Raw genomic sequence first — 71123 nt, forward strand, 5'->3', positions numbered from 1 at the left:
TTGCAGAGAGCAGACAAAATACACGGTGGTGAAAACTCCCTGTTGCTAAGGGTTGAAACGAACCAATAATTCCTCTTGTTTCTCAGGGTGTTCCCTTTGGCTGTTAATGAAATGTATTTCCAAGGAAGGCAGGCATGTGGCTGAAAAGGCCAGCAGTGCCTCGGGGTCACAGCGAGACCCTCCCATCTCGCCCCCCTCAGCCATCCTGTGCTCTGGGAGCAGAGCTCTCAGCCAGAAGTGAAACATAGTAGCTTCCATATCCGGATTCTAAGATTTTCTAAAGCCCTTTAAAGGCCCCCTTCTCTGAGTGGTGCTTGACCTGCTGGTGTTTGGGGCGGGAGGGTGGGCTGGGTGGAGGGTCTGAGCGCCATCCTGAGGGAAGGGCTTTGGAGGCCTGTGTGAGCCTGAGACCAGGGGGCCCAGTGCACGTGTCCGAGGGGAGGCTAGCGCTGACTCCAGCCGTGCCGAGCCAGACGTCGCCCTCCTTCCCAACAACCCAGCAAAGCCTGTCGCTCATATTCCTGGCTGTGCTGCTTACACTTGCCCTCTGGGAAGGCCAGCCTGGCAGATCTCTGTTCCTGCCCTCTGGGCTGCTGGTAACTGAGTACCTAGCCTGGGTGCTGGAGGGGAGGATCCGTAGATGGTGGAGGCCCAGTGCCTGCCCAGGGTGCTGCCCCTCTACTGAGGGACGCTTGCCCAGCTGGTTAGACCTGTTCGCACCCAACTGCCCACAGTCAGCACCCAGGCTAGGAACAGCAGCCTCCCCATTTCCTCGGTGTCTTCTAGTTTTGTTCCTTTCTTCTTTTCGCTGCCTTCCTCCCCAAAGAGGCAAGATACTCATCTTCAAGAACCAAGTCAGACCATGATTTTCCAGCTAAACTCATGACAGTTCTGCACTTCTGAATGACTAGGTACAAACATTTACAAGGGTGAGCTCTTGGGTGAGGCGCCAGCCAACTTTTCTAGCTTCATCTCTCTTGTGTGTGGGCACCCCCTGCTGCCCCAGATGCCTTGACTCCTCCATTTTCCTATATTCCTCCTCAGAATGCTGCCACCACCACATCCTGGCCTTTGGGAATGTTAGCTGGCTGTTCCCCACAACATCCTGTCACCCTGGTCCACTCTTTCTAACCTCTGTATGCCCTTCTATGAAATCTTGTCAGGTCCAACTGGAGGAAGACCACCTATAGGTCAGTTAGCTTGGGAAGGAACCCAACTGTGTGACCTGCTTCCCCTTTCCCAGTGTCTTTAAAATAACGTTAAAAAAAAAAAAAAAAAGAAAGAAAGAATGTTGTGAATGTTGTTCTAGAGCTCCTGTATCATCTCTTACCACCATCAGAAAACCACCCCCCAAAAGGGGGACCTCATTCATATTGAAAATAACTTCTTAATGTGCAGGCATTACAGTAGGGCATTCTAGACACTGGGGGAGGGAAAAACCATTGTATTGTTTTCTAACATTCATGTTAAACTTATTTCCAAAGTTCTTTAAACTGCGGTATTCTTACAGGTAGACAATGTTGCTGAACAAGCGTTTGTTTCTTCCCTTTTCTTCCCCCAGGCTCAAAGATTTGGAAGGAGATAGTTAACAGAAAAGGTAAAGTAATCTCCACCTTAACAAAATATGTGATCAAATGTGACCATTTGACAGATACTATGTAGTTCATAAAAACAAATTTAAGTGGAATTGGCTCTCTTTTCCCTAAAGTTGAGGATAACATGGATGTTTCTGTCTAATGTGCTGTACTAATAGGCTATTATGTGTTAGCTTTTGGTAACTCATCGAGTTTCCCAGTCTGGGTTCCGTACCATCAAGTCTGGATTATAACTTGTCCAGGTCACACTGGTTTTCAAAATCAGTTTTGTTCTAGTACTCTATTATGTGTCTGTTTCACCTCTAATCTTTCCATTTTTCACCACTCTGGAGGTGGTGTGATATGATCTTAACGGAAACATCACGAACATGTCTTGTGAATATTTCGTTTTCTTTTTGGCCGACTCAGCATTGCCTGCCATTCAGTCATTGTTATGTGACCAGGCAGTGTAACTATTTGTGTATTAGTCCATTGGTTCCTACCTTGGGAATGTGGAGACTTGTAAACCTATATCCTTCCTTTAGGAATGCATGAAGGAGAAATGGAATCTCTTGCATGAATTTCTGCAGACAGAAATAAAGAATCAGTTATGTGACTTGGAAACCAAATTACATAAAGAAGAATTATCAGAGGTAAGTCGTCAGCATCCCACCGGCTAGAAAACGTTTCCTCCCATGTAACTTGTCTGTGACCAGGGATGCAGAATAATCCCACCTCTCCCTGTTACCTGATAGTTATAAAGGAAGCGCATGTGTTTCCTTATTCTCTCATGGTCCCTTGTTTACATTCACTGCTACTTAAATTATCCTTTCCTGCTGTAGGAGGGCTACCTGGCTAAAGTCAGATCCCTTTTAAATAAAGATTTGTCCTTGGAAAACAGAGCTCATGCTTTCAGTCGGGAAGTGAATGGCTGTCTAGAAAACGGGAGCCAGACAAGTGGTGAGGAGCGCAGAGTGGAAATAGCAGAGAAAAAGAAGTCCGCCAAACCTGTTTCCAAACTTTGCATGCCCAGGAGAAGCAAGTCCGATGGAGAAACAAACTGTAAGAGCGCTTGACTCGTTTGACCTCGTTGGAATCTGGCACCACCTAAGGGGAGGACAGACTTGGCGCCATAGGGTCTGTCTGTCCCCCCCCCCACACACACACACAACCCCTCCACCGGCAGTACTTGTTTTTTGTGTATCTTTTTTTTTTGGGGGGGGGGCGGTGGCTGTGTTGCTCGGCTTGTACAATATCCAACCAGGGATCGAACCCCGGCCCTCGGCAGTTAGAGTGCTGAGTCTTAACCACTGGACCGCCGTGGAATTCCCTCTTGTGTATACTTCTAACTAGCTTAGATATATACTTTAAATTTTTGTCTTCAACCAAGTTATAGAACATTAGATCCCCAAATGCGGTTGAATTTATGAGGTATAAGATAACAGGAGCTGCTGATATTTATGACTTCTAAGTTACATGCCTGTTTAAGCTAAACATTTATTATTAGACCCCTTCCTCACTTGTAGTCAGAGTAACTCTTCTGGAATTTTTAAAAAAAGAGCATGGGACTTGAGCTCAGGTCAGGTGCTTGGCCACTTCATCTTTTGACGAAATAAAGGGAGGCTCTGTTTCCTTGTGCGTCTCAGGGTTGGGCCCCTCATACAAGAGCTTGTGTTAAAATGGCCCAGCAAACTGGCAGGTGCTAATTTGATGAGTTTATCAAGATGGTGGTTGCTTAGAATAAGAAAAGAAGGTTACTTAATCCTCAGAACCTGGTCTCTGCACCAGCTTGGTAATGCTGAAGAACTGTACCTTGGCTGTGAACTCTTTATTCATAGTGGCTTTTTTGTTTCTTTTTCTTTAAGCAGCTGAAGTCTCATCTAGCCCCAGAATTAGAAGGCAAACTACCAGGCAGACCACCATCACATCTCATTTCACAAGAGGGTCAGTATATAATGAATGGACAGCCCCCATCTTAGGGCCCAACTGTTTTTGGTAAAACACATATAAATTAGTAGGATGTAACTTAGTAATTCTGACTTCCACATTGCTTAGGTTTTCCTTTTGATATTCTGTTATTAGACATTCATGAACAGCATTTCTGAAGATCTCATCCATTTTTACTCTTCACATAGGAAACTTCAAATGTACATACACAGAATTACCAAGGATAGTAAAATGAACCCCTGTGTACCTATCACCCAGTGTCAACAGTTAACATCTCCTGGCTGTTGTTTCATCTATACCCCCATATGCTCCAAGTGAAAATTAATCCAAATGGATTACAACTCCATACACACCCATATCCTCCCAGTTGGATTACTTTGAAACAAATCGGACATGTCATCTTATCCACAAATACGATATTTCTAGATGACAAGGTCTCTTTCTCTGACAAGTTTTTTATTCATATTTTTCTATAATTGCTAACATCTAGCAAACAGTCTTTTGAAGAAGACAAAACATGCCTTATAAAGTGTAACAGTTCCTTACTAACAAATATATAGCAGTGTTCATTCTTCCCCTTGTGTAACAGAGTTTGGTTGATTTGCTCCTTAAGCCTTTCAAGTGGTAGATTCCTTATTTTCTTGCCATTTATTTAAAGAAAATAGGTCTTTTTTCTAATAGCTTCTAGGTCTGGCTGACAGCATCGTTTTGGTGGTTAATGTGTTCCCTTGCCTCCAGTTTTCTGTAAACTGGTAGTTAGGTCTAGAGTCTTGATCAGATTCCAGCTTTATTTTGTGAGACTTCATTGATGGTATGGGGCTGTCCATCAGAGGCATGTAATGTCTCTTCGGTGATTCTAGCAGCCATTGATCAAAGTCTAGATCCATTATTTCTTAAGGTTTGCAAAATGGTGGTATTCTAAACCTGTCATCCAAAGAAACATTAAGCTCGAAGCTTCTTTTAATGTCCTGGCAAAAAGGGCTTCTCAGAGGGAGGAGGGGACCATGCCCTGAATCTTTCCAAAGAGAGGGTACTCTTGATAGGGAGGAATGTGAGTTGTTTCGTGCCCACTGGAGGTCTAGGGTCTGGTGAGCTAACAGTTGGCTTTACTGTGTGTGACAGCCCTGCCAAATGGAAACCTGAGGAAGACTCTGAAAAAGCAAAATCAGATGATTCTGTCGATGAAGAAGAAAAAGACCAGGTAGGGCTCGCATTTAAGTTTCTTAACTCTGCTTTTTTCTTGTTACACTTGCTGGTAATTGTGAATTTATACTTGGTCTATCTATAGACTGTAAGTGACTGAGAGGGTGTTAGAACACATCCCTGGACCCAGGACAGTACGAAGTGTATTATGGTTAGACCCGAGGACTCAGCAGGCCCGTAACTTTGGTCTGTTCTCTCCTGTCTACCTTCCTACGTCTCCAGCTGTCAAGATTTGACAGTCGAACCAGCAGATGTGATGTGTTCAAAGCATTTGCTTCTGATGTCAGATAAGCTCCCTTCCCACACCTAATTTCTCTATAAAAGCAGAATTGTCATGTTATTATGTGTATTGTAATAATGCTGCTTAATTATTATGTGTAATGTAATAATTTCTCTATAAAAGCAGAATTGTCATGTTATTATGTGTATTGTAATAATGAGCATTATTACAATACACATAATAGGTTAGGCTTTTTAGGTTAGAAAACTGGTGGCTTGCCAAAGACCTCCAATATAGAAAATGTCAGTCTCTAGCACTGTCCCATGTGACTTGAGGGGCAAACCTAGATAATACCAGATGGTCACACGCTATCTATTTCATTCCTGCCACAGGATTAGCTGTGTAAGTCAGGAAGTCTGTAGGTTTACAAGTGGGTAGTAAATGCCCTGTTACCTGCTAAAGATGAGTATCTGTGGTTTGCTCTGAGGCAGGGTTTCTCAACCAAGGCATTGACTTTTGGGGCCAGATAAACCTTTGCTGTGGTGTGTGAGTCCTGTGCATCGTAGAGTGTTTAGCAAGGTCCCGACCTCTATTCACTAGGTGCCCGTAACGTTCCCTCTCTCTCCTCCCAGTTGTGACAACCAAAATCACCTTCAGACTTTCCCAGATGTCCCCTGGGGGGCACAATTGCACTCAGTGAGAAGCAATGGACTCAAGGCTACCAATATCTTTGAGGTAGACTTGACGTCCTGTTGTAAAAGACATACTCATTCTCCTGTTTTTATTTTGGAAATTAGATGCCACTGTTCATGATCCTTATTCAGATGTCTGTAATTAAGTTTAGTCAGACTACCCACTCACAGGTGGGACACTGAGACAGAGGGAAGCAGCTTGTCCAAGTCACATGGCCACATCCCTTGCCTCCTAAGAAAACGTGTCACAAGTGAAAGCAAGCTGGCTCTTGTAATATTGACAGGTCTTTTTTTTTAAACAAATGTGCCAATTTTAGAGTTGTTCTTTGCCCTCTAACCTTTTGGAGGGCTTACATAGCCTTCAAGCTTCTAAAGAAACGAACTGGGGCACTCTTTCCCAAGCAAGAAGCAGTTTCACTGGCAGTGTGTGAGAGGCCTTGGAGACTTGGAGGATGAACACTTGTCGAAACAGGGTTTATCCCGATATGCTAGAGTAAGGCTCAGTGCACCACACCAGTGTTATCAGGTGGTGTTGGTCAAATAAGTAGTACTACGGAGAGAATCTTACCTTAGTCAATTTAAAGTTTTGAGATCTCCCTATGTTTTTTAAAACAGGTATTAAATACATGCATTTGGTAAAAGAGTAAAAAAGGCTGTTTGGTACATAGCAGCCAAAGAAAAACAATGTGGCTATTCCGTGCTGAGCTATGCTGTGAGCATTATCAAATAGATACTGGATTCTGAGGCTTTTGTTCAGGAACAAAAAAGAATATAAAATATCTCATTACCACAACTAAGGAGCTGGCCTGTGGCAACTAAGACCCGGCACAATTAACTAACTAACTGACTATTTTAAAAAATCTCATGAATAGGTATTTAATATGATTTTTAAAAATTTATTTATTTGTTTTATTTATTTATTTTTGGCTGCATTGGGTCTTCCTTGCTGCGTGCGTGCTTTCTCCAGTTGCGGTGAGCGGGAGCTACTCTTCGTTGCGGTGCGTGGGCTTCTCATTGCGGTGGCTTCTCTTGTTGCGGAGCACGGGCTCTAGGTGCGCGGGCTTCAGTAGTTGGGGCACGAGGACTCAGTAGTTGTGGCTTTTGGGCTCTAGAGCGCAGGCTCAGTAGTTGTGGCGCACGGGCTTCATTGCTCCGCGGCGTGTGGGAACTTCCCGGACCAGGGCTTGAACCCTTGTCCCCTGCATTGGCAGGCAGATTCTTAACCACTGCGCCACCAGGGAAGCCCAGGCTCCAACCTTTTTAAAAATGTGTTCCTTCCACCTTCATGGAGCAGGCATAGGGGATGGGGAGGAGTAAGAACCCGATTGGCAGGGGTCCGGTCGCAACCCCGGAAGGGGACGGGGGAGGATCTAAGAGGTGGCACCGGGCCACAGTCCACCCCCAGTGACAGCTAACAGCTGCACTGCTGCCCCTTCCTGCCCCAGGACCTGAGCTCAGGTCCCAGGGCGGCTGGAGAAACGCACTGTTTTTGGTGAGATGCTCTTACTTACTGTGTGGAGCTGCTCCGTCTGCCCCGGCGACCACACCCCTGCAGGGCCCTGTGCCCGTCCTCCCTGCCCCCTGCCCAGGGCTCGGAGAACAGCAGTCTCTGTGGGGCAACCTGCTTGCAAGTCCTTCAGTGACCACGGAGGACTGGGAACGGGCTGGGCTGCTGGGGAGCCTGGGCATCCAACACCTGAGCTCAGCCCTGGGGGCTCACGTGAGGGCAGGGGCTAGGGGGTGCAGGCGGTGAGCGGAGGGGCCTCCAGCCGGCGTCAGCCTGGGCCCTGGACCCGGGGAGAGGCCTCACCCTCTCAGTCCTGACCTGCCGCTCGGGAACCCTGTGGCCCACCAGCCCGAGGCCTGTGGCGCCCGCCACGGACTGCCCGGCACACGGCTGGGGTGCCAACGCCACACCTGGATTTTGCACGGAGACCATCTGGGGGCTCGGTGCACAGGAAGACAAGCAGACCCCAGGCCCCGACACGCCCCTTCCATATCCATCGAGAGGTGCCTGATGGAAGGCCAGCTGTGCTCCTTTTCAAGCCCCAGGGAATTCACACGAACAGCCCTCCCGGCCACGGGGTGCCTGCCCACCGGCTCTGGGCCTGCAACCAGCCCAGAACACAGAAGACACCGAAGTGGGTGCAGGGAGCTGAGCCGGGTCTGCAGAAGGGCAGACACCACAGCCTGGTTCACAACCGACTGGCCTAGGGCGGGTGAGAACGGGCGGGCAGGCTGAGGGGGCGACAGAGTGTGGCACGGCCTGCCCGCCTGGGCCACGGGGAGAAGGTCGGGGCGCCACCCGCGCCCTCGCTCTGCTGCCTGGCATCCTTTGTGGGGGCGAAGGGCTGGAGGCAGGGCTCCCGAGGAGCTCAAAGGCCAGGGAAGGACACACGGGACGGTCCAGAGCCACCCTACCGCTCCAGTGGTGCAGCACCCTCTCTGAATTCCTACTGCCACCAAAACACATCCCTAAGGCCTTTGGGAAGAATCGCTAGGACCCAGGAAGGCGGCCCCTTGCTGTGGTCCAGACTTCAGCAGCTGCCGATGACCAGAGGGAGCCAGCCGGCCGGCCGTGGGCAGGAGGACAGGACAAGGGGACAGCCGGGCTTCCCGCAGCTGTGCCCACCGCCAGAACCAGCTCCAGCCAATCACAGCCCCCGAGATGCCAAACAGTGATGGGCGAGAGGCCGGCAGGAAACTGACACCCCCTCACTGGAGAGCCTGCCCGGCTGGGGTGCGAGACACCATCCCCATCTGAACTCACCCCACAGCTCAGCCATCTCCCAGTGACCCAGACGCGTCACCACGGCCCCAGGGCTGATCCCCGACCAAGGTCAGAACTCCCCCCAGTGTGACGGCCCCCATGCCACTCCTGTGGTGGAAGGGACGGCAGGCAGAGACCAGGAGTAGAGTCTTTTTATTAATGGCTGCGTTTTCAAAGAACCGTTTTGTTACCAGGAAAGCTCCCCAGGAAGGGATTGCATTAGTGCAACAAGGGGGAGCCTTGATGCCAGGCTTTCCAGACACTTCCAGGTGGAGACTTTTGGCCTAGGCCGGCCGCCGGGGACTCGGGGGCTGGGAGGACACGCGGCCCCTCCCCCACCCCGACAGGGCGCTAAGGCACCCGGCCCGCCTGGGGGGGCAAAACCCCGTGCCGTCAGCAGGCCTGCGGCTTGCAGCCCTCAACCTGCAGCCCTTTGCTCAGGAGGAAGGCGTCCTGCGTGGGGTCACAACCCAGGAAGAGCTTCACCATGCCCTTGGCATCCTCGGAGCCCCCTGGCCTCAGAATGCAGCTTCTGTAGTCCATGGCAACCTGACGAGAGGGGGCGGGGCTGCAGGATGGTGGAGCACCCCCTTCACTGAGGGTGTGGGTGTGGCCACCTCTGCTGTGACTGAACAAAGGGCAGGGGAGCAGGGGGTCCAGGGCAGGGCCCTCAGAGCCTGGCAGGCCCAGGCGGGCGGCACAAGCATTTAGGCCCAGGCCAAGGACCTTCTTGTTGGTCTGCACGGCAGGCCGGCCTCTCACCTTGCCACTCAGGACGCCCTCCTGCTTGAAACGTGTGTGGAACGTGTCCGCGGAGTACACCTCGCTGCACAGGTAGCCATAGGACTGGGCGTCGTAGCTTCCTGCCAGGTGGCCGAAGGTCGCAGGCAGGTGGGTCCCTGGGACACACGCGGAGAGGCTCCTGCCCGGCCCCCTGGCCACTCCGTGCCCCTTCCCAGAGCCCGGAGCTTGGGGCCTCAAAACAGCCCTGTCTGCGTCCCCTGCCACTAGAGGGAGTATTGGCCCAACACTTCTAGGAAACGGGGACCTTGGTGGCAACTCAGTGGGGGGACACAAATAAATTTTTGCCGACTTTCTGCTGAAGCTCACGAGGGTTCCCCCCTAAGCCTCTTACAAGGTCAGCTGCCCGAGGCTCCGAGGGATGAGTCAGGGCTCGCCCTCCAGCATGGGGAGAGCGCGGGTTAAAGCGCTCACGAGGGAGTGAACTGCATCTCCGCACTGACACGCACGGGCAAACCTCGTCGACGTGTTCCATCCAGGGTATGAAGCCCTCTCCTGTCTCTTCCAGGCTTTCCAGAAAGCACGTGCAGATACGCCCACCCCACCCTCGGACTCCGTGGGCCACAGCTGGAGGGACCAGCCCAGGAACCGAGGCAGGAAGAGGCCAGAGGTCAGTGGGCCTTTGCCAGAGCCCGTCAGTCGGTCCCCCTTCACACACGACCAGAGGATCCTCTTGACCTGGGCAGTAGCTGCCAACCGACCGCTAAGGTGGGCCCGGCGTGCGCTTGGCTACCTGGCGTGGCTGGGACCCCGAGGATCTCCTGGCAGAGGCGGGCATTCTCCTGGGCCGGGTCGGCGGGCGTCTGCGTGTTCAGGGCCTGGTCCACCTTGGCCAGGACGATCTGGCGCAGGTTGAAGAGGCCTGGAGGGCAGGAGGAAGGAGACGGGGGAGCTGGCACTGAGTCCAGGGCGCACTTTGCAGCCGGGCGGTCCGGAAGCCCCTTTGCATTCCCTTGGCCCGGCCGCACTGGGGTTGGCCAGCCGGGACTTGATGAGCTTGTCCAGCAGCTCCTGGGGGACGGCGCTGCCCGTGCCCCACCGAGACTGGCAGCAGCGCCAGGGCCTCACAGGGCGCGGCGCTCCCGGCCCCAGAGCCTACCCTCTGGTTCTCATCACCGGCTGTCACCAGATTCGCAGGCAACGTGCCTTTCTTTTCGTTTGTCTTTTTCCGGCCCTCAGCCACGCACAGCTGTGGAGCCCTGACACTCGCTGCCACGTGGATGCACCCTGAGAACACGATGCTCAGCGAGAGAAGTCAGACACAGAAGGACACACAGGGTGTGACCCCACTGAGGGGAAACGTCCAGAACAGGTAGATCCACAGAGTCAGAGTGGGTTCCTGGTTGTCAGGGGCAGGGGAGGGGAGGGAATCATAACTAAAGGCATGAGGGACATTTTTGGGGTGAGGGAAATGTTCCAAAACAGGGCAGTAGTGACGGCTGCACAGCTCAGTAAAGTGTCCCCACGCGCTCCGGTGCAGCCTGTGAGAGCGTCGCTCTCAGGACGAAGGGCTGACCGCAGGAAGACTGAACGAGCACTGGGTCCTGGGCCCAGACGCTCAGCTGGGGACCCCCCCCCGTGGGGAAGTCACTGGGACTTGCTGAGCCTCCACCGAGACTGCCAGCAGCCCCAGGGCCTCACAGGGCGCGTCGCTCCAGGCCCCAGAGCCTACCCTCTGGTTCTCATCACCGCTTGTCACCAGACTTGCATGCAATATTCCTTTCTTTTCTTTTGTCTTTTTTAAAGGCAACTCTTGAATACATGTATTTAACATGCAGGGAACCAGTCCTGACTCCTTGATCTGGGGCTTCCAGCCTCCAGAGTCTCGAGGACATCCACTTCCGTTGTTTACACGCCCAGTGCGTGGGGTTTGATGATGGAAACTGACAACGAGGGCGCCGCCTCGTGCGGGGTGACATCAGCGGAAGAATCCCGTGGCGAGGGCCTGTCTGAGGACCACGGGAGAGCCCGGGCCCTCCCCGCCACCTGCCTGCAGCCCCGCGCCCACACTCACCTGGGAGGGGAGCTGGTGCATTGCTTGCCAGAACTCATAGAAGTAGGTCTCCAGCTCATCATGCTGCAACAGGGAGGGCGGGTTGGGCTTAGGCTTGGTGAAGTTGGCCACCATAGGCACGATGGCGATCTGGCGCCTCCCATCCTGCTGCAGGCAGCCCGGCTGCAGGCCAAAGCAGGCCATGTGCCTGGACTTCCCTTCCCTGGGGAGGGACACGGGTGAGGCCCCGCTTCCACAGAGGAGCCCCGGCCCACGGCCGACAGGTTCCCCCAAGCATGCACCGAGGGTAGAGGTCCAGGTAGAACTTGCCGATGGATGACCTTGCCCGCGGCCGCGTCCCGGACCGTGTAGAGCCTCACATCTTCGTGACACATGTTGGCGCCCTCCTGCAGGTCGAAGGTCAGCCCCAGCAGCTCCTGGGAGATGCCCAGCCGCCCGCGCGTGACCACCTGCATGGGGAAGGACTCATTGAGCAGGTACTGGTCCACGTGGTAGCGCATCTCCTCCCCCTGGTTCATGTAGTAGCACAGGTCCTAGACGTTGATGGGCCCGTCAAAGTGCAGGCCCCGCCTCTGGCACTCGGCCTTCTTTAGCTCCAAGATCACGGCCGCTCCTGCTCCCCGAGGGGCTTCAGCTTCTGGGCCAGCTCATCTGCGGCCGGAGGGGAGAGGCTCAGCTATGTCCCTGTTGCAGCCCCCCAGCCACCCCACACCCCACACCCCTCGAGGCAGAATGAAGGGTTGGGGAAGGCGACCCCCAAGGGCTGACACAGTGGGGTCTCAGGCAGCACCACGTCCAGTCAAGGTCCGCCTGACCCCCGTCCCCACTGAGACTCGGGGAGGCGGGGTTACCTAGGAAAGTGGCCACCACCTGGCTGGTCTTGGCCATGTTCATCTCCAGCACGGAGTCGGCACGCGTGCTGAACCCCAGCAGGCGGGACTTCTGAGCCTGCAGCCTTACCAGCTCGCCGAGGATCGCGCAGTTCTCCTGGAACCCAGAGACGGCCAGCGCTGGGGACCGTGGGCCACGCCCTCCCCACGGGCCCCGGGCCAGGTCTCTGCGGGCGGGCAGGGCTCTCAGGCCACTGGCGGGCACAGCCAATCACCCTCCCTCCTCCTCCTGGCCCGGATTTCTAGACACTTTGGTGCTGTCCTAACACGTGGTCTTTGTGAACACAGGTCCTTTTGGAACCAGAAACGGCATGAACTGTGATGAGCTCTAAGGCCAAGGGCAGGAAGAAATGCGACCAGGCTCTCCAGGAGCCACCCAGGGCCTCCCCGGCTCAACAATACAAGCTCGGCTGCCGTGCAGACAGCAACTCATCCCCACGGCGCCCAAACACCTAGCCCCTGGACGGTGAGACACCTGTTGCTGTAGGTGGCCCGTGGCTGGCTGGTGAGGCCCGGCCCCAGGCGTACGCCACCTTCTCTGGGGCCACCTCTCCGGGTCTGCGGTGGGGTTCTCCTGGAAGCCCCCAGTCACCACAGGACCAACGTGGCCTGTCTGCAGCCCAAGAAGGTGGGGACACAGGACTGTCCCCCGTGCCCCCTGCATCACCCGCGAGGCCGAGCAAGCACCAGTGGTGTCTGCGGGGAAGATGAAGGGCTCATGCACAGCCCCCATCTACTGAAGATGCTAAACGGGAGAAGCACAGACTGCAGCCACAAGCGGTATGGACCAAACGCAAGTGTCCTTGCAGGAACCGATGTCTGAATGTCAAGGCTGTACCCGGGCCACAGTGAGAAGGCCCAGACCCCACGCAAGGCACAGAGAGGGGATGGGGGGAACATCTGCGAATCTGAGCTCATCGGGCATCACCCCAGAGGGAGAGGGAGAGGGAGAGGGAGAGAGCCAGAAGGAGATACGGAGGGAGAGGGAGAGAGAGGGAGGTACAGACTTCTCTCCCTTCCCTGGGGGTTCTCTAGTGCAGCCAAGGCTGAAAACCACTGCATTTCGGGAGATGGGTCCTCGTGGAAAAGTTAAATAGTAGCTCATGGCATTATCGACACATATTAAAAAGGCCCCAAATCTTGGGGAGTCAGGGAGGGGAGCTGGTGGCTGCCTCGTAAACGAGGAGAGATTGGGCGTCAGAGGAGGTGCCTGTGCAGCCCGCCGCCACCGCCCAGGGCCCCGCAGACTTCATCTCCCAGCTGTGGTCCCGGGCTGGAAGGCAGCGGGGAGGTCAGGCCGTCCAAGCATCAACGTTGACTTCAGGGCTGATCTAAATGGCGCCTGGTGTTTGTTGAAGCAGAAAAAAGAGAAAGCAGTGGGGTGAGGATGGGACGGGGAGGGAGCCCCCATCAGCCCTTCTCCCTCTCTCCCTCTCTGCCTCCCTCTCTCCCTCCATCCCTCCCTCCCTGCCTCTCACTCTCCCTCTCCCTCCATCTCTCCCTCTGCCTCTCTCCCTCCCTCTCTCCCTGTCCCTCTTGCCCTGTCCTTCTCTCCCTCCCTCCATCCCTGTCCCTCTCTCCCTGTCCCTATTGCCCTCTCCCTCTATCCCTCCCCCTCTCCCTCTCCCACTTTCCCTCTCCCTCTCTCCCTGTCCCCTTTCCCTGTCCCTGTTTCCCTGTCCCTGTTTCCCTGCTCCGCTCTCCCTCTCCCTCTTTCCCTCTCCCTCTCTCCCTGTCCCCTTTCCCTGTCTCTGTTTCCCTGTTCCGCTCTTCCTCTACCTCTTTCCCTCTCCCTCTCTCCCTCTCCTGCTCCCTCTCCCTCTCTCTCCACCTCCTTCCCTCTCTGGAGAGGGAAGGAGGTGGAGAGAGAGGGAGAGGGAGCAGGAGAGGGAGAGGGGGAGAGGGAGAGAGAGGGGGGAGAGGGAGAGAGGGATAGAGGGATGGAGGGAAAGACAAAGACGTCTCTCTCTCCCTCCCTCTATCCCTCTCTCTCCCTCCCTCTCTCCATCTCCCTCACTCCCTCCCAGAGACGGAGAGACGGAGGAAGAAGCAGAGACAAAGGAGAGGGAGAGAGGGAGAGGGAGAGAGAAGGGGGAGAGAGGGGGGAGAGACGGAGAGAGGGAGAGAGAGAGAGGTCTCTTCCTCCCTTTCCCTCTCTCCTCCTTCTCTCCCTCTCTCCCTCTTCCCTCTCCCTCTCCCTCTCTCCCCCCTCCCTCTCCCCCTCTCCCTCCATCTCTCCCTCTCTGGGAGGGAGTGAGGGAGAGGGAGAGACGGAGGGAGAGGGAGAGACAGAGGGAGGGAGAGAGAGAGAGGAAGGGAAAGGGCGAGGGACGGAGAGGGAGGGAGGGCGAGACGTCTCCCCCACTCCATCTCCCTCCACCTCCCTCTCTCCCTCTCCCTCCCTTCCTCTCCCTCTCCTAGAGGGAGGGAGGGAGAGGGAGAGACAGATGGAGAGGAGAGGGAGGGAGCGAAGGAGAGGGGGAGTCGGAGAAGGAGGTAGGGAGAGGGAGAAGGAGAGAGGGTGCCTGCTTCCCTCTCTGTCTCCCTCCCTCTCCGTGTCCCTCTCTCCCCCCTCTCCCTCTCCCCCTCTCCCTCGTCTCTGCCTCTCCCTCCATCTCTCTCTCTCTGGAAGGGAGAGAGGGAGAGGGAGGGAGAGTGAGGGAGAGAGGGAGAGAAGGAGGAGAGAGGGAGAGGGAGGGAGGAAGAGACCTCTCTCTCTCTCTCTCCCTCTCTCCCCCCTCTCTCTCCCTCTCCTTCTCTCCCTCTCCCTTGTCTCTGCCTCCCCCTCCGTCTCTCCCTCTCTGGGAGGGAGTGAGGGAGATGGAGAGACGGAGGGAGAGGGAAAGGGAGGAGAGGGAGGGAGAGAGAGGGATAGAGGGAGGGAGGGAGAGACGTCTTTGTCTTTCCCTCCCTCCCTCTATGCCTCTCTCCCTCTCCCCCCTCCCTCTCCTGCTCTCTGTCCCTCTCCCTCCACCTCCTTCCCTCTCCAGAGAGGGAAGGAGGTGGAGGGAGAGGGAGAGGGGGGGAGAGAGGGAGAGGGAAACAGGTAGAGGGAGAGCGGAACAGGGAAACAAGGACAGGGAAACAGGCACAGGGATAGAGGGAGGGAGAGAGGGAGAGGGAGAGAGGAGAGGGAAGAGGGAGAGGAAAGAGGGAGAGGAAAGAGGGAGAGGAAAGAGGGAGAGGAAAGAGGGAGAGGAAAGGGGCAGAGGGAGAGAGGAAGAGGGAGAGGGAGAGAGGGAGGGAGAGAGGGAGAGACAGACGGAGAGAGAGAGAGGGAGAGAGAGAGAGGGAGAGGGCAAGAGGTAGAGGGAGAGCGGAACAGGGAAAGAGGGACAGGGAGGGAGAGAGGGAGGAGAGGAAGCAGGGAGAAAAGAGAGAAAGAACACACCATCTACATTTCTGTCAAATGACACCGGGGATCCTTACACAACCAGGAGAAAATAACACAGGGAGGCTCTTTCTCAGCTGGAACTGGAACTGCAGACGGGGCCAAACACCACCAGGCTGGCCACACATGTCCAGCCGCCGCTCCAGCCCCGTCAGCCGTGAGTCCGGTCACCAGGGCTCTGAGTGTCTGCTCCAGGGAGCTGGGGTTCACCCTCTCACCTGGGAGGCCGGGTCAAGACAGCAGGGACCCGTGCTGGACACATAGGGGGAAACGCATCCCCACAGGACAGCTTGTGCGAGCAGATTCAGCTGCCAGATTCTAGAGGCCCGGGACCACCCTGTGGCCCGTGAAACCCAGGAGCCACGAGGGTCTTGCATCATGATTCCTGTCCGTTGGACTGTAAAGTTTATGTAGGGAATCTTGGAAACAGTGGTAACAAGGCTGAATTGGAACGAGCTTTAGGCTATTATGGACCACTCTGAAGTGTGTGGGTTGCTAAAAACCCTGCCAACCTCGCTCTTGTTGAATGTGAAGATCCCCGAGATGCAGCCGATGCTGTCCGAGAACTAGATGGGAGAACACTATGTGGCTGCTGAGTAAGAGTGGACCTGTCGAATGGGTAAAAGAGAAGTCGAAATCGTGACCGCCTCCTTCTTGGGGTCGTCGCCCTCGAGATGATTATCGGAGGAGGAGTCCTCCACCTCCCACACATCTCCAAGATGGAGAGCCTTCTCCGTCAGCCAGAGCAGGTCCCTTTCTAGATATAGGAGAAGAGAGAGATCATTGTCCCAGGAGAGAAATCACAAGCCGTCCCGATCTTTCTCTAGGTCTTCTAGCTGATCTAGGTCAAATGAAAGGAAATAGAAGACCACTTTGCAAGAGGAGTGGTGTACAGGCAATAACTTCATTTGACAGGAGTATGTACAGAAAATTCAAGTTTTGTTTGAGACTTCCGAAGCTTGGTGCACTTTTTAAATGTTTTAGTTGTTCACATTTGTTTGTTTCTTGGGACAGTGACACATAAAGGTGTCATTCTCTATGGTTTGAAATGGGTCCTATAAGGCATGTAATATGAAGAATTGTTACCTTACAATGTTCCCTTAAGCAAAATTGAATTTGCTTTGAATTTTTGGTCTTGCCTAGACTGATAATAAAACTCTAACTCCTGCCCACCTAAAGTGTGATGTTTACTATTATGGAAACAACACTGGTGAACATTGAAAAGACTTTCTGTAGCTGGGATATGGTATGCAGCTGTAATTAAGCAAGCAGTCTTTAAAAGGTGCTGTGAACACAAGCCAGCAGGTAAAAATGAAAGCCTCACCCTTACCCTAGATTAGAGGTTTAAAAATTCCACTAGTCCTCACACCGGACAAGAGGTTGTCCAGGGAGTTTAGAATCTAAGAAGTTTCAAGGAAGTTAGTTTACCTTTGAGTTAGGTCATAAGTCCCCTCTGTGATTGCTGTACATGAATACATAGCTCTTTGTAATATTTTTTGGAAATTTGAGATTATCAAGATACCAATGTCCTGCCAGATTAAGAGTATATTGTAGAGCTGAACTTTGAGTTACTGTGCAATTTTTTTTTTTCATGCTGTCATTTGTAATATGTTTTGTGAGAATCCTTGGGATTAAAGTTTTGGTTGCAAAAGAAAAAAAGAAAAGAAAAGAATCCGCCTGCCAATGCAGGGGACACAGGTTCAAGCCCTGGTCCGGGAAGATCCCAGGTACTGCAGATCAACTAAGCCCGTGGGCCACAACTACTGAGCCTGTGCTCTAGATCCTGGGAGCCAGAACTACTGAGCCCCCTTGCCACAACTGCAGAAGCCCGCACGCAATGAAGACCCATTGCAGCAAAAAAAAAAAAAAAAGATACTGGCCAGGTGATCAAAGGTAAAATCATTTGTCATAAGTCCCGTTGATGGTGTGTATTCTTGATGTGACCTGAGGAGAATGGCATTTTTATCTCTGTCTGGATCTTCCGCCCTAAACCCCATAACTCCAGACCAACCCTAAGAAAACATCAGAAAACAAACAGACAAACAAATTGAGGGACAGAATATCTGACCAGTCCTCCTCAAAACTTTCAAGGTATCAAAACCCAGGGACGTCTGAGAAATGTCACAGCCCAGAGGAGACTGGGACAGAAAAAGGATGTTAGGGGAATACTAGGGAAATTCTAATAAAGTGTGGACTTTAGTTAATAACAATGCATCCATCTTGGTTCCTTAGTTGGATAAACATGTCGTACTAACGTACTAACGTGTTGGAAATAGGGGTACTGGGTCAGGGTCCACAGCACTCTGTACACTCTGTACAGATCTTTGCAACTTTTTTGTAACTCTAAGCTACTCTAAAATTAAGCGAGTACTCAACAGAGATAAGAATGTTATTTCCCTGATTTGAACATGCCTGAGTTTCTTTTCATGGTCACATTTTTGCTATCTGGATGCGTCTTGGAATCAGTAACAAAGGAGAGTTGCCAGCCCCTGGGAAGATGTGGGTGGTTTGCAGGTGGCTTGCTTTGGAGCTGAAGACCACGGTGGGAAGTCTGCAGCCTCGGGCTGCACTTAGAACCATGGGAGGGGATGGACCAGCTCACTTAGGGATGGAACGTATAAATAAAACTTTTTTCTTTTCCATTATGGCTTATCACAGGATATTGAATATAGTTCCCTGTGCTAGACAGTAGGACGTTGTAGTTTATCCATCCTATATTTAATAGTTTGCATCTGCTAACCCCAAACTCCCAAACCAACCCTCCCTCACTGTTTCTCCCCCTTGGCAACCACAAGTCTGTTCTCTATGTCTGTGAGTCTGTTTTTGTTTCGTAGACGAGTTCATTTGTGTCGTATTTTAGATTTCACATATAAGTGAGATCATATGATATTTGTCTTTCTCTTCTGACTTACTTCACTTAGTATGATAATCTCTAGGTTGATCCACATTGCTGCAAATAGCATTATTTCATTCTTTTTATGGCTAAATAATATTCCATTGTATATATGTACCACATCTTCTTTATCCATTCATCCATCAGTGGACATTTAGGTAGCTTCCATGTCTTGGCTATTGTAAATAGTGCTGCAATGAACATTGGGGTGCATGTATCTTTTCTTTCTTTTTTTTCTTTCTTTTTTCTTTCTTTCTTTCTTTCTTTCTTTCTTTCTTTCTTTCTTTCTTTCTTTCTTTCTTTCTTTCTTTCTTTCGTTCTTTCTTCCTTTCTTTCTTCCTTCCTTCCTTCCTTTCTTTCTCTTTCTTCTTTCTTCCTTCCTTCCTTTCTTTCTTTCTTTCTTTCTTTCTCTCTTTCTTTTCTTTCTTTCTTTCTCCCCCCCCCTCTTTCTTTCTTTCTTCTTTTTTTGTCACACAGCATGTGAGATCTTAGTTCCCTGAGCAGAGATGGAACCCATGCCCCCTGTACTGGAAGCGCAGAGTCTTATCCACTGGACCACCAGGAAAATCCCAGGGGTGTATGTATAGTTTTGAATTAGAGTTTTCTCCAGATCTATGCCCAGGAGTGGAATTGCGGGACCCTATGGCAGCTGTATCTGTTCCTGCACGTCTCACATCAACCACCTGCACTCCAACCCTTGCTCTCAATGTCATCTTCGGGGAACCCAACCTGCGACAGGGACCTTGACAAGAAGAAATGGCTCAGGGAAAAGCTACCTGCACAGGGAGGAGATAGAGGCCATTGCCCCTGGGGTGCGGCGGGGAGAGTGGGCACAGAGATTTGTCATTTCACCCCTGATACTCATCTCAGCCCTCCTGGCTGCCCCACTCTAGGTCACCTCGGGATAGAGGTGACCCGGTTAGAGTCCCTGCCTGTGCAGGAATCTGGGGGCACCAGCGGGTCTGAATAATATTAGTGCAGGGTCTCCCCCGCGGCACTGGGGTTATTCGGGGCGGGTCATCCTCTGCTGAGGGCCCCTCCTGGGCACTGTGTGGGGTTCAGCAGCATCTCTGGCCGCACCCATTTGATTCCAGGGGCCCCTCCCCCCCCAGTTGTGACAACCACAGATTTTCCCCACACATCACGGAAGAACTGGGTGAGGCGGGGGCGGGATGGCCCTGGGCGAGGACAGCTGTGTTGAAGCAACCAGCCTGGCCCAGGGCAAGGTCTGCCCCAATCCCGTCAGCGCCTGCATTTAGAACTGCCCCTTTCCTCTCCCACCTCCCCTGCCCTGCAGTGGTCTCCGAGACATCATCCCCATGTAATAAATCACACCTTCTCAGTTTACTGTTTGCTGCCCTCGCTAGAACGTGAGCTCTTTGAGGACAGGGATGCTGTTATGTCCCCAGCACCTAGAAGAGTGTCTGCTGTGTAGTAGATGCTTCATAAATACTTGCTGAATAAAGGAGTTGAATAAAGGGATGAGTGGATGAATGAATGAAGGTTACAATGGAAGGAGGGGGGAGATTCCCTATCTGGCTCTCGGGGGTTGGGAGATCAAGTGAAAGATCTGTCCTAAATAGGCTGACCAGCCTTCTGGGGCCCCCCGGGACTGAGGGTTTCCCCAGAGTTTCAGTGCTCAAACCTGAGCGGTCCTGGGCAAACTGGGGGCGGGTGTTGGTCACCCTATCTAAACACAGTAACAATTCCAGCTGCAATAGCAATGGCCAATGACCTCTACGGTCTTATTGACCATGCACAGTTCTTTACCTGGCGGGGAAGGGTGGGTAGGGATTGGAATTCTGGTGATCCAGGGCGGGTGAGGGCACACCCCGGGCTTGTGGAGGGGAGTCCAGGAAGGTTCTGGAGGAAGTGACAGTGACACAGGAGGGAGGGAGGAGTCTAAGGAAGAACGTCCCACATGACAACGTGTGCCAATGGCCCTGGGCCCAAGGTCACACCTGACCAGGGATGGCTTTTTTTTTTTTTTTCTAATTTACTTTTTCCCACATGGATATGCAATTGTCCTAATGCCATTTATTGAAAACTCCTTAATTTCCCCACTTTCTGTCATATCAAGTTCTCATATATGTGTTTCTGGACCTTTATTCCATACCATAGAGCTATACGTCCCATCCTTGCACCACTAGGGCTGTTTCATCACTATAACTTTATTTATTTATTTATTTATTTTTTAAACATCTTTATTGAAGTATAATTGCCTTACAATGGTGTGTTAGCTTCTGCTTTATAACAAAGTGAATCAGTTATACACATACAATATGTTCCCATTTCTCTTCCCTCTTGCATCTCCCTCCATCCCACCCTCCCCATCCCACCCCTCTAGGTGGTCGCAAAGCACCGAGCTGATCTCCCTGTGCTATGTGGCTGCTTCCCACTAGCTATCTATTTTACATTTTGTAGTGTATATATGTCCATGACACTCTCTTACCCTGTCACATCTCACCCCACCCCCTCCCCATATCCTCAAGTCCATTCTCTAGTAGGTCTATGTCTTTATTCCCGTCTTGCCACTAGGTTCTTCATGACCTTTTTTTTTTTTTCCTTAGATTCCGTATATATGTGTTAGCATACTGTATTTGTTTTTCTCTTTCTGACTTACTTCACTCTGTATGACAGACTCTAACTCCATCCACCTCACTACAAATACCTCCATTTCATTTTTTTATGGCTGAGTAATATTCCATTGTATATATGTGCCACATCTTCTTTATCCATTCATCCGATGATGGACACTTAGGTTGCTTCCATGTCCTGGCTATTGTAAATAGAGCTGCAATGAACATTTTGGTACATGACTCTTTTTGAACTATGGTTTTCTCAGGGTATATGCCCAGTAGTGGGATTGCTGGGTCGTATGGTAGTTCTATTTGTAGTTTTTACTGTTCTCCATAGTGGCTGTATCAATTTACATTCCCACCAACAGTGCAAGAGTGTTCCCTTTCCTCCACACCCTCTCCAGCATTTATTGTTTCTAGATTTTTTGATGATGGCCATTCTGACCGGTGTGAGATGATATCTCATTGTAGTTTTGATTTGCATTTCTCTAATGATTAAGGATGTTGAGCATTCTTTCATGTGTCTGTTGGCAATCTGTATATCTTCTTTGGAGAAATGTCTATTTAGGTCTTCTGCCCATTTTTGGATTGGGTTGTTCGTTTTTTTGTTATTGAGCTGCATGAGCTGCTTGTAAATCTTGGAGATTAATCCTTTGTCAGTTGCTTCATTTGCAAATATTTTCTCCCATTCTGATGGTTGTCTTTTGGTCTTGTTTATGGTTTCCTTTGCTGTGCAAAAGCTTTTAACTTTCATTAGGTCCCATTTGTTTATTTGTGTTCTTATTTCCATTTCTCTAGGAGCTGGGCCAAAAAGAATCTTGCTGTGATGTATGTCATAGAGTGTTCTGCCTATGTTTTCCTCTAAGTGTTTGATAGTGTCTGGCCTTACACTTAGGTCTTTAATCCATTTTGAGTTTATTTTTGTGCATGGTGTCAGGGAGTGTTCTAATTTCATACTTTTATATGTATCTGTCCAATTTTCCCAGCACCACTTATTGAAAAGGCTGTCTTTTCTCCACTGTATATTCTTGCCTCCTTTATCAAAGATAAGGTGACCATATGTGCGTGGGTTTATCTCTGGGCTTTCTATCCTGTTCCATTGATCTATATTTCTGTTTTTGTGCCAGTACCAAACTGTCTTGATTACTGTAGCTTTGTAATATAGTCTGAAGTCAGGGAGCCTGATTCCCCCAGATCCATTTTTCGTTCTCAAGATTGCTTTGGCTATTCGGGGTCTTTTGTGTTTCCATACAAATTGTGAATTTCTTTGTTCTAGTTCTGTGAAAAATGCCAGTGGCAGTTTGATAGGGATTGCATTGAATCTGTAGATTGCTTTGGGTAATAGAGTCATTTTCACAATGTTGATTCTTCCAATCCAGGAACATGGTATATCTCTCCATCTATTTGTATCATCTTTAATTTCTTTCATCAGTGTCCTATAATTTTCTGCATACAGGTCTTTTGTCTCCTTAGGTAGGTTTATTCCTAGATATTTTATTCTTTTTGTTGCAATGGTAAACGGGAGTGTTTTCTTAATTTCACTTTCAGATTTTTCGTCATTAGTGTATAGAAATGCAAGAGATTTCTGTGCATTAATTTTGTATCCTGCTACTTTACCAAATTCATTGATTAGCTCTAGGAGTTTTCTGGTAGCATCTTTAGGATTCTCTATGTATAGTATCATGTCATCTGCAAATAGTGACAGCTTTACTTCTTCTTTTCCGAGTTGGATTCCTTTTATTTCTTTGTCTTCTCTGATTGCTGTGGCTAACACTTCCATAACTATGTTGAATAATAGTGGTGAGAGTGGGCAACCTTGTCTTGTTCCTGATCTTAGTGGAAATGGTTTCAGTTTTTCACCATTGAGGACAATGTTGGCTGTGGGTTTGTCATATATGGCCTTTATTATGTTGAGGAAAGTTCCCTCTATGCCTACTTTCTGCAGGGCTTTTATTATAAATGGGTGTTGAATTTTGTCGAAAGCTTTCTCTGCATCTATTGAGATGATCATATGGTTTTTTTCCTTCAATTTGTTAATATGGTGTATCACGTTGATTGATTTGCGTATATTGAAGAATCCTTGCATTCCTGGGATAAACCCCACTTGATCATGGTGTATGATCCTTTTAATGTGCTGTTGGATTCTGTTTGCTAGTATTTTGTTGAGGATTTTTGCATCTATGTTCATCAGTGATATTGGCCTGTAGTTTTCTTTCTTTGTGACATCTTTGTCTGGTTTTGGTATCAGGGTGATGGTGGCCTCGTAGAATGAGTTTGGGAGTGTTCCTCCGTCTGCAATATTTTGGAAGGGTTTGAGAAGGATAGGTGTTAGCTCTTCTCTAAATGTTTGATAGAATTCACCTGTGAAGCCATCTGGTCCTGGGCTTTTGTTTGTTGGAAGGTTTTTAATCACAGTTTCAATTTCAGTGCTTGTGATTGGTCTGTTCATATTTTCTATTTCTTCCTGGTTCAGTCTCGGCAGTTTGTGCATTTCTAAGAATCTGTCCATTTCTTCCAGGTTGTCCATTTTATTGGCATAGAGTTGCTTGTAGTAATCTCTCATGATCTTTTGTATTTCTGCAGTGTCAGTGGTTACTTCTCCTTTTTCATTTCTAATTCTATTGATTTGAGTCTTCTCCTTTTTCTCTTGATGAGTCTGGCTAATGGTTTATCAATGTTGTTTATCTTCTCAAAGAACCAGCTTTTAATTTCATTGATTTTTGCTATTGTTTCCTTCATTTATTTTTCATTTATTTCTGACCTGATCTTTATAATTTCTTTCCTTCTGCTGGCTTTGGGGTTTTTTTGTTCTTCTTTCTCTAATTGCTTTAGGTGCAAGGTTAGGTTGTTTATTCGAGATGTTTCCTGTTTCTTGATGTAGGCTTGTGTTGCTATAAACTTCCCTCTTAGCACTGCTTTTGCTGCGTCCCATAGGTTTTTGGTCATCGTGTCTCCATTGTCATTTGTTTCTAGGTATTTTTTGATTTCCCCTTTGATTTCTTCAGTGATCACTTCGTTATTAAGTAGTGTATTGTGTAGCCTCCATGTGTTTGTATTTTTTACAGATCTTTTCCTGTAATTGATATCTAGTCTCATAGCGTTGTGGTCGGAAAAGATACTTGATACGATTTCAATTTTCTTAAATTTACCAAGGCTTGATTTGTGACCCAAGATATGATCTATCCTGGAGAATGTTCCATGAGCACTTGAGAAAAATGTGTATTCTGTTGTTTTTGGGTGGAATGTCCTATAAATATCAATTAAGTCCATCTTGTTTAATGTATCATTTAAAGCTTGTGTTTCCTTATTTATTTTCATTTTGGATGATCTGTCCATTGGTGAAAGTGGGGTGTTAAAGTCCCCTACTATGATTGTGTTGCTGTCGATTTCCCCTTTTATGGCTGTTAGTATTTGCCTTATGTATTGAGGTGCTCCTATGTTGGGTGCATAAATATTTACAATTGTTATAGCTTCCTCTTGGATCGATCCCTTGATCATTATATAGTGTCCTTCTTTGTCTCTTGTAATAGTCTTTATTTTAAAGTCTATTTTTTCTGATATGAGAATTGCTACTCCAGCTTTCTTTTGATTTCCATTTGCATGGAATATCTTTTTCCATCCCCTCACTTTCTATAACTTTATTTTTTATTCATTTATTTTTTTTGGCCGTGCCGTGCGGCACGTGTGATCTTATTTCCCTGATCGGGGATCGAACCCGCGCCCCCTGCATTGGAAGCTCAGAGTCTTAATCACTGGACCTCCAGGGAAGTCCCCAGGGCTTGCTTTGACATCCATCGAATGGTGGCAGGTGGGCACGGGGAGGAGCTGTCTGTGAGCCATCCTGTGTAGAAATGCAGGGTGGAGGGGAGGACAGATGGAGCGGGAGGGGAAGAAGCGGAGGAGGGAGGGAGGGAGGGAGCGGGCGAGAGACAGACAGAGCATGAAAGCTGAAAATAGCTCCTAGTGCCGGGAGCCTTGGAGCCGGAGCCTGGAAGCCAGGGTGACTGGCTCTCCTCCCTGGTGTGTGTGTGGGGGGGTGGGTGGCTCTGGGCTTCTCAGGCTGGGAATGGGGTGCACAGAGCAGGGACGGAGCAGGGACCCTTCTTTTTGGGACCTCGTGGGCCATCCTCAGCTCACAAAGCTGAGCCACTCCTGGCCCTACGAGTGGGGGGCTTATCCTCCCTGTCCCCTGGATCATAACCCCTCACACACAGCTTCCCCGTGTGTGTTCCCAGCAACCAAGAGAATCTGTTTTTAAAAGATTTGGGGGAGGGGGGTAAACATACAAACAAGAGCAGAATGGATACTTTTTCAGAATGTGAATGGCTCTGTGTAAGCCCACCCCCAGGGTAACCACAGTCCTGACCTCTAACACCCTTGACGAGTCAGCCTTGGTCTGGGCTTGCGGACCCACGGAAGCTTCCTCATCCCCTCCTTCAGATCCCGTCTCTCCCTCGGCGTCTTTGTGAGAAGCACCCGGGGAAGTGGGACTGCTAGGCTGTACTGCTGCTAGAGCTCCACCTGGGCTCCACCAGGCTCCAGCGCCCCGCCCTGTGCGCCTCTCTGACCCTGAGGCACCTCAACTGGTAGGAGCCGCATCACCTTCCCTCCTGGGACTTGTGACACTTAAGGGAGACACCAAAAGGACAAGCCTTTGGCTCCCTGGCTGGCAAAGAGCAGGTACTCAATTGTCATAAGTGTCCGTATCAGTGAGGGTTCTCCAGACAAACAGAATCCATAGGGTGTGTGTGTGTATATACACACACACGTACATATGTACACGCATACACATACAGCTGTGTATATATGCAGTATGCATACACACATATACACATATAGTATATACAATACACACATACATATATACACACATATAAAATGCATAGTTTGTATATATACAGTATGCATACACACATATACACATAATATATACAATACACACATACATATACACTATACATACACACATACAAAATGCATAGTTTGTATATATACAGTATGTACACATACGTATAACATATGCAATATACACACCTAGGTACACATACATCATACATACATACACACATACAAAGATATTTAGGTGTGTATACAGACAGTATACATACATACACATATAATATATGCAATACATACACGTACATACATATAGACACACATATACACCTACATATAAAAGCATATAACATAAAAATATATATGTACTGTATATATAAATTCATCGTATATATACATACATATATCATATATATAAGATATATACACATACATATATACAATGTATACACACACATACACACCTATATGTAAATATGCGCATGTACATACACATATAAATACATACGCAAGTGTGTATATAATAGTATATACATATATACATATAATACCTAGAAACATATACACATACAGGTATACAACATATATACACACCTATATATAAATATACACTGTATACATACATACATACAATGCACATATACTGTATATATACACACACCCCTATATCAATATATGGGTGTGTGCATATATACAGCATGTTCACATTTATAATATGTATACTATATATATACACATACATACATGTATACAATATATACACACAAATATATAAGCTTGTATGTATACTGTATATAGTACTTACACATATACTACAAACGCACGCACATATAAACATATGTGTATACATATATATAATATGTATACACACATATACAAATTAATAGGCTTGTATATATTCAGTATTTTTACATATATAGTTTTGTTTTAAGGGGTTGACTCATGTGACCGTGAGGCAGGCAAGTCAGGGCAGGACTCTGGGCTGAAGACACAGGGAAGAGCTGATGTCCCAAGGCCACTGGAGGAACAGTTCCCTCTTTCTAGGGAACCTCATTTTTCTCTCCAGTCCTTCAACTGATGGACGATGCCCACCCACGCCACGGCATTGACAATCTCCTTTACGCAAAGTGGACCAATTTCAGTGTTCATCTCTTCTGAAAAATACCTTCCTGGCCACATCTGGAATAATGTTTGTGGTTGCCGGGGCCCCACGCAGTGCGCACATGAGATTAACCATCCCCGTGGTGATGATGACACTTTATTTTCTCCCTTGACCATTGTCACTACTATTCCAATTAAAATGTTAGTGCCATGAGGGCAGGGCATTTCCTTTTTTTCCAGTACTGAGCGTCCAGGGTCTGGTGCCTAGCATAGGCTAAACACACGGCATTTTTGTGAACAGAAGCCGGGATTCCGGCTGTCATACTTAATGAGGAATTATAGTCTTATTATTGGGGGGGGGGGAGGTGTCACGGTACGTCAAGGGCGGGAGCCGAACCTGCCACCCCAGGCCCCGAGGGGTCTTCCCGGGTCCCCACTTCGGGCCGGTGGGGGTGGCAGGGGGCAGCCGAAGACGTGCGTGCGTGCTTGCGTCCGTGCGAGCGGGCGAGTCCACGGGGCGGGCGGTGCGCGCGCCATGAGTGAGTGGTTCAGCCCGGCCCGGGCTCATTGTGCTCGCCTCACGCTGGCCCGAGTTGGCGGCAGCGCTGGAGGTCCCGGGCCTGTGAGCACAAAGAGGGAGCCGGGGGCTAGACGGGAGCGCGGCGGCGGCGGCTGAGACCCAGGCCAGGCCCCCTCCCCTCAGCCTCCCACCCGCCCGCCTGCCCCGCCCCCGCCGGCGGCGCCCCGCCCCTCCCCAAACCGCCAGACTAGCCTGGTGTGGGGGGCATGCGCGAAAACATGGGGGAGAAGTTGGGGCTGAGGCTGGAGTCGCCCGTGTGGGCCGAGCCCGCCGTCTACCCGTGGCCGCTGCCAGTCTACGTGAGTGCCGCCCGTCCCCTATTCCCAGACTCCCGCCCCTCTTCCCCCACGGCGCGCGCTGAGCCCACCGAGAAACGGAGCGACTCGAGTCGCCAGACCCTCTTTGGAGCCTCCCTTTCCGCCCCGCCGTAGTTCTCCGCGGCCGTTTCCAGCCCCCGCGCACATAGTGGGCAGAAGGGAGCCGGGGCCGGCCGGGGGCGCAGACTCGGCCGCGGGGACCCCGCGCTTCCGAGGGGCGCCTGAGCCGGGCTGCCGTTGGCTCTGTAGGGCTGGGGACCCCGGTCCCCCTGGGCCTGGACTGCCGGCGGGCTTGCCCTTCCATACTTTATGATCTGACACGTCGGGTTTCTTTTTCCTGGTAGTTTATTCTTAGTGCTGTCAACGTGCTTAGTTTTTTTATTTTTGAGGACACCCTTTCCTCCCTCTCTCCAGTTTTTTGTGTTTTTGTTTTGTTTTGTTTTAGTTAGGCATTTTGTCCCTCTGATCTTGAGTGGGTGGGCTGGCTGGATCCTTGGGGAGGAGGCGTTGTCTCCCCTAATTTGAGTGGGTGGGCTGGCAGGCCCCTTGGAACGGAAGCATTGTGTCCCGTAATTTTAGTGGGTGGGCTGGCTGGACCCTTGGAGAGGAGGCATCCTGTCCCCTGATCTTGAGTGGCCTTTGGAAAATGACACAGCAAACGGAAATTTACACAGGCGTCCGGTGATTCCAGATATGCAGGGTGTCCAGGCAGGTGGGCGCCCGGCATCTCGTCCCCCGTGGCGGCGTGGTGAGCGTGTTCTTGTCTCAGGGTTTACGTTTGGGCCCCGCAGCCCACCTTCGGGAGGGAAAGCGCAGCGGGCGCCTTGGGCCGGCGCCTTTGGGGCGCCCTTTCGTGCGCTCGGCTTGCGGGGGACTGGCCTCCAGGGGCCCCGGCGGGGAAGCCCGCGCGACCCACCCCTCGCGCGGGCTCCGTGTGTGTCAGTTTGTGGAAACCGTGTCGCGGCCGGGGGCGGGGTCGGGACGCTGGGACCGCCTGGGAGCCGTTGTTGACTCCGGTCCCGGTTCTCCGCAGTTCTCCGAGGTCGGAGGGTTTCCAGCCCGCCACTGCGCACTGGCGCTTTCTATTTTTGCTCTTCCTGTGCCCAGAGGCGCGGCTGAGCCTGGGCTCTGGCTTTTCCGGTTGGGTAACTCTGGGTGGCCTGGGTGGGCGGCCTGAGCATTGGGCAGGGCGGGGAGACATCCCAGGGGTGGGAAACTGAAAGTGGGGACAACCTTCAGAACTCCAGCTGATCCACTTGCCTCGCCTCCCCGGCCCTCTTACTGCACTTGTCATGTACGGGTTGGCTGGCCGGCGCATTTTTCAAAATGTAATAATTTGTTTATCCTTAGTAGCCGTGAAGCATAATTCACTTGTAGTGCACAGTTGTAGGAGTTTTGACAGATGATTGCCGTCAGGTGGCAGAGCAATCCCGTCATCCCATTTGCTGCCTTTAGGCGCCAGCGCGCCTCTAGCCTCTTGGCCACTAATCTCCTCTCTGTCCCTAAGGTTTTGGCTTTTCCAGAAAGTCAGATAAACGGAACAACAGCATGTAGCTTTTAGATTCTGGCTGCTTTGGCTCAGCAAAACCTATGCGAGGTTCATCCCTGGTTTGTTTGTTTGTTGTTGTTGTTGTTTTAAATATTTATTTATTTAGTTATTTACTTGGCTGTGCTGTGTCTTAGTTGCGGCACATGGGATCTTCATTGCCGCGTGCAGTATGTTTTAGTTGTGGCGTGCGGGATCTAGTTCCCTGAGCAGGGTTGGACCCCGGGCCCCCCGCATTTGGAGCGCAGAGTCTTAGCCACTGGACCACCAGGGAAGTCCGTCATCCCTGTTGTTGCGGGTATGAGAAGTCACTCCTTTTTCTTGCTGTGTTGTATTCCATTTTCCGTTTGTCCATTCACCTGCAGGTGGCAGGACTTGTGGGATGTTTCCAGTTTTGAGGGGATCAGGAATAAACCTGCAGTAAACATCCCAGGACAGGTTTCCATGTGAACTTGGGTTTTTACCTGACTTGAGAAAATACCCGGGAGTGGGACTAGGGTCTGTGCTAAGTGTTATGTTTAACAACCCTTCTGCATCTTAGAAATTGGTATTTTTGAGTATTGGAAGAGTTTAGAAATCCACTGTGACCCAGCACCCAGGCACTTGAAACGAAGTTGAAAGTTCATCTGGAGATGGTCACGTTGTCCCCATCACTGTCTTTTATTCGAGGCAGAGCAAGGCCACAGATTTTTAACCCTTGTAAGGGAGGCCTCGTGTGCCCAGGCCCTGGCAGGACCTGGCTTTCTAGTGGTGGGTGGTTCTGAAGTGGAGAGCGTCTTTCCCTTGCTGGCCGGACCTCGCTTGGCAGGGTGCGGGGTGTGCTGCCTGCCTGGCCGGGCGCTCTTTCTGCCGGTCAGCAGCCGTTCCTGGTGTGTCTGTCCTACTACCAGGCAGGCGGTCAGGGGCCCTAGTGAAGTGCTCAGCGAGCCGCAGCCTTCCTAAAGTTTTGTGGGTAACGTCTGTTACCCTCCCATTTCCCTGCTGAGGAATTTTGCTTTCTCATAGGAAGTGAGGGGGCAGTACTTTATAAGAGTTCATATTTTGTGATGACTCGATGCTGAATACATTAAGAAAATGGGCTCCTTCCAGAAGTTTAACTTCTGAGAAGGTCAGATTACTCATGTGACCGCACGTTTGAAATGAGTGAGCTTGTTTGTTTCATTCATTCTGCAAGCACCTCCTGGATATTTACAGTGAGTGTTCCAGGGGGCGCTGAGGACAGTAGACAGTATTCTTTTTTTTTTTTTTTTTTAATTTTATTTTATTTATTTTTTTATACAGCACGTTCTTATTAGTCATCAATTTTATACACATCAGTGTATACATGTCAATCCCAATCGCCCAATTCAGCACACCACCATCCCCACTCCCCCGTGGCTTTCCTCCCTTGGTGTCCATACGTTTGTTCTCTACATCTGTGTCTCTACTTCTGCCCGGCATACCGGTTCATCTGTACCATTTTTCTAGGTTCCACATACATGCATTAATATACGATATTTGTTTTTCTCTTTCTGACTTACTTCACTCTGTATGACAGTCTCTAGATCCATCCACGTCTCGACAAATGACTCAATTTCGTTCCGTTGTATGGCTGAGTAATATTCCATTGTATATATGTACCACAACTTCTTTATCTGTTCGTCTGTCGATGGGCATTTAGGTTGCTTCCATGACCTGGCTATTGTAAATAGTGCTGCAGTGAACATTGGGGTGCATGTGTCTTTTTGAATTACAGTTTTCTCTGGGTATATGCCCAGTAGTGGGATTGCTGGATCATATGGTAATTCTATATTTAGTTTTTTAAGGAACCTCCATACTGTTCTCCATAGTGGCTGTATCAATTTACATCCCCACCAACAGTGCAAGAGGGTTCCCTTTTCTCCACACCCTCTCCAGCATTTGTTGTTCGTAGATTTTCTGATGATGCCCATTCTAACTGGTGTGAGGTGATACCTCATTGTAGTTTTGATTTGCATTTCTCTAATAATTAGTGATGTTGAGCAGCTTTTCACGTGCTTCTTGGCCATCTGTATGTCTTCTTTGGAGAAATGTCTATTTAGGTCTTCTGCCCATTTTTGGATTGCGTTGTTTGTTTCTTTAATATTGAGCTGCATGAGCTGTTTATCTATTTTGGAGATTAATCCTTTGTCCGTTGATTGGTTTGCAAATATTTTCTCCCATTCTGAGGGTGACAGTATTCTTATTCTCAAGAAACTTATGAACTAAGGACGGTAGGTGATCTATAAACACAGAAGTTCAGCTGAGGTGTAGTGCCCCGTATATGGGATCAGCTGAGGTCCCAGAGGGTGGGGCTGCCAGATTTGCCCTGGGGGAGGTGTGGGTGGCTTCTCTGAGGAGGGGACACCCGCAGGAGGAAGTGCAAACAGCCACAACCACCTGTACGCGGAAATGTCCAGCCTCCAAAATGGGCTTTTGTGCAATTGACAAATAGGAGGGCGGGGTGCAGGGCGAGTTTTGTTCCTTCTGTGACTGAGAGTTCCCAGATATCCACTTATAGCTCACGGTGGCATTTCTAAAGCAGGATGGCCCTTCTTTTGGTGGGAAAACTGGGTCTCAGCTCAGGAGGAAGCAGGTGGTATCTTCGGCTGCCTGATGGCAGGGCAGGAGCCAGCGAGGGCGTGCAGCGGTCCTTCCCCTCCGTGACTCACTGAGGCTGTGGGCGTGGAGCGGCCCCAGCGTGACTGTCCCCTCCTGCTTCTGGCTTCCTCCTGAGAGCCCACGAGTCTCTGATGAATGCCCACTGAGCAGTCACGCCCTTCACTGGACTGTGAGTAGTAGCTGAAGTGGGCGGCCGAGTGAGTCATCCCTCCCTGTGACTCAGAAAATATTTTCCGATCTGACCTCTGCTGGTGTGAGTCCTGCCTAATCTGAGCTCAGGTGGAAGGCAGGTTAACCCTTTGATGACTTTCCGTGGGTGAAGTAGCCTCTTTAAAGAGGAAGGGATCACCAGAAAAGCCTGGTATTCCTTACGTACGTGGCTGTTAGCTTTCGTACTTTGGTCCCTAACATCCAAATGCCGCCTGTATGCTCTGTTCCTGGTGGGACGAGCCAGAGGCAGCCTGCCCTTTGGATATTCACTAGGCAGGAGGCGGCAGAGCTGCAGGGGACCCGCCCCCAGTCTACCTCTAGGAGCTGCGTCCTTTTTTCCTTAATTAAATTAAACTTTTTATTTTGAGATGATCATAGATTCTTGCACAGCCGTCAGAAATAAGTCGGACACATCCCACGTTCTCTTTACTCAGTTTCTCCCGATGGTGACATCTTACAAAGCTACGCACTGATGTAATGATTTCATTGGCATTGGTACAATCAAGATACAGAGTGTTTGGTGTCCCTTTTGAATTCGGGGACCTGTAGGGTGCGACTGGCTGTGTCTGTGCATCCCTGGGTCCCGGGCCCGGCGCACGTCTCCCAGGAAACCCCTCTCCTCCCTCTTTCTTTCTGCCGTGTCCTCGTCTCGTGGTCCTGGCACTCTTCCCCAGTGCGTGCGCCTTGTCTCCCTGGCTGTGGGATGACAGTCCTGTTTCCTTCCTCCCACTCAGGGTGCTGCCTGGAGGCCTCTTTGGCATCTTCTCTGTCCCTTCAAGCTGTCCCTGCTGTTCCCACTAGCCGGGTCTCCTGCCGAGGCTGTTCACAGAGGACGCGCCGCGTGTCTGTCCGCGGTCCTCCGCAGCTCATGCGTGTCTCTGTAGTGCCTCCCTCACCGCCCGCCTTTCTCTTCCTTCCCGGACTCTCTCTCCCCACCCACGGCCGTTGTCGCGGTGCCTAGCCCGGGGCTCTGTTCCTCGGCGCCCCCGTGTGGGACCGGGCCCTCTTCCTGTCCATGGCGCCTGGCAGGGCTGCCGAGTCACAGGTTCCCGTGAGCTGCAGTTGGGAGGTCGGAGGCTGTGTGCTTCACTGAGTATTGAACTTGGATGACGATGCCTCCTCATCTCTGAGGGGCTTCCGTTTGAATCCCCTCAGTTAGTCATGGGGTGTGCGGCCGATGCCCGGAAAGCACGTCAGACTCACACCAGGTGCACAGGCAGCCGGTGTGTGAGAGAGGTTACCTCTGAGAACGCTGGTCCTTTGAAAACCTGACGCGTCTTTTCCCGGGTGGGGAAGGGGTTTTGCAGGCTGTGTGCTGGGGGGAGGGGGGCCGCCACGGGGTGGTGCCCATGGGGATGGCGGGAGTCGTGGAGCTCGGGGCGGGGAGCTCTCGGGAAGGATTTGCATGTCGCGTGGTGGTGGTGGCTCACGTTTCCCCTGGTGTGCAGGTGGCTCCCTGGCGTCTGCTCTGTGCTCACCCTGCGCGCTGAGTGAGGCTCCCACCGGGGAGCAGGTGCTGGGGCCGTAGGACACCCTGGGCCCACACCTGGTCTGGGACAGACACCAGGTGAAGGGGCGGGACAAGGGGAGGAGGAGCCGCGCTGAGTCTTGTGGGTTTTGTGTCTTTTTAAATAACAGCTTTGTTGAGATCGCATTCACACACCACAGAACTCACCCATATGAAGTGTACAATTTAATGGCCTTTACTATATTCACAGAGCTGTGCAGCCATCACCTCTGTCTAATTCCAGAACATTCTATCAGCGCAAAGGGCCCGCAGTGCCCTGCCCCAGTCCCTGACACTAGGAACCCCCTCTCTGTGTCTGTGGATCTGCCTGTTCTGGACGTTTCCCATCAATGGAATCACACACTGTGTGTCCTTCTGTGTCTGGCTTCTCTCACTGAGCATCGTGTTCTCAGGGTCCGTCCACGTTGTTGTGCGTGGCAGGGCTTCACCCCTTTGCGTGGCTGAGTGATGCTCCCGTGTGTGTGGCTCAGGTCGTGGGGTCTTGAGGCCCCTGGAGAGGCGTTCGTTTGGCTTGGTCCTGGGGTGGGGTGATGCCAGTTGCACTGATACGGTGCTAACAGGACCCCTTGCTGGAGTGGGAGACAGCTGGAAGGCTGAGGGTGCGGCTCACCTTGGCCTTTGAGACCGCGGGGTGGAGGCCGTGCTGCCGCTTGTCGCTCGGGGAGCACCGGGAGAGTCCTTCTCCAGCTGTGCCCCCTTGGAAGGGCCTCCTCCGTCCCTGGGCTTTCCCTCCCTTCCCTTCCCGGCCTCGGACTCGGCCTCAGGCCGGACTGCTCTGTGGCAGTAAAGTATTTTCTTTGGTGAGGGCGAGAAAAGTTCTGGTGGTGAACTTTTGGTCGTCGTGTTCCCCCGTCCCACTGGGGTCACTCCACGACGGCCCCTCCACGCGGACCCCAGCGTCAGGCGCTCAGCACTTGCAGCGGCTCCTTGGGTGGCTGGGCGGCCTGGGCTCTTACAGGTGGGCTAGTTTGGATTGAAGCAACAGAAATGGTCTTGTCACCCCTGGAGCCCCCGTGGCGCCCCGTCCTCCTGTGGACACACCCATGCCCGTCCTGCAGAAGGACGGCTGCCCGGACAGCAGGATGTCCCGGCCGGTCCTGGCTCTGCGCAGACTGGCTTGCGTGAGCTGCGGACCCAGGCGTGGAGCTCAGGGTCAGGGGCAGGTCTGGAAACGCTCCCGCAGGTGTGGCGCTAGGTGAGGTGGCACACGAGCCACGTGCGTGCCCTCCTGGGAGCCACGTGATGAGTCAAAAGGAGGAGGCGAGGTACGTTTTCATAGCATTGTATGTAAGCGAGTTTTCAACGTGCCATTTAAAGAATTACTGAAGGGCACTTTTACTTTGTGTGTGTGCGTGCGCACGCTCTGTCTTAGAAATCTGCATGCATCTTGTGCTCACAGCACATGTCACTGGAGTGGGCCAGCGCACAACATTGCCCCTTGTCCAGGTGGCCAGGGGCCGCTGTGGGCACAGTGAGGCTCTAGACCCCTCTCCCTCGTGGGGGCTCCTTCCTTGGACCCTGGTCATCGGGGCCCCTGTGTGCACAGCGGGTCCCACCCGCCCGGGTCAGGGCCACGGGCCCACCGTGTCCTGCACCGTGTCCATGCCCTGGGAGCCACGGTCCCGCTCCCTCTTCTCTCTTCCTCCTCTAGCTGGACTTTGGCCTCATGGAGTCCCGTCAGCCCCTTCCTGTTTTCCCATGTTGACGGTTCCTTGCAGTGCCGGTCTCGCGGGCAGGGTTTTGCGACGCGGCTCGGTCCCGAGACCAGCCTGGTTTGTCGCCTGGCCCTGCGGGGAGAGGGCCGGGTCGGCGGTGGGAGGAGAGCCTCCTTCCTGGCTCTCTCCTTTGCATCGCTTTACCAGGCGGTTCCCATCCTTGGCCTGGCTTGTTCTCCGGTACGGTCCTGGAGCCAGGCAGCACCCCCTTGCTGGGGGCCTGCGGACGTCTGGGGCTGACTGTGGATGAGACCCGTGTGATGCTCCACAGCTAGTCTCTCTGCCACCCCCGCCCCTGTGTGAGATGCACTCATTTTCAAGTGAAAACCTGTTCGCTTCTTGAATACTCAGGCCCACCGCAGGCGCTGGCCCTCTCCCTCCCCCTTCACCCCCTGCTCCCTCTCCCTGGTGAGTGGGTGCTCCCCAGCGGGGCCGCAGGCTGAGAGGTGAGGCTGAGCGCCTTCGCTGGGCCTCAGGGCCCTCTGCTCACCCGCCTGGCTTTCCTCCCAGATGGAGAGCCTTCTGTGGATTTTCCACTCTTCCAGCCAGATCTCTGCTCTCAAAGCCCTGCCACTGGGAGAGGCAGAGAGACACCCGGCAGACCTCCTGCCGTGTTCCATCTCCCCTGCCTTTGACCCTTCCCGCTGTGCTTCTCCACTTTGGGAAACAGTGCGTGCATCCCACCCTGGCCGCTCTGTCCCACTTGCCTTGGTCCCCACCCTAGGGCTCCGGAGGTGTGCAGAGCAGCGGGGAAGAAGACAGCGACTCCCAGCCCGCAGGCCATGTCCCCTGCAGCCTGCTGGGGAGTGAGGACTGTGGACAGAGGCCCAGGGTGCTCCCCCTCGGCACCTCCTGGGCACTCGTGCCCTCAGCAGATGGTGATAGAGAGTGTGGTCCCTGCTTGCTTCAGGCCGCTGGTTCTCTGAGCGGGGCCCCTAGGCCAGCAGCTTCCCCACCAGCTGGAACTGCTTAGGAATGCGGGTTCCTGGGACCCAGACCTGCTGACTCTGAAAGTTTGCGGGTGGGCCCCAGAACTCCACTCTGACCAGGGATTCTGATGCTTGTCCCGGTGTGATGCCCCTGCCTCGGAGGCCCCCTGGGTCCCGGCGTCTTCCTGCTGCAAGTGGGAAGAGGAGGACGTAGTCCACGTCTTGTCTCCTTCCTAGTCTCTGCCCCCTGCCTCTCGCCGGGTCCTCCAGGGACGATGTCTCCAGATGTCGTGCCCCTGTCACCGTGAACCAGCCTGCGTGCTCAGGGGTTGGCCATGCCCTGGCAGTGAGCACCCAGGAGGCCTCCTGTCCAGGCTCCTCACGCCGGGCGCAGGGCCTGCGGGGACGAGCGGGGGCAGAGCCAGACCTGCGGGCGTCCAGGTGGAGTTCCTGTTCCCACACCTGTCCTCACGTTCAAGGAGGAGGCAGGGGCCTGCCGAGTGGGACAGCCAGACTCCCCCGCCCCGTGGGGAGGGGAGAGGGCGGACGGGACGGGCTTGGTGGCGGCTCAGGCCTGATGACAGCCTCCGGCTTCCGCACACGGTGCTTTTTCAGGTGGGAACGGTTGTGCTTATTGCGGTTGTTTTCCCAGGATCCCGGAGTGAGGCCGCCGGCTCTGTGGTGAGCAGCATTCCACTAAGCCTGTGCGCGGCTTCCTGCGGAGGCTCTGACGTCGTTAGTGAGAAGAGCCTGGGTGAGTCACTGACTCAGCAAGCAGCCAGCAGCAGGCCAGGGCTGTGGCTGGGACGGGGAGGCCGGGCGTCCCGTGCAGCGAGCCCAGGGCTGGCCTCAAACCCCGGAGTTCCAGGGTTCCCCCGGGGGAGGAGGTGCGGGTGCTCCTAAGCACGGGCTTCCTCAGGGCTGTTGTCAGTTGGACCTCTCTGCGTCGGCTTCTGGCGTCGCTCTGTTCTGAAGGCCTGTGAAGCAGAAGAAGAGGCCACAGCCGAAAATCTGTGAGAGCTTCTGAATCATCGATGGTGATCAGGGCATCTTAAATCATACGACTCAGGACGGTCGCTGGAAGCTGGCCAGTCCCTAAAGCAGCATCCTTAGATCGTAGGAGGCACGTCGTAAACTGTTTCCTTCCTTTCGTTCTGGTTGTAAAGCTTGGGAAAGCTTGAGTTCATCTCATCACAGATGAGACCACGTTCCAGGCCCCTGTCTTCCCATGTCAGCGTGATGCAGCCTGAGACGCGGTGGCTCAGCCAGGGCTGCGGCCCGCGTGCCGTGAGGGCCCCTGCCGCTCCTGCAGGAGGAGCATCTCTGGGGCGCGTCCAGCCTCCTGGGGGCGCCGAGGGAGGGAGCGCAGCCCGAGCCGGCACGGGCCTGCCACGCGGCGCATGCTCAGGCACACGCGCGTGCTCACGGGGTCCTTTCAGAGCGCGCACGCTGTTTTGTAACTCCACAGTGGTGACCGGAATGAGACTCTCCTGGGTACTGTCACGTCCTCCTGTGGCTCTAAGACTTGTTCTTACAGGCCGTGCTCGCAGGGTAGTGTATTGGCCTAAATGCAGACATGAATTTAGCAGCTTGAGACGACGCACACTGATGACCTCCCATGGTTTCTGAGGGCAGGGATTAAGAGCAGGCAGGCCAGGGGATTCCGGCCGAGGGTCCCTCAGGAGGCTGCAGTAGGGGCTTCAGCCGGGGCTGCCCCATCCGAAGGCCGGACCGGGTGGGATGCCTGGCTTCCAGGAGGCCCCTCCCGTGGCTCCTCTGCACGTGGGCCCCCGCAGGGCTGCTGAGGCTCCTCAGTGCACGGGGACCGGCTCCCCTCAGGAGGAGTGTGAAGGAGGAGAGCGTTCGTGGAAAGTTCTAGACCCTCCTCCTCATCCTGTGACTACCTCAGCACCTTGTACACTGTGCTGTGTGCATTCGTCTCTGAGCAGACCCTGCGGGACAGCGTGGCGTCTTCTCTGCTTTCAGTGGGTACAGGAGCCCAGGGAATTCTGGGCTGCCAGGACTGTCTGTCTGGAATCACTGAATGTTGTGGACCAGGAACAGAGTCTGTCGGCCACGTGAGTGTCTTAGATGCTCAGTATTTTCCTGCTGAGGTGGAGGTGCTTTTAACAATACCTCGCATTTCCTCCTGTAGATTTTGTTGTTGTTTTTTGTTTGTTTGTTTTTGCCATGTCATGCAGCTCGTGGGTTCTTAGTTCCCCAACCAGGGATTGAACCTGGGCCCTCGGCAGTGAAAGCTCAGAGTCCTAACCACTGGACCGCCAGGGAAGTCCCTGTTGTTGTTGTTGTTGTTGTTGATAGCTGTTTTGAGGTGTAATTCCCATACTCTTCACCTAATCCACCTAAAGCGTGCCGTTCCCTGCTTTGTAGTGTATTCATTGAGTGCAGTCGTCACTACTACCAATTTTAGAACATTCCATCACCCCGAGAGGAAACCCCATCCCCATTAGCATCCCTCCTATCCCCCTCCCCAGCCCCTGACAACCAGGAGCCCACTCATCTCTGTGCACTTGCCTGTTCTGGACGTTTCCCATCAGTGGAATCACACCCTGTGTGTCCTTGTCCGTCTGGCTTCTCTCACTGAACATCGTGTTCTCAGGGTCCATCCACGTTGTAGCGAGGGTCAGTGCTTCACTCTTTTTCATGGATGGATAATATTTCAGTGTGTGGAGGGACACATTTGTTTATTCGTTCATCTGTTGATGGACATTTGGGTGGTTTCCACCTTTTGGCGGTTGTGAATCACGCCTCTGTGAACATTAATATTCGGGTTTTTGGTGTGGGTTTTTTTTGGCTGCGTTGGGTCTTTGTTGCTACACGCAGGCTTTCTCTAGTTGTGGTGAGTGGGGTCTAGTTTTTGTTGCAGTGCGCGGGCTTCTCATTGCGGTGGCTTCTCTTGTTGTGGAGCACAGGCTCTAGGCACGCAGGCTTCAGTAGTTGCAGCACGTGGGCTCTGTAGTTGTGGCGCATGGGCTTCATTGCTCCGCGGCATGTGGGATCTTCCCAGACTAGGACTCGAACCTGTGTCCCCTGCATTGGCAGGCGGATTCTTAACCACTGCGCCACCAGGGAAGCCCAATATTCAGGGTTTTGTGTGGACGAATAGTCTCATTTCTCTTGGGCAGACACCCAGAAGAGGAATTACTGGGTCATTTGCTAACTGTTTAACCTTTGAGGAGCTGCCAGAGTGTTTTCCAAACCCAGCTGTCCTCACTGTTTTCTGCCCTTTGCCAGGAGGCCTTGGGGCCGATTGTTCCCATCAGAGGTTCTTCCCCAGGGTTTCTGGGTCAGCAGTGGTGCTGATGCTGCGGGTCGGTTCCCCCGTGTCAGGAACCACTGGTCTGCAGGGCTGTCCTGTGCTGGACCACGCCTGCTCCATCTCCCACCCCCGGCCTTGTCTAAGCAATATGAGTTCAATGGATATTTACTACTCCGTCCTTGGTAAGTTGGAGGATATTATTAAGAACGATAGAAGATTGTTTTCTTCCTTTGCCTTAAAAAATAAGATTCTGGGCAAAAGGTCACATATCGTAATTCTATTTACAAACGTCCAGAACGGGCAAATCCACAGAAACAGAGAGTGGATTAGTGTTGTCAGGGGCTGGGGAGGGGATTGGGGCGCGTCTGATAATGCGGTGATGGGATGTTCTGGAACTAGATAGAGGTGATGGTTGCCCAGCTCTGAATGTATTAAAACCCACTGAACTGTATACTTGAAGCAGGGGCCCATTCTGTGTGAATTATATCTCAGTAGGGCTGCTGTTGCAAAGATGAGACTTAGGACACAAAGGGTGTTTCCGGAGTTGTTTGACCTGTTAGGACCGCTGCGCCAGGGCGGGGGGACCCTGTCCTGGGACTCTCCGGGCATCCGTGTCCTGGCCCGTAGGGGCTCTGCCCACATTGCCGTCCTCCACTGTGAAGCGTGGAAATGGTGGCCTGGTCTGAGAGGGGCAGTCGCTGTCCCGGGGCAGGGCTGGCAGCTCTGGGCCTGACCATCTCACCTCCGGCTTCAGCCCTTGCTCTTCGTGGCCCCTCCTCTCGCTGTGCGTCCTCTTTGAGGCCCCTCCTCACCGCGATAGGAACCTTCACCGGCGGGGCGGAGGTGCAGTCTGGAGTTACAGACTGTCCACACGATGCGTCGTCCTCACTTGGTTTCTGCGGGGTCTTGGGTTAGCTGGCCGCCAAGACCCCGGCGAAAGGCCGGAGCGAACTCCGACGTGCTCCTCTGGGAAAGCGGCGAGGCCAGCCCGCCGGGCGCAGTGAGGCCAGGAGAGCGCCGCTGTGGCCAGGAGGGAGAATAGCTGCTCACCCACTCCTGATGGTTGCAGGAGTGGTGTTTCTCCATTTTATAGATGGAAACCGAGGCCTGCGGTGGTTCAGGGACTCAGAGGCAGGCCTGTGGCTTCCAGGCTGCAGGCGTGCCCGGGGAAGTCCTGGGGAAGAAGAGTCAGGGGCTTTGAGTCCATCCCGGTCCCTTCCCCGCAGCCCGCTGGGCGGCAGGGCGCTGCAGGAACAGGCGCTCCCGGAGCCAGCGTGTCCCACGTGGCAGGACATGGCCCCAGCGCTGGGGGTGGAGCTCTCTGGTGGGTCCCGCGGGTCGGGAAATGAGGCGGGGAGTCCCGGGGGCTGCAGCACCCGCCTCCTCTGGTAGCCCTAATCACCGGAGCGGGGAGGGACGGCTCTGAACCCTGTCCCGTTGTCTTTCAGGACAAACCCCACGATGCTGCTCACGAAATCAGCGAGACCATCCGGTAAGTGTGGCGCCTGCTGGGGTGGGGCCTCGGGGTGGGCCAGTCCTGAGTTCCCAGCAGCCCCCCAGCCGTGCGCTCCCCCATTCCTCAGTGCTGATCCGTGTCAGCATCGTCAGAATCGAGGAGGCTTGGGAAGCGGGGCTGTGGGTCAGGGGGTCAAGTCCTCTGAGTGTGACCCAGGACAGGTCTTGGTGCTTCGTGAGCTGGCTTCCTGTGGAAGAGGCTGGAAATCCTGAGTGGCCAGCTTCCCGAGGGACCCCTCCCCTCTCCCCTCATCACCTTGCTTTACTCTTCTCCCGTGGGGTTTGGTGTGACCTTTGGGTTTGGGCCGCTCTTCCCTCTGTGAGCCTGCCCCGTGCTGTGCAGAGGAGGCCGGGTCCCGGGAGGCTGACCCAGGTGAGATCTGGGAGGAGGGCCGCCTGCTGTGTTCTAGTGGGCTGTCTCCTCACGTGGGACCTGAGGGTCTATGACGGCCTCCAGAGTGCCCTCGGGGGCCCATGCGTGGAATCCTGCAACCAACCGCTCTTGGCTTTAGAATGTTCCACGTGTGTGACTGTGGCCCTGGCATCTCGCTGCATTGAGCCTTAAAATCCTTAGCTGTGTAGCCACTGCCTGGGCCACACGCCATTACATCTGCTTGAATCTGGGGCGACCGGGCTGGCAGCAGTACAAAAGGCTGTTTGGTACATAGGGGTGGTACTCCCCCCTCTCCGTCCTGTCCTTCCTTCGGGAGGCGAGCATTTATCAGTTTCTTCTGTATTGTTTCAGGTTATATGTATGTATATATTACTGTAGTATATTAGTATAAAATCTATCTTAGGGTTCTCCAGAGAAACAGACCCAGTGACGTCTGTGTATATGAGATTAATTTAAGCAACTGAGTCACACGACTTCAGGCTGGCGAGTCTGAAATATGCAGGACAGGCCAAGAGAGGCAGACCCAGGGAAGAGTTGATGTTGTAGCTCAAGTCTAAAGGCAGTCTGGAGGCAGAATTTTATGTATACACATACAGATGAATTCCGTATAATATAGTACAGAGGGGTTCTGTGTAGTTCACCCAACTTTCTCCAATGGTGACGTCTCACATAACTGTAACAGCAAAACCAGAAAATGGACATCGGCATAATCTACAGACTTTATTCACTGTGCATGTATAGTCACATGTATGCACACATGCATTCTTGTAACCTCCACCTCAAACAAGACGTAGATCGGTTTCATCACCACAATATTTTTATCCCTCTTAAATACATAAATACAGATATCCTGGAGTTGGCAAGTGTTGTGAACTTAGGGAAGTAGTGTACTAAGGTGTTCATCAGAGAAGAGCTGGTGTCCAGTTTAGGTTGTCATCATCACTTCCTGATGTGAATCCCAAATTACTACTTTGGTTTTTTTTTAGTATTAACAAATTCCTGACATGAGGTGGATCTTTGACTTACGTAGCATCACTAGATGACCTCTAGTGCGCAGACATGCGCCGGGCCAGCTTCTGGGCCTCTCTTTGTTTTGAGGGTGGTGGGACATCAACACCAGACTGAAGGTTGCCCAGATCTCCCCCAAACCCAGATTACCCCCCAACGCCTGTTTTTAACCACATCAAATATATTTATTTAATACTTTGACTCATGCTTTTGGTTTTGATCTTCTTTTGAAAGATTGTTTTTCTCTTTTTCCCTTCTCTTCACATAGGAGGAAAAGAGACGTAGAGTTACATCCAGAGAACGGTAAGAATAATAAAGCTTTTTGTTCTGTGCAATATGTAATCTTGATGACTGAAATTACTTTTCTGATATCTTTTAAAAAGAAGACCTTTATAGTGAGTTGCCAGGGTGACCATAGATAGCTTAAGGATGCTGGGTTTGCAGTCAGGTTATTAACCTTGTGATTCAGATAGAATTGTCTTACAAAGAGTGAATTGGGGGCAACTGGAAGTTATCAGAACTAGATCTAAAGGATGTATTAAATATTAAATGTTGAGGTAATATGTGCCTTTCAGGGCTCCTGAGATGAAGATTGATTTGGTGGGGGGCGGGAGTAGGAAGGAAGACCTTTTGAAAACTGCCTCCACGGGAGGAGTCTGTGAAGGTCATCCTTAGGGTGTGTGATTTTGCTTGACAGAGTTGCTGGACCGCTTCCTGCAGAAGAACCAGGAAGAGTAAGACCAGGAACAGACGTGGAAGAAGAAGAAGGAGATGATAAAGTAAAGCCTGGTCACCTCCAGGTTTGTCACTTCCACCTTAATCTCAGAACCCATTTGGTTCTAGGAAGGGGGGTCAGGGTGTGGGGAGCGTGTAGGAAGAGAATGACTTTCACTAATGATCAAAATGACCTTGGATTTAACTAAAATGCTCTTCAAACTCATTTTTCTGCTGGTTCCCTATGTGGAAGGTGTGTTATGTGGCTCTGGTGATAGTAAATCAGCGGTAGGCCTGGAAGTCAGCTGGACCTCTGCTACTTGATCAGTCAGTCACAAAGCTTCAGTCTGTCCCCTCTCCTACTTGCGTCTCCTGCCCATGAGGTCTTCGTGAAGGTCTCATTTTCAAACACATGAGGTGCTAAAGTGCTCTAGTATCGTCCAGGTATAAAGTTGCATTCTTAACTGAGATCAGACCAGTTCTTTCCCCAGACCTCCAGCTCCTTTGTAAAATCAGTTTCAGGTTCTATGAAATACAGATGTACCCACTGAACCCCCATGGGAGGGGGTAGGAGAAGGGATTAGGGATCTGATACTGCAAGCTTTACCATTAGACAGCACTGCCCCATATGACAAAGGGCTGACATTGGTCGGGCACAGGTGGTAGAACAATATCACGTCCCTTTTGGTTTTTTTTTTTTTAAATCATTGTTTTTGTTTTTGTTTTTTTTATTAATTTATTTCTTTATTTTCGGCTGTGTTGGGTCTTCGTTTCTGTGCGAGGGCTTTCTCTAGTTGCGGCAAGCGGGGGCCACTCTTCATCGCAGTGCGCGGGCCTCTCACTATCGCGGCCTCTCTTGTTGCAGAGCACAGGCTCCAGATGCGCAGGCTCAGTAGTTGTGGCTCACGGGCCTAGTTGTTCCGCGGCATGTGGGATCTTCCCAGACCAGGGCTCGAACCCGTGTCCCCTGCATTGGCAGGCAGATTCTCAACCACTGCGCCACCTGGGAAGCCCCCTTTTGGTTTTATTAAGATGTTGATTAGAAGTTTCAGCTCAGCAGAGGGGCAGCACCCTGGGCAGGCACTGGGCCTCCACCATCTATGGATCCTCTCCTCCAGCACCCAGGCTAGGTACTCAGTTACCAGCACCCCAAAGGGCAAGAACTGAGCTCTGCCAGGCTAGCCTTCCCAGAGGGCAAGTGTAAGCAGCACAGCCAGGAATGGGAGCAACAGGCTTTGCTGGGTTGTCCAGAAGGAGGGCGATGTCTGGCTTGGCATGGCTGGAGTCAGCGCTAGCCTCCCCTCGGACACGTGCACTGGGCCCCCTGGTCTCAGGCTCACACAGGCCTCCAAAGCCCTTCCCTCAGGATGATGCTCAGACCCTCCACCCAGCCCACCTTCCCGCCCCAAACACCAGCAGGTCAAGCACCACTCAGAGAAGGGGGCCTTTAAAGGGCTTTAGAAAATCTTAGAATCCGGTTATGGCAGCTACTGTGTCTCACTTGTAGCTGAAAGCTCTGCTCCCAGAGCACAGGATGGCCGAGGGGGGCGAGATGGGAGGGTCTCGCTGTGACCCCGAGGCACTGCTGGCCTTTTCAGCCACATGCCTGCCTTCCTTGGAAATACATTTCATTAACAGCCAAAGGGAACACCCTGAGAAACAGGAGGAATTATTGGTTCGTTTCAATCCTTAGCAACAGGGAGTTTTCACCACCGTGTATTTCGTCTGCTCTCTGCAATGCGCTGGAACTTTCCTTTGGGCTAAATGTGCCTCAGCTGTCCACGGCACCCTACACACTTGGTGACTCCACCTGACCCGGGAGTGCCCTGGGCCCCAGGGACAGGGTCCCTCCTTCCTGACGACCCCCTCGTGGGAGTGCTGAGGCCAGTCAGCCCCCAGCTCTGGGGGCTCAGGGTCCCCTCGGAAGTGACTGCGAGTCAAGCTCCCCACCGACCCCCTCCCCCCAGGTCTCCCTCCAGCCAGGGACGCTTCGTGCGCGGTGCCGGTCGCCCCTCCTCAGGGGGGAGGAGACCCGGGCCGACTCCGCTCCACTGACCTGCCGCTGCCCATCCGGGACGTGGCCGAACAGCCGGTGGGTGTCGGGGAAGCCCTGAGGGCGAGCGCCCTCCCGCACCCTCACGACTCGGTGCTGCTCTGGGTGGAGCCCGCGGCCCAGGGGGCAAGAGGTGCGATGGGGGTGGGAAGGAGACGGGGCCATGGGAAGCCCATGCCGGGCCAGGGCGCAGAGGCAGGAGGCGGCGAGGGGGCCCGGCCCAGCTGCGAAGCCCGTGCCTCCACCCCGCCCAGGCCCGAGCGGCCCTCAGACCTCCCTGCTGGCCCCTGGGCTCGGGATGGGTGACGGGTGCGCCGAAGAAGCCGTCCCGCTCGAGCCGTCCAGAGAGGCCGGCCCAGGGTTTGTGCCTGTTCCCGGCATGGGGCGAGCACCGGGGCCTGAGGGTGTGGAGCCATCTGGCCGCAGGTCACAGGCTTTGCCTGTCGGAAAGGAGGGCTGCGATGGGGCTGTGCCGACGGAAGGGGAGGGTGGAGCCGCCGATAGTCCCCGTTTGCCAGGCAGAACTTCATCGTGGACCCTGTTCTCAGCAGCCGTGCGCAGCAGGGACACCCAGGCCTGGTGAGTCTGCGCCCCACCCAGGGCCGCTGGGTTCCTGAGCAGCAGCCCGGCATCTCCTGCTGAGAAACCCCAGAGACTGTGCTCCGTCCCCCAAGCCCACCGCAGCGCTGCAGAGCCCAAGGGGACTGGGGCTTCACCCCAAACTTGAGGAAGCCACACCTGGGGGCCGCGGCACAAGCGCGGGGCCCACCATCCCCGCAGGAGCAGACCCCGCGGAGGGTCTATGTTTTGGAAGTAAATTTAGAGTAACAAGTTTTAAACACAGAATCTTAGAGCTGGGAAAATCCTTTGTGTCATTCATGTAGCTACATAAGATTTTTTTTTTAATGAGAGGATGGATTTCCTTGAGCAAGAGTGAATTTCCAGGAATGGGTCCCTGGATACCAAGGACTGTTTTGGGGAAGAAAGACGAATCTATTCTGTGAACGCCTTATAGAACTTATTCTATATTGTAGTTCTGTCTGGAAACACATGTACCGTTGATCTTTGTAGCAGCCCTTAACATCCTCAAGAGAAGCTCTCATTTCCCCATTAGTACTTGTTATAGACGGAATATTTGGGTCCCCCCAGCATTCACATGTTGACACCCTACCTCCAATGTGATGGTATTAGAAGGTGGGTCTTTTGGGATTTGATGAGGTCATCGGGATGGAGCCCTCATGATGAGATTCTTCCCCTTGTGAGAGTCATGAGAGAGCTGGCTTTTTCTCTCTGCTCTCTGCCCTGTGAGGACACAATGAGAAGTGGACGGTCTGCAACCCAGAAAAGAATCCTCACCAGAAGGTGATGATCCCGGCACCTAGATCTAGATCTCAGACTTCCAGCCTCCAGAACTGAGAAATACATTCTTGTTGTTGTTTACAAGCCCACACCCCGCCCCGTTTATGGTACTTTGTGACAGCAGCCCAAACTGACTTAGCACTCTTTTCTTCAAGTAAATGAAAGAATTTGTGGAGCCCATCCATTTTATGATACAATTTCCCAAATAACCAAGATTCTCTCTATGCACTCTGATTTGTCAACTTTTTTATTTATCAAAATTGTTATAAAAAAAGTTTCCATATTTTTTCCTAATAAATTGTTTCCAATCCATGTTGTCACTATAATGGTTCTATGATATTAATAATTTGAGCCCTAATACCCTGCTTAAAATAATCATTTATTTGTCTTATGAATAAGTTCAGGGTTCAAATGCAAAAGTTTCAAAGGATATACTGTGTAAAACATCTATGTCACCCCTCTGAAGGAAAGAAGGAGGGAAGAAAGGAAGGAAGGAAGGAAAAAACATTGAATTTGCCCTCAGTTTAGCTGCCACTTCCTAAGGGAAGCCCTTTCCAACTCCAGACCCCCAGGCATCACAAATAAGCTCTCATGGGACACTGTCCATACTGTTGCACGTCATGTTTCCTGAAAAGCTGATTCTGAGACAAGGACAGACTTTCGGGAAGTTTCTTGGGGTGTGTATTTTGGGATAAACATAGAATTACCGTATGACTCAGCAATTCCACTCCTAAATCATTGAAAACAAACACTCAAACAAATCTGCATACACACATGTTGATAGCAAAACTATTCACAATAGAAAAATCATGGAAATAACCCAAATGTCCATCAATGGATGAACGAATAAACAAATTGTGGTATATACCTACAGTGGAATAGTAATTCAGTCATAAAAAGGAATGGAGCAATTAAATATCAAACAATTACACGGCCAAGAACATTTTTTAAAGGAATGAAATACTAATACATATTACAGTGTGGATGACTCTCACAAACATCATGCTAAGTGAAAGATGCCAGACACGAAGGTCATACATTGTATGATTCCATTTATCTGAAATATCGAGAATAAGTAAATCGATAGAGAAAGAAAGCAGATTGGTGGTCTTCAGGGCCTGGCAGAGAGAGCGAAGTAGTATCTTCTCAATGGGTACAGAGTTTCCTTTTGGGGTGATAAAAATGTCTGTGGGAAAAAAATTTTTTTTAATTGGAAAATGATTGACTAAAAACAGAAGTCTGTGGGGTATTTCTTGGTACTGCCTTTCTCAATTTTGACAGTAAATGGTCAAGTACACAGTAAATGGTCAAGTGCAGCAGCCATGGTTTGAGAAAGAAATGATGACCAGGGCTCAGAACACTCACTCAGGGACGAGGGTGAGGGTCACCCCACCAAGTAAGCCATCCATTTTAGCAGAGATATTATCCAAGGATGAGGGGACTTGAGAATGGATAGCACAGGAGGGAGACAATGACTATCAGTTGTGGCCTTGAGGCCACCTACAGTAACAGAGGCTATAGTTCGACCCATTGACGCTCCTTTCACTGGTAGTTCATCTCACTCACCCTCTTCCCTAAAAACGATCCATGGAAACTATGAAAGAGTTGTTTCCAGAACTTATGCAAAGACGTTGATCCCAGTAAAGGCAACAAAAGCAAAAATAAACAAGTGGGGCTATATCCAACTAAAAAGCACAACAAAAGAAACCAACAACAAAATGAAAAGGCAACCTACCGAATGGGAGAAAATTTTTACATATCATATATCCTATAAGGTGTTAGTATTCAAATTATATGAAGAACTCATACAAAAAAAAAAAATCGAAAAAATATCCAACTAAGAAATGGGCAGAGGATCTGAATAGACATTTTTACCAAGAAGATACAGAGATGGCCAGCAGATAATTAAAAAGACCTAAAATCACTAATCAGCAGAGAAATGTAAATGAAACCACAAAGAGATGTCACCTCACACCTGTTAGAATGGCTAATATCAAAAAGACAGGAACTAACAAGTGTTGGCAAGGGTGTGGAGAAAAGGGAAGCCTTGTGCACTGTTGGTAGGAATGTAAATTGTTGCAGCCACTATGGAAAACAGTATGGAGGTCCTCAAAAACTTAAAAATAGAACTATCATATGATCCAGCAATTCCACTACTTGGTATTTGTATGAAGGAAACAGAAACTCTAATTCAAAATGAAATCTGCCATATGACCCAGCAATCCCACTACTGGTCATATACCCTGAGAAAACCATAATTCAAAAAGAGTCATGTACCAAAATGTTCATTGCAGCTCTATTTACAATAGCCGGGACATGGAAGCAACCTAAGTATCCATCATCAGATGAATGGATAAAGAAGATGTGGCACATGTATACAATGGAATATTACTCAGCCATAAAAAGAAACGAAATGGAGTTATTTGTAGTGAGGTGAATGGAGTTAGAGTCTGTCATACAGAGTGAAGTAAGTCAGAAAGAGAAAAACAAATACAGTATGCTAACACATATATATGGAAGCTAAGGGGAAAAAAAAAAACAACAACAAAATGAAATCTGTACCCCCATATTCATTGCAGCATTATTTACAATAGCCAAGACTTGGAAATCCCTGTGTTCATCGATGGATAAATGGATAAAGGACACTAGGCATAATATGCCAAATTATATATATATATATATATATATATAATTCAGCCATGAGAAGGAGGCAAATCCTGCCATTTGTGACAACATGAACGGACCGTCAGGGTGTTATGCTAGGTAAAATATGTCAGACAGAGAAAGAAATATCCTGTATGATCTCACTTTATATGGAATTTTAAAAAATACTCATAGACTGGTGGTTACCAGAGGCAGGGGGTGGAGGGTGGGTGAAACGGGTAAAGGTGGTCAATATGTACAAACTGGCAGTTATAAAATAAACAAGTCCTGGGGATGTGGCTATAGTTAATAATACCATATTGCATATTTAAAAGTTGCTAAGAGAGTAGATCTTAAAAGTCCTCATCACAAGAAAAAAAGATTTCTACCATGTATGGTAATGGATGTTAACTAGACATACTGTGGTGATCATTTTTTAAATTGAAGTATAGTGGATTTACAGTATTATACTGTAATAACAATATATTAGAACACAGTGATTCAATATTTTTATAGATTATACTCCATTTAAAGTTATTATAAAACATTGGTTATCCTTATAGCTTATTTATTTTATGCATAGTAGTTTGTGCCTCTTAATCCCCTCCCCTACCCCTATCTTGCCCCTCCCCCCTTTCCTCTACCCACTGGTAACCACTGCTTTGACGTCTATATCTGTGAGTTCATTTCCTTTCTGTTACATTTATTCTTTATTTTTTAGGTTCCACATAGGAGTGATAACATACCGTATTTGTCTTTCTGTGTTTGACTTATTTCAGTAAGCATAATAGTGTTGCAGCAAAAATAGAAATGAAGTTTTTCCTCTCCTGAAAATAAGGAAAGTAAAGGGGACAGTGAACAGGCTAGAGAAGACACATAAGCTGGCCTGAAAGGGTTAATCGATCCTAGTTTTATTTTAACTGTTACTAATCTGTAGTGTCTGTAACTAGATGTATCTTTCACAAAGCTAAATTACATTCTGTTCCTATCACTCCCTAGCTGTCTATGTAAGTGACATCCTGCATCTGGTGCTTAAGCTCCCTGCCCTCTTTTGTAGCAAATCACCCTGTGTAGCTGTTTGCATATCAGAAAGAAGATGGCAGGCAGATAACGCAGAGAATGAACCCAATTACAGGTCTGCCTGACACCAGCGATGAAGGTTTTGAAATAATGCAAGAAGAAGAATGCAGGACCTTTACCACTTTGATCCTTATCACCAACCCCTGGACTGAGGTGGGCGCCCGAGGGCCCGGCAGGCGAGCCGGGGCCCCCAGGCGTCTGTGGACATCGTGTCCGCGCCCAGCGACCCCAAGGCCACGCTCAGGCACGCCGACTTCTTCTCGCGCTGTGAGGATCTCTGTGCCTTGCAGGACTTGGTGCCTCTGCGCGCCGTTTGCACCTCCCTGCGGGAGGGCCTGCTGGACTTAACGCCGACTGCCTCTGCGGGGTGGACTGGGCGCCGCCCCTGAGCACCCTCTGCTCCTGATCTGTATCCAGAGTTTCTTCCAGCCACGGCTTGTCGAGACAGGTTTTTGCTTCCTGCTTCCAGGGGCTCTCGTGTGGGCGCTGTGAAGCAGGGTTTTGGATGGTGCAAGGTGGAGGGTGGGCACTAGATCCGGGGCCCATTGCCCGGGTGTGCGTGCACTAGATGGGGCGTGTGGCCTAGGACTCCTGCCAGCTCGGTGACCCCGGCCGAGTGCCTTAAGGCTTCTAGGTCTCAGTGTTCTCATCTGTAGCATGGGCTGAACAGGACTCACTCTCTGTGGCGGTTACAAGGTCACATTCTGTTAGTGCTTGTAGACTCTACAATGTAGAAAACTTAGCACAGTTTGGAGCATCGTTAATTGTTCCACAGATTTTACCTGGACTGTTGAATGACTTTGCCTGGTACACGCCAAAGCGTTTAGGAAATGGATATATCCCAGCTTCATTTCCTTTCCATTAAAACAGGGCTCAGGAAAAAAAAAATCTTTTTTTCAATAGTCTTATATAGTGGAAAGAGCACCGGTGTGAAGGCAGCTTAGGGTTTGAATTCCAGGGCTTATGCTCTCTGGCCCTGGGCAGGTTACATTTTTTTTTTTTTTTTAATTTCAGGTGTTGCAATATATTTTTTTTTTTTTTTATTTTTGGCTGTGTTGGGTCTTCGTTGCTGTGCGAGGGCTTTCTCTAGTTGTGGCAAGTGGGGGCCACTCTTCATCGCGGTGCATGGGCCTCTCACTATCGCGACCTCTATTATTGCGGAGCACAGGCTCCAGACACGCAGGCTCAGTAGTTGTGGCTCATGGGTCTAGTTGCTCCACGGCATGTGGGATCTTCCCAGACCAGGGCTCGAACCCATATTCCCTGCCTTAGCAGGCAGACTCTCAACCACTGCACTACCAGGGAAGCCCAGGTTACTTTTGAACTGCAATCCCCATACTTGTAAAATGACATTAAAAGCCACTCTTTCTGTGGGTTCTTAGAATTAATTCAGCAGGTTATGTGTGTAAAGTATCCTGGCACTTGAATGAGTTGTCAGAACCAAGGGCTGCTGGAGACGATGCTTCTGCCCTAGGTAATCTCCCCTTCTACTGGGCGGCAGGTAAACACAAGCACAGTAGTCAGTGCTCTGGAAGGAGTGAGTTCTGGTGCTGCAGAGCACAGAATCCTTTTTTTTTTTTTAATTTAATTTTTATTTTATATTAGAGTATAGTTGATTTACAATATTGTGTTAGTTTTAGCTGTACAGCAAAGTTATTCAGTTATACATATATCCATTCTTTTTCAGATTCTTTTCCCGTGCAGGTTATTGCAGGATATGGAGTAGAGTTCCCTGTGCTATGCAGTAGGTCCTTGTTGATTACCTATTTTATATATAATCATGTGTATATGTTAATCCCAAACTCCTAATTTATCCCTCCCCCCCACTTCCCCTTTGCAGAGCACAGAATCTTGGAAGGGAGAGTTCAGGCTTCTTGGAGTAGGTGCCATCCTTTCTAAGGATATGTAGAAGCTCCTGGGGTAGCAAGAGGGAGCAGTGTGTGTCAAACTTTGAGAAATATAAGAAACTATGGCAAAACTAAGGTACAGGAATGGAACTCAGGGTTTGGGAAAGAAATGAGAGTTGATACTGGAAACCTACTGGGGCCAAACAGAAAAGGGCCTTGTTTGTCCCGTCAGAAGTTTGGATGTTTATCCTGAAGGCTGTGGGAAACCCTAAAGAACAGTGAGATGGACTTCTGGTTTAGAGACTCACTCGGACCTCCATTTGGAAGGCACTTGATTGGGTGCAGGGTGAACTGTAATCTAAGGGTCCCACTTAAGTTATAAAAGGTTGGACTGGATTTTGGAGATCAGAGACAGAATGGGTGTGGCCTGGTGACCAGTTAGGAAAGGGAGGGCAGCAAGCATGGGTGACAGTTTACAGCTGCATCTTTTTGTGAGATACAGAGCACAGTAGGAAGGGATTGGGGGTGGGGAGAGGATCATACTTCATCTTCAGTGCTTTAGAGGGACCTGGTAGACAGGTCTGGGCCCAAGGTACAGATCTGGGCTTTTTGGGAGGACAGGTGTTTGAAGGCATGGGAGAGACTTAGGTTACCCACAAGAAGATCCAAAGAATCATATTTCTGAGAGCTTTTTAAGTGGGTATATTGAGGATGTTTATAAGCTGAAAGAAAGTAGCCATCAGAGGAAGGGTGTGAAGATCTAGGAGAGGTAATGATTATTCATTTGTTTTCAAAAAGCTGAATACTTATCGTGTGCCTGGCCCTCTTCTAGGATCTGGGGTTCTCGCCATGTGTTATCTCTTCTGCAAGGACAGTTCAACTCATCCCCTGGTGAAGAGAAGTCAGATTATTCTTTGCATCCCATTCAGGTGTAGGAACTGTTCTGTCCCTCTGAAGGGACTTTACTTAACCAGAGTAATAAGTTAGAAATCAAAAGAAATTATAGCTGGAAGGGACCTTAAAGGCCACTGTACTTAATTTTGCCTAATATTTAACCTTGATTGTAAGAAAAATTTATGGCAGAGCCCATTCTCTTCAGAATTCCTTCACTGAACTTTCTTTATGTTTTTCATCCAGTGGATCTAGCTTGTAGATTTTGGCCTCCTCCTAAATTTGCTTCTTCATCCACATTACATTTTGCCCGGACTATGGCAGAAGCTCCTGGGTGGTTTTGCGGCCCCTGGACTCAGTTCCTCTAAGTTCATCTGCCTACTCGGGTTGAGTGATCTTCTAACATGAAAAGATACGCCTAAAATAATGCTGCTAATGACTTGCCCACACAAAGTTAGTGCATACTAGCCGCCCAGTGTGTGCTCTGCACAGAGGCGTGTAGTCTGAACTGTGCTCTGCCAAGCCTCCTGGGGCTCTTTGGCCCTGAGGAAGGAGAGCTTTTTGTGATCACTCCCTCTATCTAATTGGTCCTTCAGCAGCGGGGCACCTTTTTCTAATCAGCGGAGGCACCCTTACTCAGCCAGTGGTAGCCCCAGGGCTCATCACCTGTGGGATACAAGCCATGCTGTCTCCCAGGCTTGATTCGACCAACATCTCTATTTTCTGTCCCTTCTCACACTTGGACCCCTGGCGTTTAGTTATCCCCACCTGCAGTATTTACAGTGCGCAGCAGGTGTCAGGCTTGAGTGTCTTTGCACCTCCTCCTCCAACTCTGCATAGCCTCATCTTTCTCGATTGTACTTCAGGGTTATCATGAAGCCGTCACTTAGATATAACTTTTTGCCTCCATAGGAACCTCTGTGCATAAAGGTTATGGTTCTTTATCTCATGTGATTGAAATTTTGAGTTTATACATGTCCCTCCTTAATGAGGCTTTAAGAGCAGGAGTCATTTCTAATCCTTAGCACACAGCAGGTGCTTTTTTTCTTTTTAGATGTTTTTTAATGATGACAAAATGTACGGTTTAAATCACGCATTTTAAAATAATTTTGCTTTAGGTTCTGACAGAAATAAAGTTTCCGGAAGTTGTGTTCCTGCAATAAGAAATAAAGATGTGACCTTCCAGTTGTGTAAAGCTCATGAATGCTGTGTCAGTGTGTCGGGGGCGCTAAGGAACCTGGAGCTAAATGGGCTAGTTCTGAGAGAGAGAGACTTAACTATGTTAACAGAGGTAAGCCTTCATTGTGTCCTGCCAACATTTGATAGTTGCTTTTGGGGCAAACCAAACGGTTAAAATTTTAAACTGTTCCTCCCCATTAAAGGGATTGAATAAATCGGCCACTTTGGTGCACCTGTGTCTTGCGAATTGTCCAATTGGAGATGGAGGTTTAGAAAGTGAGTTTCGGTCTTGTTTAAGCCTCTTCCCATCAGACTGGTCTCGTGATTTCCTACACACCATGTTAATTCCTGTCTACCTTTTCTTGGTGGTGTTCATGCCTGGATTGTCTCCTGTACCTGCTCAAACCTTAGTCCGTTCTCATTTGTACCATGGAAGTTTGTCATGATGGATACTGTCAGAACTAATTTTACTTAAGTTTACGTTAAGCCGCAAAGCACACATTTTGTATATTTTCTGTTTTTTGTGTTTGTTTATATTTTTATGGTTTCTCTTCAAGAAATATTATGGGAAGGGAAATAGCAAGATGTAAAGAGCAAAAAAGTCATCATTCTCTTTAAATTGTTAGAACATCTATCTGCAATCATAATTATAATGCACTGTGGTATGTGTTAAAATAGGAAATATATGTAACGTCCTGTAGGAGCAGCAAAGTCAGTGGTGTTGGTGAGGGTGTGTCATGGAAGTAATCACAAAGCAGGTGACTGTTGGTTGGGGTCCTGAAACATTAGTGTGTGTTCCCTGTGTCCATTAGTGGTCTGGAGGGGTTAGGAAGCCTGCCTTTCAATTTGAGGGAACAGAGGGTTTGAAGTCCTCTCTCTTCTGTTGCTCTAGTATACTGCATAGCAGCTAATAAAATACTGGGTTTATAGTTGACATTTAAATCGCTGTTGGATCATCAAGATTGGGGTGTATCATTGGAAATGAAAATAGGAAGAGTCTTACGCTTTTTAGGTTTTTCTTTTTTTTCCTATGTCTCAGAAGGCTCTTTGACGGGGGACTTTTTATTCTCCCATACAATTCCATGAATACTTTTACCCTGGCACTTATTTTAATGGCATTTTCAATTTATAAATGTCTTTGGAACACATATTGTAAACTATTTGAGGGTAATGACCATGGCCATTGGTGGCACATCTTAAATGTGCATTGTGTTAATTTTTGAGTGTCATGTGGTCTACCATCAGTGCTTCCCTCTTTCACCCAGTTTTCTTCCTCATTTCCTTCTCCAAATTTGTCTTTTTCTATTTTCCCTTTTGCTTCTCTATTCTTGCCTTCTCTTTCCGTTGCATCTGTCATTTTTCTTCTTCTTCTCCTTCTGACTTCATTATTATGGCCAACTGAAGCCTTTTCTAGTATGTTCTCTATCTTCCTTGCCTCTTTATTACCATCCACAAACTCTTACAGAATATTCTTGGTTGACTCCCTTACTTCCTAGCATACCCTTGTACTTCATGATCACTTTAGAACATTGAAAAGGGTTGGAATTTTTAAAAATAGGTAATTATAATCAGTCTTCTTTCACCTCTGGCGTAAGACTCTTCTTCCTCAATCTGACCATTCTCAAATCTAGAAGTACTCCAGCTCATTGTTCCTCCTTACCCCCATGTTTAGGCCAAAGAACTTGTGAAACCTTAGCCCTGTTTAATACTTGAATTTATCAAAACATAAGAGAGCTAATTCTGCCTAAGGGCACCAAAGAAGAATAAAGATGCCACAGATAAACGTTTAGTCCAGATTTATAATGGACTCTAAGTGCCTAGTTGAGTGCTAACCATTACCTCACTTGAGCAACAGGGAGCTCATGACAGAAACTAACATATTAATTGTATAGACACTTCACTTCACCATTCCTCAATGTAGCTGATAAGCTGCATCCAGTTAGCTTAAATAACATGAATGATTAATTTCCCTGTGTATATAAATTGGGAGTTTGTAAAGTTATCTTTTTCCCTTTGTACAACTACTGACTACCACCTCGCTTGGTCATGGCAATAGAAAATGATGACTAAGAAACACATTGTCTCAATATCAGTGGACATAATGTCCTAGTATTCTACAAAAATCTCTAAATTCTTAATCTAAAAGATATATCTGCCAATATCTTATATCCTTATCCTTTGTTAATATAAATATCCAATCTATGAACATCTCAGTTTCCTTACTTGGAATATGAGGTGGATAGATTTGCTAATATCTAGGGACCTTTCCAATTTTAATATTCCCTGGTTATAAGGGCTGAGCCAAATACAGTGGCTCCTTAATCATTAACCTCGCTCATAATGAAAGTTATCAGCAAGATCTACATGTAAGAGATCAAATATTCATATCCATATATATTGTAGCACATTGACTTTTACAGAACTCAAAGTAACACAACATAGTTACATTCATAGACTTAAGGTCACTGTGGTATACTTTACAATTTTTCTTTTCCCTAGGAAGGAAATGTAGATCCCTGGGAAGGGATTTCTTTCTCTGCCTTTTAGTAATATAAGCCTTTTATTATCTCTTGGACCCTAAAAATGGGTAGGGTTTTGGCAGATGGAGGTTAGGAGAGACCTTCCAGGTTGCAGGGACAACATGAGAAAGGGCAGAAGGAGGAATGGATTTTGAGAAGGACTTGATATCTTACATGATGAGAGCAGCGTTTCACAATCTCTGTCCTGCAGAACACTGGTTTTAGATGATGTTGATGTAGTTACAAGACAGAAGCATTTGGGAAGAGCCGTACTCTACATCCCGACATGAAATTCAAGTTTCACCTTGTTACGTTACATACTCTGAAAAGTTTTGGAGGAAGGAATTGATTTCATTTTTTTAATTCAGTCTTACACTTACTTGACAAACCTATATTCAGCTGATGAGACTGTATTTTGTGAAAGGCCAATCGGAGAAATGCTGAGATGGAGCTTAGGCTATTTCTGTGTTGGGACAGGCATGTGATTATTTTTCTTATAATTCTTTACTGTTTGTCCTAACAATTGTTACTTTGCAGGATTTTTTTTTTTTTACATCTTTATTGGAGTATAATTGCTTTGCAGTGTTGTGTTAGTTTCTGCTGTATAACAAAGTGAATCAGCTATATGTATACATATATCCCCAGGTTTCACTTTTAAGCCTTCTGTTTTTACCTGAGTCATTGGGCCTCTTAGAAAGCTCAACAATTCTGGGGTCTTCATCTCTTTTGTAGTTTCCAGGAGCTCCTGGCACTTACCACTATTTCCTCTTGATTCTTTTCCTCCGACTTCAAACTTTTTTTTTTTTTTTTTTTTTAATAAATTTATTTATTTATTTATTTTTGGCTGCGTTGGGTCTTCATTGCTGCATGCGGGCTTTCTCTAGTTGCGGCTAGCAGGGGCTACTCTTTGTTGCAGTGCGCGGGCTTCTCATAGTCGTGGCTTCTCTTGTTGCAGAGCAGGGGCTCTGGGCACACAGGCTTCAGTAGTTGTGGCACATGGGCTCAGTAGTTGTGGCTTGCAGGCTCTAGAGCTCAGGCTCGGTAGTTGTGGCACATGGGCTTAGTTACTCCGTGGCATGTGGGAGCTTCCCAGACCAGGGCTCGAACCTGTGTCTCTTGCATTGGCAGGCGGATTCTTAACCACTGCGCCACCAGGGAAGCCCTGACTTCAAACTTCTTACGATTATGAGCTGATTGTTTTCTCAGCCTCTAGTGTCAAAACCAGCTACCTCGCTCATCTTCATTGTCTCAGTTACAAGGTGCAATATTTCCCACGTTTATATGTGTCAAAATATAAGTCAGGGATTGATACATAGCATATGCTTAATAACAATTGTATTTCCTTTTTTTCTTTGTTCAAAGGTATCCAAACACTTGCCAAGTTCTTAAATTGAAAATAGAGTGATCTAATTTATTCAGTTCATCCAACCATCAATATTGAATATTTGTCTTTTTTCTTATACATATTTCTTATATTCCAATCGTGACAGTCTAGAGCACAGTGAGCACACGTATAACTTATTACTGCATTACTACCTTGGCTATTCCTTGACCAAAATTTACTTCTTACAACTGACAGCCTAATTAACCTACTAGAGTTTTTTTTTTTTTAATGTATGCATACAAACAAACACCAGTTGCATTGCTAATAACTGAATTTTTACATCTCTATGTACCCATGTATCCAACACCAGGTCAAGATATTATGAAATATTTCTAACACCCTACAAGGTTCTCTGTTACTTCTTTCTGTTCCATACTCCCCGAGGGCAACACCTAAACTGACCTCTATCACCATATATGACATACATGGAAACACACAGTGTGTATTCTTTGGTATCTGGCCTTTGGTTACATATCATTATATCAGTAGTTTATTCTTTTATTGTGTTTTCCTGAGTTTTTAAACCTAGACATTCATACAGTGTCAAAGTACCACTGATTTCTTAATATTATTATGCTGACCTCCATCTTCAGAGGCTTTCCACAGTCTTCCATCTGTCTTTCCACCTACTTTCTCTTCCGTCTAATTATGTTTCATTTAACCAACCTCAGTCAGCCTTTTCCCCATATTCCCCAACACGTAGCACTCCTGTGTTCAGCCAGTTTTGTTCCCTATTCCATAAGCCCTCTGTGCCATTGCTGACACTGTGCCTGTTCCCTGCCCGGAAGGCCTGTTCCCTACCCTCTATATACTTGTTCAAGTCTCAGTTTAAATGCTGCCTGTTCTAAGAAGTCTTCTCAGAAGAAGCCAGTGCTTTTTGGAATCCTTCTTTAATGAAATCCCATAGCAAGTGTAATCTGTCCTCCCTGATCTGGTAATTAATTATCCATTGTTCCTATCATATAGTGTTTGTTTTTCTTATGTGCTGTTATTATTTATTGAAGCAGATTATAGTGACTTGAACCAGGAACTGGGTCATTTTCCTTTTCATTTTAGTGCAAGTTTCTGTGATATGAAGTTAAACTCCTTTTCCCTCACTTCCCATTCACCCTCAACACTTGTTAAACATAAAGTACAAGTGAAACTTATTGGTTAATGGGTTTTTGTGGTCCTTGGTTCTGGTCCCTAGGTCTAAGCTGGACTTCTCTAGTGCTAATTTGACTGATTTCTTATTGTCACATAACTCAGGAATTAACTAAATCATTACAAATTTAGATACATATAAGATATTATAAGAAAACCAGTGGATGTCACAAGTTTAGGCCTGGGGGAGAGTGTTGTAGGAGTCCTAGTTTGGTGGGGCTCACACTGCGTGATCGCGCCTTCCAGTATTCCATTGTAAGTAAGAAAGAGGTATGCAAATATATGCTTAATATTTAACAGTGTTGATAAAAAAGAGAGGAGAGAAAGGGACGACAGGTACTTTGAGGGCTTTTTGGAATTCATGAACAATTATGATTGGATGGGGAAAAAGAAAAACCGAGGGCTAACCTCCCACAAGTGAGCTCAGGAAAGAGAGAAGGGCTCATCTGGTATGCAGGTAGAGAGGTTTGACCTACAGAATCTTAGAAAACCTCAACAATCTGAGCAGTGACGGCAAGATGCAAACTAAAGGGATAACAAAAGTCTGCAAAAGTCTCACACAAAGAGCTTTGGCATGGTGTTCATCATGTAGCTAATCCTAACATGCAGACATTTATGAGAGTAAAGTCAGGTCTTTGCCAGAGAGGGTTCCTTATTTGGGCAACTGGGTCAAATGAAGAAAGGCAAATGTAGGCTGCCAGAGTAAATAAGGAGAGGAAAAACAAAATGAACGAGACCTATCATTCATCAGTGGTTTCCGCCCAGTATTCTTAGCCTCCACCTTATCTCCATCTTACTGGTAACACGGGAACTAGACTGAACAATCAGGTAAAAGGTCTCTACAGAAACTGAGGTAATATAGAAAATAAGAAAATAAAACATAAAATTGTAAATTTTCTTCCTAGAGGTAATTGAGATGATAGTTGAATAATAACGTAAGATCAGGTGAAGTCTAAAGACATTTTAGAAAAGCTGAATAAAGTAAGAAAACATCTGTTCACTGGCATCTGAATGTTAGAGAGACACAAAGACATGTGGGCCAAGTTCTGGAGAGAAGGGAAACACAGACGCAAGCTTGACATTTGGTGCAGCTTTTCTCCTTGGGGCATTTGCTGATTCAAATCTTACAGCCTAGGAGCTGAAAAGCCAAGGAGTTCAAAAGACTCTGACCACAGAAGCCAAACGGCAAGATCTCAAGCTAAAGGCAACAACTAATGGAATGACAAGCTAAGTGTATCTTTAGTCTCACAGGGCTGCAGGAACCATTACATTTAAAGCCTAACAAATACATGGGTAGTTGGGAACAGGGAGAATCCAAACGTTCACATGGTAATCCCAAAGGGCAACACCCGTAGAGGAAGGACAAGACAGAAATAGATCAACCTTCACACAGACTGAAAAACAGCTTTGAAAGAGCTCAAACTGAGAATGGACTAAGGTTACCAGTCGCTATAGTGACTGTGTGCCATGGGCAAAAGAAAATCTTTTCAAGAGAAAGATAACATCCAGAATGTGGAGGTATCTTTATAGTTTCCTAAAATAAGTTAAACCCAATTTTAATATAAAAAATAATTTGATATACCAGGAAAAAGACTAAATGATCAAAAGCTCAAAAAAAAAAAAAAAAAAGAACAAGAAAGAAAGAAGACAATATAAATAGACACAGAAGGACAAGAGCTACCAGACGTTGGTTAAAAAAAAACAAAACAACTATGATTAAACAAAGAAAATAGACACATGGCAAATAAGCATATGAAAAGATGCTACACATTCCATGTCATCAGGGAATTTTAAATTAGAACAATAATGAGATACCACTACACACCTATTCAAATGGCTAAAATCCCCAAACTGAAATACCCAAGTTGGTGATGATGCAGAACAATTGGAATTCTCATTTGTAGCTAGCGGGGTACTTAGCAGTTTCTTACAAAACTAAACGTACTTTTACCATACAATGATCTAGTAATCATGCTCTTTGGTATTTACCCATAGGAACTGAAAAGTTATGTCTGCATAAAAACCTGCACATGGATGTTTACAACAGTTTCTTTCATAATTGCCAAAACTTGAAATCAACCAAGATGTTTTTCAATAGGTGAATGGATAAACAAACTATGGTATATCCGTACAAAGGAATAGCATTCAGCAATAAAAAGAAAAGGCTATGAAGCCATGAAAAGACGTGGAAGAAGCTTAAATGCCTATTGCTATGTGAAAAGAAGCCAATCTGCAAAGGCTACATGCATATTATATGATTGCAGCTATATGAAATTTAGGAAAAGGCAAAACTGTGGAGACAATCAAAAGATCAGTGGTTGCCAGAGGTTGTGGGGAGGGAGAAAAGGATGGGTGAAGCCCGGAATTTTAAAGGCAGAGAAACTCCTGTGTATGGTTCTGTAATGGTGGATACAGGTTATTGCACATTTGTCAAAAATCATATAATGTACAAAACAAAAAGTGAAGTCTAAAGTAAATCATGGACATTAGTTAGTAATAATGTATCAATATTGGTTCATTAACTATAACAAATATATTATGCTAATGTAAGATGTTAATAATAGGGGAAACTGGGTTGAGAGGTAAGGAAGTATGAGAACTCTGTCCTTTCTGCTTAATTTTTCTGTAAACCAGAAACAGCTCCAAAATGGACTATTAATTTAAAAAGCAAATCTAGACCTGCATACAAAACTTGCATGTAAATCCAACCACAGCAGCATTATTCATAAGAGCCCCAAAGTGGAAATAACCCAAATGGCCATTTACTGTGAATGATCAATGAAACACAGTAATATCCACACCATGGAATATTATTCAGCCATAAAAAGAAATCAAGTACTGATACATGCTACAACATAGATGAACCTTGAAAACATGCTAAGTAATTGTATGATTCCATTTGTATGCAATGTCCAGACTAGGCAAATCTGTAGAGACAAAGTATATTAGTGGCTGCCTAGGGTTTGGAGAAGTGGGGGAGTGAGTGACTTATAGTAGATTATTTTGGGGGGGGGGTGGGTGAAAGTTTTACAATTGATTGTGATGGTAGATGCATAACACATTAAATTGTACACTTTAAATAATATGGAAAGTAAATTATATCTCAATGAAACTATTATTTAAAATTATGATTTTACAGATATTCAGTCCTTAACTCTATTATCTATCTATCTATCTATCTATCTATCTATCTATCTATCTATCTATCATCTCTCTGTCTATCTATCCATCTATCTATCCCTCTATCTATCTATCTATCTCTCTATCTATCTGTCTGTCTATCTATCTATCTATCTGTGTATCTATCTATCTGTCTATCTGTCTATCTCTCTGTCTATATCTATCTATCTATCTCTCTGGCTATCTATCTATTTCTCTATCTATCTGCCTATCTATCTATCTATCTCTCTATCTGTCTATCATCTCTCTATGTATCTATCTATGTATCTATCTATATCTACCTGTCTACCCATCTATCCTTATGTATAGAACAGTAACAATGGCTTATAAGTCACTTTCCTACATTATTTTGTCCTTCCAAAACTCTTGAGAGGTCAATAGGCCATAGGAAAAGCACTGAGTTTACTGAAACACTTGAAGGTTGAATTAACTGTTTGTGATCACTCAGTCAATAAATGGTGATGCAGGGAATCCCACACACATCTTCTCTGTCCTCCTTTCCTCCTTCCCTCCCTCCTACTTGCTGACTCTATTCCAGCCACATTATTTACTAATTCTTCCCTGAGGACACTGGCATCCTTCCTCTGGGCCTTGCAGAGGTTATTCCCATGATCTGGAATGCTTTTCCCTCAGATGTCTGACTCATCTGCCTCCCTCTAGACTGTTCAAATTCCACCTTCCCAGTAAGACTTATCCTGTCTACCGTTTAAGTTGAAAGCCTTGCTTCTCTCTGCCCACAACCTCACCTCACCATATAATGCTTAACCTCCATAGCATTTATTACTGGCGAACCTACCAGATAATGTACATGGGTTTCTGTTCTCCCCTCCAACTGGAAGATAGGCTGCGCAGACTCAGGAATTTTGCCATTATGAAACCTAGTGGAGGCCCAGCAGAACTCTAGGGTCAGCCAGAACTGGGCACAATTATAACTCTTGTCATTTGATATTTTAGTGGGTTAGCTCAGAGCCAAGCCAATTATTAAAGAGGATCTTTTCTGCTATTTTAAGCAGCATGGTACATTTGAGGTCAACTTAAATTTTCAATAATTACAGAGCAGGTATGAACTCTTCCTTTGTTTCTCCAGACACATGAACCTGGATGCCAAATCCATCCTCTCTGGGTGTAGTGGGAATGTATGAAGATGACTGGCCTAAGTCTCAATTGAATAAAAAGATACCCCAAAAGACATTTCAACATTTTCGAAAAGTTCAATCATAAAGTGTGGTTCCTTATCACACATCAGGGATTATCTAGCCTCCAGTGTAGTTTTTTTTTTTTTTTTTTTGCAGTAAAAATATGTCATTTTATATTTTAAATTTGCATTATGAAAATAAGTCTGTACACGAAGTAATACATATTTAATGAATATGAATCATGTAAATTTGGTCATGGTATTTAAAGTTGGCTTTGGCTTTGAAGTATTTTTAAATTCATAGAAAATATTGAACTTCTAATAAAATAAATAAAACATTTTAATAATTGATATTAATAATCAACTTCAAAATCTCTTTTCATTTTCTGTTCAATTTTAAAAGAGAAGTCACTTTCAGTAGTGTTCCAAAGTGAGTGATTGATTGCACCTTCTATGATGTGAAAAAAGATCCGATTGCCATTAGCTGTTCTTAAGTGCTGAACATAACTGAGAGAAATTGTAACAAGACACTCTCTGTCACTGGCAGGAAATCCATCTCTCTCCTTTGCGGGGGCAGTCCCGAGCTCATGTTTTAATGGACGCGTATGCAAACCGTGGTTCTCACGTGACTTTCTGAAGAGCCCCCGCAGCAGGGCCAGGTACCTTGAGTGGACTAAGTCTCACTTTATGGCAATGGCATCAGATGGTGGCTACAGAAGGTTGCCGACGTCCCTGTGTGCGCTTACAGGCTCTGCAGACCGGGGGATGAAAAGACCAAGGAATTCTGACTGCCCTCAGGAATCCCAAGTGACTGGAGGGACACAGCGTCAGGGCCCCAGGCAGTGTCGCCCACTATTCAGGAGGTAGGCGGAGGCTCCGCAGCTTCATTTCGTCCAGTCCCTTCCAGTATTTAAAATTGTTGTCAAGATGCTGCATTAAATCAGGCAGGTCTACAAAGGCGTCCCAAGCAGCAAACATGTCTGTGATGAAATAGTCAATGAAAGAGATTTGGGATTTGGGGATGCTGCAGGTATTTCTGTCAAAAACTGGCATCACCACAGGCAAGTCCTGTCGCTTCTCTTCGTCAGTCTGAGAAAAACATTCTTCTGAGATACATGCGGCCCACTCAATGCACTACTCCAGGGGTCAGCAGGGATTGGACACATCAGCACACTTAATCAGTCAGGGTGAGTCACCCCAACTCTCCCTCCTCTAGACCTTAGTTCCTCCTGATTGTCACTCATTACACTGAAAAAAGATTTCAGGAGTCAGCACATGCAGCCATAATGTGTGCCTAATTCCACATCCCAGTCACTGGGACACAAAATTTTGGTGTCTTAAGTCTGGCTCACACATCACCACTCACATACGTCAGTTCTTCCTCTACAGCTGAGTCAGTGGGTAAAGACACATAAACAGAAGCAGATTAATATGAACAAGGTTTTATTGACATATATGTATGTACATAGAGCTAGGAAAGAGAAGGGCCCATTGAGGCAAATGCATAGGGGCAGAGGAAGCATCTGAAAACAACAGTGGGCATCCTGCTAGTTCCAAGTCTAGGGAAAACTGGCCAGGAGCTTGGGTCCGCCAAGTTAACAGTCAAGCCAGGGATGGCACAGTGGATGATACAGCCAGCTCTCTTCCATTCTCCTAACTGGAGCTTCTCAAATCTGGTGTAGTTCTGAAGTGGGCTCATATGCCCCTCACCCTCCAGCACACACACACACACACACACTCTTGCACAGCCCTGAGGTGTGGCCCTCCGGCTTGCTGTAGGAAGAGAGGAGGTTAAGTTTCACTTCAAGGGGCTGAGCCGCTTTCCAGTGAGGCAAAGTCCATTCATGGTGACACACAGTTTGCAGAATAAGATCTGCTCTTCATTTGTTGAGTTTCTTCATAGAAGAAAGGAATTCGCTGGTGGCTCCTATGAAGCCCTGGGCAGGTTATGAGGCTGCCAGACTCCGACGAGCACAGGCACAGCTGCCCTGACCAGGAGCCTCCAAACACAATGCTGGCTCGTCTAAGTCAGAGGGGTGTCCTGACTTGGGGACCCCAGTGTTCTTTCTGAGAGTAGAAGTTCCTCTCTAAATATGGATGGTGCTATCTCCCATGGCACCACCTGGGATTTGACCGGGGGGGGGGCCAGGTGCTTTGTATGAATGTGGCACCAGAAGTGTATCCAGTCACAGCAGGTGTGGTGCTGTCCCCCATGCCCCACCCCCCGTTCTCTGCACAGATGGGTTCCAAGTCTGATGGCAGTTATTGACACAGGGCCTCCCAGCACCGGTGATGTTGTGCCCTCCATCCACACCACCTGTGTATTGACCAGGTGGGTCTCAGTTGTAAGCGGGAATACCAGGTCCTCCAGTCATGGGCATGATGATGTTCCCTCCTAAACGACCACCACCTGGATTGTGGGCAGGTGGGCCCCTTGTGCTTGGAAATAAGGTAGAACTAGAAGTGTGTTGAAACCCACAGGTGGTAAGCACACTTGCAACTCCAACAGATGTGGTGTGCTCTGTTAGAAGGTGGAAACTGACATGTCCCTTGACACAGATTTCTTCTCCTTGGTGATGGAACTTTTTTTTTTTAATTTATTATTATTATTTTAAATTAATTTATTGAATTATTTTTGGCTGTGTTGGGTCTTCGTTTCTGTGTGAGGGCTTTCTCCAGTTGCGGCAAGCAGGGGCCACTCTTCATCGCGGTGTGCGGGCCTCTCATTATCGCGGCCTCTCTTGTTGCGGAGCACAGGCTCCAGACACGCAGGCTCAGTAGTTGCGGCTCACGGGCCTAGTTGCTCCGCAGCATGTGGGATCTTCCCAGACCAGGGCTCGAACCCGTGTCCCCTGCATTAGCAAGCAGATTCTCAACCACTGCGCCACCAAGGAAGCTCCGGTGATGGAACTTTTAAATGTAGATTTTCTACTTCCAGATGGGCCCTGTGTGCAGTGACGGCAAGTGGAAACACTAGGGCCTCCCATCGTGGGGATGGTGTTGTCCCCTGCCATCACCGTACCACCTGTATTCAGCCCAGGTAGGCCCCAGGTATTTGGATTTCAGGTGGAATCAAGTATGTTCCCAAATGCTGAGATGGTGCCTGCCCCTCCTACTGCAGCAGCCTTGCCATGGTCAGGTAGATGGCAGGTTGTCTGGCCCAAGGTAGGAACAGAAGCGGTGCTGAGTGCCCCACTTAGTCCTGCCCCAAAGTTAAGTGGTCTGGATGCCTCTGAATGAGTGAGGCCTGGGGCTGACACACCGACTCCAAGGCTCCCACCGGCCGTAGGGGCTGCAGGTCCCCTGAACAGTGGGCCCGGTGTGGTATCGGCAAAGAGCGAGCTACTGTCCCAGTACTGGGCATCCTGGTGGCAACTCCAAAGCCAGTAGCAACGGACACAGCCCTGGGGAGAATGCCTGGGTTGTCGCCAAAGGCTGGCTGCGTGTTGCTGGTGGTGGCGAATAGGGAAGCTGGCAAACCTGACTGCATGATGCTGACTCGCGGTGGCTAGGCTGCAGGGGCGACTAGGACTTTATCTTGTGCTGAGGCTGCTGGGTTTCCCAATAGAAAATAATTGTTAGGCCTCTGCCCATCGTTGGCCCCCAGTTTGGCCTGAGACAGGAGACCTGGGTCCAAGGAAGCTTGAAGTGTCGGTCTTATCTGTTAACCACGTTGCAGGTAAATGTGTCGATGCATGGGCTGAGGCATTGCTACTACTGGGTGGCGTGTTCCCAGAACTAGGAACAGCCCTGTGAAATGGCTATTAGTTCTGCCTGGAGACAGGGGCAGACTGGAAAATGACAGCCTGGGAAGGAGGTGTGGTGTCCATAGGTACAGTGTCAGAGCTGCTGCCTGCTGAAGCACCGGTGACGGAATGGGGGGCTGGGGAAAGCAGGAGCCAAATGGAAAATGACAGCCTGGGAAGGAGGTGTGGTGTCCATAGGTACAGTGTCAGAGCTGCTGCCTGCTGAAGCACCGGTGACGGCCGAAGCCGTAAATGGGGGGCTGGGGAAAACAGGAGCCGAATGGAAAATGACAGCCTGGGAAGGAGGTGTGGTGTTCATAGGTACAGTGTCAGAGCTGCTGCCTGCTGAAGCACCGATGCCGGCCGAAGTCATAAATGGGGGTCTGGGGAAAACAGGAGCCAAATGGAAAATGACAGCCTGGGAAGGAGGTGTGGTGTCCATAGGTTTGGTGTCAGAGGTGCTGCCTGCTGAAGCACCGATGACAGCCGAAGCCATAAATGGGGGACTGGGGAAAAGAGGAGCCGAAGCTGTAAATGGGGGGCTGGGGAAAACAGGACCTGAAGCCATAAATGGGGGGCTGGGGAAAACAGGAGCTGAAGCCGTAAATGGGCGGCTGGAGAAAACAGGAGCACCAGGGAGAGAGGCCCTCTGCTGCCCATCAGAGGTCCCAAATATGGGCTGAGGGTTGGTTTAGGGGCCAAAGGGATGGTTAAAGATTGGGGTGGCACAGGGGACCATCGGCACAGGTGGGGTGATGGACACTGGTACCCCTGCAGGGTGCCTCTGCTCCACCCTGAAACCTGGGGGAGACCTAAAAATGATAGCTTGGGAAGGGGCAGTAGTGTCCGTGTAGACACTAGGCTGCAAGGTCAAACTTCCAGATGCCGTGACCATGCTGGTGGAAGGGATTGCCATAGAAGTCATGGGCTGCCCAGTTAAAATAGGGGGATTGATGGTAGGGACTGGAATCGGGGTAGGTAAGTATAAAGGAGGGGCAGAATCTACACAGATGGGTGTTGGGGGTTCCTTTTTGTGGGATGGTGGCTGGAAGGAGAAAGCTGGGATGCTAGGAGGTGTGGGGAGGTCAGAAATAAGAGGTGTTGTGGCTATGACTGAATTTGGAATTCCCAAAATGGGATCAGAAGCTGAAGGAGGAAGAGAATCAGCAGGACTGGCAAGAGGAGGGGACTCAGGGACTGTGTATCTTGTTTCCTGATCAATATTAGGTGTCAGGGAAGGTGGAGGGACAGACAGGATGGGGGACGTGGAATATAGGTCGGCCAAGTCGGTGGTAGTAGCAGGGACCTGCAAAGTGTGAGTGGCTGGGGGCAGGGAGTCTGCAGTCTGTGAGGCAGGTGGGGAGAGAGAAGGGGCAGGCTGAGGGGCACTGCAGCCTTCCTTGACCTTCCTTATATTATTCAGTATCTTGTTCCACTGACACTCAGTGTTCTTCTCCAGGGTGCCTGGGTTTATGGCAGCAGCTAAGCGTGGAAGCTTAGGAGGAGGGGGCAGCTCACCTCGATCCCATGTCAGTGCCTCGGTCCCCGATGGGGGCGACCTCAGCCCTGGCAGCGGCAGAAAAAGCGGCAGGGGAATCTTCCGCTTGCAGGGCCTACTGCTGGTAGATAGAAGGGAAGAGGAGTTTCTTGTTGGGATGCGTGAAGACTCTTCACTCTGCAGCTCCTTCCCAGACATCAATGAGCCTGGTGATTTGGGTCGGTGGTCTTCACCCAGCACTTTTTTTGTTGGCCTCTCCAGCAGCAGGGAGCAGCATGCGGTTGGGGCAGAGGACACCATGGCATGGGATGGGACCTTCACCTCCCTCTTCTCACCTCCTTCCCAGGCTGTCATTTTGCATTCTGCCCCTGTTTTCCCCAGCCCCCCTCTCCTCAGTGGGAGGTGACTGGATGGTACCGGCTTCCTGACGTTGACTCCCTGCTCAGGGCAAATGGCAGGCGCTGGAGCAGCAGGGTGGTCCTGGTCAGATGTGGCAGCCTCCCAGGAGGGCAAAACCAGCGGGTGACAGCCCACCTGGGCCCCACGGCGGGGCGGGCGGCGGTGGCGGAGCCAGGTACGAAATTTGCATAGTAAATTGCCCATGTAGGACCGGTTGTGCGCCAAGGGATCCGAGAACAGAGTGAAACTGGGAGAGCTTCTCCTTAGCTTCACCTCCTCTCAAGGTCTAGCACGCACTGGACACTGGATGGCTCAGCCTGGCGCTTGTGACATGTCCATTTTACCTGTCACAGAGAAAGGGCGGGTGGGGCAGGGGGTGGGGCGGGGGGCGCATGCCAGCCCAGCCCGTGGAGAAACCCCGGCCCAAGGGCAAAGGGCGGGGCCCCATAGCCCGACCCCTTCTGGACTTTCTAGTGGCTGGGACTTCTTGCTGTGGGTGGCAGGTGTTTGGCACCGGATGGGCCACCATGCGGAGACTGTTGGAGACTGTGGAAGCCTTCTCCTGCAGAGCTCACCCTGCCTGGGCACCGGCTCTGCAGGCCCCTCAGCCCTGTGTATGTATCGGCCAGCCCTTCCCCCACAAGGGGCCCAGGGGCCAGAGCCTGTTCAGAGCTAAGTGCAGGAGGCACCCAGAGCTTGCCAGGCTGTGGCCAGCCTCCTCCAGGGACCTCCCCAGCTTCTCTGCGAGGCCTGATGACGGGAGCACCTTCTCCAGGGCTGCTCAGCTGCCAGCATCACCATGAGCCAGGCGGCGAAATATTCTGAGCAGGGGATGCAGAGCCCTGACCCGACTGGATGCTGCACCCCACGATGTCCCTTCCTGGCAGATAGGTTCTTTCTTTACTTCTTTTTCGAAATTTGGTAAAACAACATTTAAACCTTCGACTGTTCTTCAGGTTATACAGATGGTAGTGGCTTAGCTAGGATTCGAAGCAAGCCTGTGTGATTCCAGAGCTCGTGCTCTGGACTGTGGCGCCTCCTTATCATATATGCTTCCTGTGTTACATTTTTTTTTTTCTTGTAGTCCTTATGGTACTTAGCCCTAAGTGCCATACGTGTAATGAACACATACACTGCCCTGTAGGAGGTCTTCTTTTGTTCAACGCATGAATTGGTCATCCACCACACTGGGTTCTAGTCTCAGAAAATACAGGTCAGGGAGCACCAGTTGTCAGCATAGCAGCACCCCACATTTCTAATTGAGGCTTGCAGCCCAGATTTTCCCTTTGGTCTAGTTTGAAGGATCCAGATATGTAAAGATTATATTCTAGATAAATCATGGGCTATCCAGAAAGAAATTCACCAGTTAATTATTCCAGTTTCTCTGGCCTTCCTGGAGTATATCCAGTAAGGCATCTCATTCATGTCTGGAAAGCAAATATATCATTTATTGCAACTTCATCGTGGAGCAATGTATTGGTTTAAAGTACGATCAACACAATTTGGTCATTGTGAGTATGCCAGCTGGGTCCACTGTTTACTACACATATGTAACTCTAGCGATTCTTGTGCCCAAGAGAGGAGACACACTCTTGGGTGTCTAGGGAAAGGGAAACATGTGTTGTTATTCAGGAGCTGGAAGCTTCAGCATGACAGGAAAGAATTGAAAAGTCCTGGTCTACACATCACTTTATCTTGTTTGAAACTTGTTTCTTTTGCTTGCTTCATTGGAGTGTTTTCTCTCTCCTGGGACTGACATTGTGTGTTATGTATCACGCATGTGACATGTAGAAGTTTCAGA

The 71123-nt window shown here is 49.3% G+C and overlaps 2 protein-coding genes across 2 annotated transcripts; one reads left to right on the forward strand and one right to left on the reverse strand.

Moving 5' to 3' along the window:
* Positions 1-8799: 8799 nt before the first annotated feature.
* Positions 8800-27448, reverse strand: LOC137758352 (thimet oligopeptidase-like). Its single transcript, XM_068534458.1, is given in 13 exon segments — positions 8800-8955; positions 9169-9305; positions 9941-10069; positions 10176-10242; positions 10307-10434; positions 11194-11423; positions 11503-11534; positions 11536-11828; positions 11831-11872; positions 12073-12205; positions 15721-15943; positions 20166-20258; positions 27309-27448. Coding segments are annotated over 13 exon segments (1803 nt in total).
* Positions 27447-46564, forward strand: LOC137758353 (DNA (cytosine-5)-methyltransferase 1-like). The gene is made up of 6 exons (XM_068534459.1): positions 27447-27450; positions 27548-27790; positions 41084-41127; positions 42821-42855; positions 43250-43352; positions 45842-46564. Exons 1-6 carry the CDS (start codon positions 27447-27449, stop codon positions 45959-45961), a joined length of 549 nt encoding a protein of 182 aa, XP_068390560.1. The 3' UTR covers positions 45962-46564.
* The last annotated feature ends 24559 nt before the right edge of the window (positions 46565-71123 follow it).

Source organism: Eschrichtius robustus, unplaced genomic scaffold (assembly GCF_028021215.1).
Source record: "Eschrichtius robustus isolate mEscRob2 unplaced genomic scaffold, mEscRob2.pri scaffold_81, whole genome shotgun sequence".
NCBI lineage: Eukaryota > Metazoa > Chordata > Mammalia > Artiodactyla > Eschrichtiidae > Eschrichtius > Eschrichtius robustus.

Coding starts and splice junctions, on each gene's coding strand:
- LOC137758353 (XM_068534459.1), top strand. Junction 27,791..41,083: donor CGTGGCCGCTGCCAGTCTAC/GTGAGTGCCGCC, acceptor GTTGTCTTTCAG/GACAAACCCCACGATGCTGC. Junction 43,353..45,841: donor TAAAGCCTGGTCACCTCCAG/GTTTGTCACTTC, acceptor TTTGCCAGGCAG/AACTTCATCGTGGACCCTGT.